The 72089-nt window shown below is 42.5% G+C and overlaps 1 protein-coding gene across 1 annotated transcript; it reads right to left on the bottom strand.

The window, feature by feature from the left end:
- Nucleotides 1-12849: 12849 nt before the first annotated feature.
- On the bottom strand, nucleotides 12850-52367 carry LOC149267168 (annexin Gh1-like). The gene is made up of 6 exons (XM_089431673.1): nucleotides 52073-52367; nucleotides 49059-49204; nucleotides 48143-48361; nucleotides 46647-46859; nucleotides 14353-14442; nucleotides 12850-13257 (listed from the first exon to the last, which is right to left on the bottom strand). Exons 1-6 carry the CDS (start codon nucleotides 52146-52148, stop codon nucleotides 13051-13053), a joined length of 951 nt encoding a protein of 316 aa, XP_089287799.1. The 5' UTR covers nucleotides 52149-52367; the 3' UTR covers nucleotides 12850-13050.
- Nucleotides 52368-72089: the final 19722 nt, after the last annotated feature.

Raw genomic sequence — 72089 nt, 5'->3', positions numbered from 1 at the left:
CTCAGCTTCTACAGGTTCAGGTGCAGGCATGAGGACAGCAGACAGACAGTCAGGAGTTCAGGCTCCTGATGATGATGAGGAGGAGGAGTTTCATTCTCCGTGGGAGAAGTGCGCTCAGGGAAGAGGAAGCCCAAGTGGCTTCAGGACACCTTGAGAGATGCCTCATCTGTTGCTGAGCCGAAGAGGCCGGTCAGAGAGAGTAGACCACCTGAGAGGTTTTGTAGCTATATGGCAATGGTTATCAGCATCCTTGACTCTGAGCCTTCTAGCTATGAGGAGGCAGCTAGCCAGCAGGTCTGGAGAGAGGCCATGCAGGAGGAGTATTCTTCTATCATGAAGAATGATGTTTGGGAGGTGGTGCCGAGGCCTGAGGGCAAATCCGTGGTTACTTCCAGATGGCTTTACAAGGTAAAGCATGCTGCAGATGGCAGCATTGAGAAATTCAAAGCAAGGTTTGTGGCTAGAGGGTTCTCCCAGGTAGAGGGAGTTGATTATGAGGAGACCTTCGCTCCCGTGGCTCGATATACTTCGATCCGCTCCATTATATCGATAGCAGCAGAGATGGGTTGGAATATCCACCAGATGGATGTGAAGACTGCATTTCTCAATGGCTTCATACAGGAGGAGGTGTACATTGAGCAGCCACAGGGCTTTGAGGTGCATGGGAAGGAGTCCCATGTGTGCAGACTGAAGAAGGCCCTTTATGGCCTGAAGCAAGCTCCCAGAGCTTGGTACTCAAGGATAGATACATATTTGCAGGGGATGGGTTTCACAAAGAGTGAGGCAGATCCGAACCTTTACTTTATTGTGATTGGTGAGGAGCCTCTCATTTTGGTGTTGTATGTGGATGACTTGGTCATTACAGATGCAGAGAGACTCATAGAGCACTGCAAGAGAGATCTTGCGACGGAGTTTGAGATGAAGGACATCGGCTTGATGCATTACTTTTTGGGCTTGGAGGTGTGGCAGGAGGAGGCGCATTTCTTCCTGGGGCAGGTGAAGTATATTGTGGACATCCTTAGCAGATTCCACATGGAGGATTGTAGACCCATGTCGACACCGATGATCACCAACTGGAAGAAGCTTCATGCTTCGGATTCCAAGTTGGTGGATCCCACATTGTACAGGCAGCTGATTGGTTCCTTGATGTATTTGGTCAACACTAGACCAGATATTTGTTTTGTAGTCAACACGATGAGTCAGTTTATGTGTGAGCCTAGGAAGGTTCACTGGGTGGCTGCAAAACACATTTTGCGGTACTTGCAGGGGACAGTGGATTATGGTCTGGACTACAGGCAGGGAGATGGAGTGAGATTGGCAGGATACACTGATTCTGATTGGGCAGGTTGTGCTTCTGATAGGAAGAGCACTTCAGGGTGCTGTTTTGGGTTGGGTTCAGCAGTAGTGTCATGGTTCAGCCGGAAGCAGCAGTCAGTAGCACTGAGTTCAGCGGAAGCAGAGTATATGGCAGCCAGTCTAGCTAGTTGTGAGGTTATCTAGCTTCACAAGATGTTGTTTGGCTTATTTGGTCAGCCGTTGATACCTTCAGTGATTTACTGTGATAATCAAAGTTGCATTAAACTCACGGAGAATCCAATATTTCATGATAGGTCAAAGCATATCGGGATCAGATATCATTTCATCAGAGACTATGTTCAGAAGGGAGCTGTGAAGCTTGAGTATATTTCCACTGATGAGCAGGTTGCAGATATTCTTACCAAAGCCTTACCACGGGGCAAGCATGTCTACTTCAGAGAGTGGTGAGGAACACCTTCCTCGGTAAGAGGGAGTGTTGAAATTTGGTACCGGAGGACAGGTGGTTCCCTTAGGCTTTGATCTTTGGCCTAGGGAAAAGTGTCCAAAAGAATTTAATTTTTCTCCTAAAGTGACTTTATAATTTTATAAATTTAAATCTAATTTAAAAGTGACTTTAAGTGATAAAGTTACTAAGTCTAATTTTAAAGTGACTTTTATAAAGTCAATGAAAAATTAGAAAGGAAAAGTGACTTTGAAAATAAATGACTAAGTGGGTGTTTATTAAAGTGGGGTGAATTAAAAAATAAAAAGTGAGATTTAAATGAGCATTTAATCTCAGCCTTAGATCTCAATCTATTTCAGCCATTGGAATTAGTGATCACCCAAAAGTCACTTGGATCACCCAAAAGTCACTTGGGGTTAGATTAAAGGAGGAAAAGGAGGAAAAGGTCATTCATTTTTTCATGAGCAGATTGAGAGAAGGAGAGAAAAAGAGCAAGGGAGATTTCTGGACAGTGAGCTGCGGAGTTTCAGCAGAGCGGAGTTTCAGCAGCAAAGTTTCAGCAGCGGAGTTTCAGCAAGTCTATACAGCGGAGTTTTAGCAGGGCGGAGTTTCAGCAGCGGAGTTTCAGCAAGGCTGAGATAAGTTGTAAAAGTTTGCTTGTTGATTTTTGCTGAATATTTCTCTTACTGTAAAAAGGCATTTTCCAAAAATAAAGAAGAGCTCTCAAACTGATTTTCCCCAAGAGTTGTAGGGGGTTTTTCGAGGGTCACATTAACCAAAAATCTCAGTGTTTAAATGTGTTTTAATGGCTGTTTATTACTGCTGATTTTTATTTCTACAATTTCCAGCGTTCTGTAAAATTTCCAGAATTTGTGTTTTCAGCAAATTTATTTTTTCCATCTTGTTAAATGTATGGTTATGGGAAAGGGAATTTAACTATATGGGAGAAATAAGGAGAAACTGAAAACCGGGGTGGGAAATGAGAAATTTCTACAACGTGGTCCCGGGAGGAAGAGAAAAGGTCGTAGCCTTCTGTAGGTCGGCGCCTACGTACTAGTAAACATATCGGCTAGTACAAGAGCTAGGGGGTTGTATCTCCCTTCCAGTAGAAGCTGGAGAACGAGAGAAGGTTGTAGCGTTCTACAGGTGGGTGCCTGTGTACTATTATGAGTCTACACCAGTACAAGATTGTAAACAGATTTTCTTTATATTAAAAAGAAGACATAGATGACAGCAGTGGGTGGTTTTTCTCCTGCATTGGGTTTCCACCTTAAATCTTGGTGTTCATGTGTGTTGCTTGAGTGATGGTTTATTATGTTATTACTGCACATAGTTACTGTATAATAAAGTACCGATACACGGATTAAAGATCAACACATGATGAATTAACTAAATCATAAGTTCTCTGGGTACACGTTGGTTTCTTTAATCACAGTTGTGTCCAGACACAAGTTCACTTCACTGAAGTAGCATATATAAATTTGATTGGGAAATGAAAATTATTGAATCGTAAATACTGATTCACACCCCCCCCCCACCTCAGTGTTATTTCCAACACCATGGTCAAAGGTGCCAGCTAATGGGGAGTCAACATTGTGAGTGTATAGATGTGAGGATGGAGCATTCGTGAATGGTTGACTTACCAACTCAGCGTTTGTTTTCCACCCTTCTTGTGTGCATTTTACTTCTTGATTTTTCCTTGTATGACTACTTATAACTCAAGGGTTAAAGCTTGCTTTGAATGATGTAACAATTGTATTACCCCTTTAGGTAAGCCAATTTATCACTCACCGAGGTTGGGACATGCAGGATTCCTTAGACCTTTGATGCAATGGAGAAATGAATGCTTAGGAATCGATCGATGGCCATATGAGTGAAGTAGAGCTCATGCTAGGTTTTTGACCACGTGTTAATCTTTATGTCCTTGGCCATCTTTTGCATTTTGATTTTTATTTCTTTTTGTTTTGTTGTGGCCAAGATATGCTCTTTCCTTTTCTTTTAGTTGCATCAACCTCCTAGGGCACAGTTTCAATCCCTACCAAAATATGCAGACATATGAGTGCCAAATCCCAAAGAGCTCATGACAAGTTGAACCCGAAGAATGGAGGAGAGATAAGGGTTTATAATGTAAAATGGAAAGTGTTACTTATGACATAAGAGAAGATGGAACTACATTATCTCAATCAAGATTTCCCAAGTAGTGCTCCTCCTATACCCATTGGACCATTAAGGGAGGTCCCACTAGACTAGAATCAAAGATTAACCCCCCATTTAAGGTGAGATAACAAGATCACGGTCAAATCCCCATCATTCTTCTAGATCACCCCATAATCCATACTAAATGCTAGAAAACAAACAAGTATAAGCACCTGATTGCAAATGACCAAAGTACCTTTTGAGCGGAAGCCCGCCTTCATCCATGCACGAGGTATATCTAAAAGGGCATGTTATGCGGCGTTTTAAATGCATGACAAAGAAAAGAGTTATCATTCCCCTTTTTATTTTGTGATGATGCCACCTTTCTAATTAAGGATGATGAGATGCATATTTACCATGTCTTAGTTTACTCTCCCACTTTCCCTTACCACTTGTCATATCATAGTTTTGCATCTTTACTATAGCTATTTTTATGTTATTTATATTGTTAACTATTGGACACCTAATCCGCTAAGGGTTATGGTGAGGACGTTGAACAGTCAAAAGGAGTCCAAGAGACATTGGAAGATGAATCCAACAGTCACAAGAAAGTATTACAAACGTACATCAATGTTAATAGTAAATGAAATTCATTATTTTATCACTCATGTTTGCTCACATTCCATGTGTGTCTAACATGGTAGCAGAGCGCAGGCCAAGCCTGGGCACTTTCAGATCCTGTCAGATCTACAATTATAGCCAGACTCTGCTTGTCTAATTGATTATTTTAAGAGGGCTTGTTTATATTCCCCACTGGCTATAATGCTAGCTATTTATGATCAGCGGTCCCTCTGACCATTACTTATGTCGAAGCTTTGTCATGGACTGTTCACCTCTTCTCCTGTGTATGCTCTGAATCTCAGGAATCGTTATAAGCTAGAGTAGCATTAAGAGCTTAACAGAGACTCTGATGGGGGTAATTCTATTCTACTCGGATCTGAGGGATGTGATATTTGAAACCAGGGCATTGGCAGTCTACGCTCAAACTCGTTCATCGCTCTCCTGAACGAGCTCGTTCCAACTTAATTTCCTCGAAAGAATCCAAGACCGGTTCTGTGCGTTGGAATGGAGCATTGAATAGATTGTGTTTAAGCCTTCTGTGAAGTGATTGAATGCCATGAAAGAATGTGTGTTGAGTCCTTATGGTGGTATATTATCGTTTGTATTCTTCACTGAGTGTAACACCGACTATAACGCTCTTCCATTGAAATTGAAATGGTTGTTTGACCATAACCACACACACATAGAAGCCTCGTTGCTTTCTTTGTTGCTCAAACCACTCAGTGGCATCACAAGGGAAAGTCATAAAATTTCGCAAGCCACAGTTTTCTCCCATTTAAATATATCCAACATTAATAATGGTCGGTATATGCTAAAAGTTGAAGCCTTACCTTTGGGAACTAAAATGCCTTGTCGACTCAAATGCACAATTGGTGATCCAGTATTTTGATGGCAACCCGATCTTCTTCTTCAAAAATTTGGTTTGGAGGTCCTCCTTCTGTACAAATTTTTGGTTTGCGGTGATTTCCTAGAAATCTCAGCATTGTGTGACTTGACCTTAATGTGTAATGTTTCTGGAGAAGAATGTTGATTTCTAGGAGATTGTAACGAACCCATTGTATCTCGAGAAATTCCTACCCAATGAGATGGAGATTTCAACCTCTCTGGTCTTGTCTCAACCCTGATGTTAGGAGACTTGTTGCGTCTTCTAGATCCTAATCCCCTGTTTATCCCACTTGGAGAGGATCACATTCATGGAGAGCATGTTCTCGATCTTGAAGAAGACTTCGAAGGTGAGAAAGATTTGTAAGATTCCTGTAGCTTGAGATATTGTCCAGAGATTGTCTTCTAAAGATTTTGTGATCTCGATTGGTTCCCTGCAAAAAGGGGACAAATTTATCTATCACTGTGGATTGTAATTTTGGCATTATTTAGGAGTTCAGTGGCAATTGTTTGAAGGCCGAGTTCCCTTCTTCATTGAAGCCAAGACTATCCTTTGTGGATCGAATTGGTGTATTTTCTTGGAGGTTGTTCATATCAGAGATTGTTATTGAACTAGATTGAAGTTGTTGTTGCCAGGACAAGTTCTCTTGGATTCAAGATTGGTACCGGAACATATCTTTCTCAGGCATGAATTGACTTGTTGCCTTGTTGGAAGTTAAATTCTCAGGTGAATTGGAGCAAATTCATTTTTGTAAGAGTCTATTTCCTTGAGAAGGTTGAGTTGTTCCAGACATTAGCATTCCTTTAGGAGGCCAAGTTCAGGTTAAGCTTGCAAAATAATTCTCACTATGGATAGCAAGGGATCCTTTTGATTGTGGGTTGAATTGTCACTCCAAGAGGCCGAGTTGGTTTCTCCCAAAGAGGGTGAATTTACTCCACAAAGCAGGTTGAATTCTGAAGCTAAAATTGTCCCTTAGCAAGGCCGAATTTGTCCAATGGAGGTAATGCTTTTGCCTCACATTATTCTCTTGTAGTTATCCTTTTGAAGACACTGCTTTCTTTGGCCCTTAGTTATTCGATATTGGGAAAAGAAAAAAAATTCAATAGAAGACAACATCTCATTCGACAAGTCTATATTATTGTGATTATGGCTAAGATTTATGAAGTATTAGAGTTTTTGAACACTCTGATACAATATACTATTATTGACACAGTGAACGTCAACAAATCCTCTCTTGATGACATTAGAATCTGCTTACAAAATGCATAAGAAAACATTGAATTTTTGCAGTTGGAGTCTCAACTAAAGCAGGATGAGTTAGAATAGAAAAGACAGAATTCTAAACTTGTTATTGTTCAGAATAAGACCCTTTTTTAGTCTAAAGTTGGCTTCCATCCACTATCAGCAAGTGATAAAGTTAATGACATTGAGGTTGAATCCCATCATGTGCCCATTTCAGAAGCAGATTTGCATGCAGATGCAAAAATTCAGACTTCACTTCCCAAGCTTATCATCAGACCTTGGGAAGATCTTGTCAACAACAAGCACAAAACAAGGATTGGATATGATAAGAAGACATCCTTTCATATTCCAGATTACTCAAAGCCCATCCAGTTCCATAGTGTTGGGTTTCTTCATGACAATTCACCTTCAGCTGTTCCAGATTATGCTCCTCTTCCACAACAGCCGCAACAAATTGTTAAATGTCAACATTGTTACAGAGTTAGCCATGTGAAAGATCATTGTTTTTATCTTCACCCATGCAAGCATTGTGGTCAGCACACTCATTAGTCAAACAAATGCTTCAAAAACAAACTGCCTACAAGAACAAAGATTCACCTTGGATGGATCACTTCTTAGCAATGGACTTCAACAACCAAGAAGATATTTCGCTCATACAACAGGATTTGTTCTCAAATATTGAAAAGTCTTGCAATTGAGATCTCTTCATCTTCTCACCTTGTATCTGAGAAGGGGGGAAGTGATGGTCATATACAAGCTTCAAAGCCACATCAAGTGAGCTTGAGCCACGACCTGCCATCCCAGATTCAGAGTTATAGCCAGAGACAGAGATGCCCCTGAGCATGCCTTTGGTTGGTGGTCAGCCTTAAACCATCTATGCGGGATTGAGACCTCCCTTTTTAGGTTGAGCTTCTCCCTCTTCAAATAATTGGAGACACTTCCTCTGGCAGAAGACTTCAATTTCCTGCCAGCTTTGGAAGAGTTCCAGGAATTGCATTCAGCATTCCAGAGTTGGTGGTCATCCTTAAACCATCGTAGGTTGTAAGGCTCCTTTTTCCAGGTTGAAGGTCTCCCTCTCCAAATCATTAGAGACACTTCCTCTAGCAAAAAATTTTAGCTTCTTACAGATTTGGAAGAGTTCTGAGAACTGCATTAAGTATTCTAGTGTTGGTGGTCATCCTTAAACCATCCCCTTATACTTTCATTTTAGAGAGCACATTCAACTTATTGTTGTCATGCATTATTGTAGGTTGTATTATAGCTCTCTTCTTGGACTCATACATACCCCTTCAAATTAAGGAGGGGAATGTTGGACACCTAATCCGCTAAGGGTTATGGTGAGGAAGTTGAACAGTCAAAAGGAGTCCAAGAGAAGTTGGAAGATGAATCCAACAATCACAAGAATGTATTATAAATGTACATCAATGTTAATAGTAAATGCAATTCATTGTTTTATCTCTCATGTCTGCTCACATTCCATGTGTGTCTAACATTAACTTTACTTAATGAGATTACATTGTGCTTGCGCCACAAATTTGTGTTTGACTTAGGGAATAGCTAACCATGTTTAATAGTGCGGCCTTAGCCTTAAGCTTCCACTAAGAACCATACAAAGTCACACAACTTGTTGTATATGTTCAAATATACACACAATGTATTGCTTAAGAAATTGCATTTTCCCTAAATAGCCAAAATGAAATGAACTTTGCATAATGTTAAAATAGGGTGTATATGGATGGACAAGGTGGGAGGTGTAATAAATGCATGAGCAAGAAAGGAGTCGAGCATTCCCCACTCTTTTTGTGAGCTTGTCACCTTTCTAATTATGGTGTTGAGTTATATTACAACATGTCCTAGTTGAAGGCTCACCCTTTCACTTACCACTTGGCATATCATAGTCGCCCATCTTTGTTATAGTCATTCTTATGTTCTTTATATTAATTAATGTTTATTTGTGATAGTGTATCATGTTTATTTCAAAAAATTCTTATGTTATTTATATTATTAATGTTTATTTGTGAGTGTATCATGTTTATTTCAAAAACACTTAAAAAACCTAAATAGCTAATCATGTTCACTAGTGCGCCTTAGCCTTATGTTCCCACTAAAAACCATACAATTTCACACAACTTACTCTATATATTCAAATATGCATCATAATGTGTCTTTTAACAAGTGTGTCTACATGAGCTAACACCTAAGCAAACATATCTATATGCATCATATTTACACTAGGTTATACATAAAATAGGGCTATCAAAACATGGTTTTATAGGGAAGTTCTAAAGAGTTGGAGAGACAGTGTCCCCTTGGTCACTATTAAGTACATGGTCAAATAAGCCTTCACACATAGCATAATTGGCAAACATAATTGTTGTTTTATTTCTTGACCTTTTGTTATGACTAAAGGGAAAGATCTAAAAGGTTTTAATAAGGTTTTTTATTTTCTCAAACTCGACTTTTGGTATATATATCAAAGAAGTGTTTTTCCCAAGGATCTTTGTTTTATGAGGTTGACAAGGATTTGGTAATCTCCATCAACATCAAATGAAATAACAAAAGACTTTATGATGGCCAAGTGGATTTGTCAAATCTTCAAGTTCTACCTAGTTATCAGTGTTTACCTTTTAATGTTATGGTGATTAAAAAAAAAAATATTGCTCGTTTTTTATTTTATCATATTAAAATCATGTAGATACCATACCAACCAAATTGTGGCAAATCTCATATTAAAATTACATAGACATTGTTCCACACAACTTGTGCCAAATCTCACTTGGCTCAGTTCAAAAATGAAAATGGTGTTTCTCTTTCAAATGTTGTCTCTCAAGGTAGTCATTTTCAAATAGAGATTTACTACTACTTACTATATTTAAAAAGAAGAAATAATGTCAATATGAAATAAAGATATGTTTTATGATAAAGATATAAGAAACATAGGATGAGGAAGTAAAGAATTTGTAAGAATAATAAGACCTATAACTTTAAAAGTGTTTCTTAAAAATTCCATATTTAATAACATTTATATGTAAAATAATAATGTACAGCAATCTATTTTTCAATCTACACCTATTTGAAAGTGTGTATTAAAAATTCCAATTTTACACTTTGTACATAAAATAAAAGTACCTATTTGCTTGCATCCTCTATAATATTTTAGTATTCATGTTATTAGTAATATTACTCTATAATATTTTACCATTCATGTTATTAGTAATAACATAGTAATATTGAAAATTATAGGGGTGGCTTTTCTTCAATCCCGAAGGAAATCTAAAAGTAAGTATTCATGCGAACTTGACAAAAGGATAAACAATCTCGCTAAAATGTATGGGGTTCTACTCGGACTTCGCTCAGACTTTGCTGGGTTAAAGAAAGGAATATCTCCCAGATAGTAACCTAGAAGATTTCCTCCTCACCACTACAAAGAAGCTCTCTTCATGATAATTCCTTCTATCACGGTTTGAGAGATCAAAATAGGGAAGCAAGGAAGCAGAGCAGAAAAATCATGCTCGTCTTCTACAAGTAGGACAGACTGTCATCAATGGTATGGCGGGATGGCAATCTATTCCATGAATTATTCTTTCCCTATTCCTTCATCGTCTGGGCATGTTTCAAAGAGAATGGCAATCTATAAGGGATTCCAACTTATCGCCCTTACATTCCCCTCTTCCACTTACGTTGGCAACCATAAGATTTACAAAGCAATTTGGGCGCCTATCTTTATTGATGCGGTGGCGGGTGTAGGCAAAGCTTGCCATGCGTATATTTGGCTCTCTCAGTACTCGCATGTCACAAGCTCTTTCTCCACATATTTCTTCAATTTGATTTTCGCTCTCGTACCTGTATCACTGATGGCTTCAGGGTGGTGGGAGTTAATGGCTTTCAATGTTGAAGGGGTCTTTGTAGTGTGTGAGCTCTTGGGTCCTACGTTTAAATCGATGGACTGTGTTTAGGAGATTCGACTCCAGGTTGCAGGTAGCTTGTGCTTTTATGGGAGTTGTGCTCAATCTTCTTGGTGTTGGGGGACAATTCTTGTTTGGGAAATTTCCATTGCCTGGTATGGAAATTGATTTGTGGTCATAATAGTGACCAATCAAAGACGCCAGTCCTGTGTAATGTCTAAGGTCTTGAACCGCAAGGATAGTATTGAGGTTCTATGGATGCCCCTAATCAATTTCGTAACCAACTTTTTCTCTCGCCCGACTAGAAGACATGATTTCTTCCCCTTTGGCTTGTCTTTGGTTTCTCTGGAGGTTCAAGGAGGCATTCCTGGGCTTCTTCTCAACGTAATAGAAGGCTTCTCTGAAGATTGTTAGACTCCTCTGTAGGCACGTGTGATTTTGGTGCTCCACACTCTGAACTTTGGAGGTTGGCTTCACGGGCTCCTTCAGGCTAATTGTGTCTTGTTGGTCTACCGAAGGTACCTCTCCATACATTTTCTTGTCAATTCAAAAGGTGAACTTTGCGTGGACCTGTGCTGCCCTTTGCTTCTCTCACAGACTTTCTGGTCGCTCGCTTCCTCCTTCCTGTTCGCTGAATTGTCTGTAATTTAAGCTCCCCAATCCTCGTCCCTCTGCGCCCTTCGATTCTCTGGGTGCCCCTTCGTTGGATTTTCTCTTACCTCCTCCTTGCTCGTCAGTGTCTAGATTCGATCTCTCCTGGCTATTGGCCCTATTCAGTCTTCGCCTTCTCCCCACGGTCAATCCTCTTATGGAGCATAGCCAGCACATTGTAGCTACTTCTGGTGGCATCCATGCCTGTAACTAACGCCCTCACCTCCCTGCCAATGAACACGTTGAGTCCCTGACCCTTCATTGGCAAATTCAGCAGCATTCCAACTCTATTCTCTTCTTGGCTGAGGAACTTCAATCGCTCAAAGCCCAATTGCACCGGCAGGAAGACGAAATCGAAATCGACGCAGTGCGCTGCCAATTGGAAGAGCTTCAGTTGCAAAGATCAACCAATGAACATCACAGCACAGAAAGCAGCTTGTCTCGGTGCCAGAATGAAAATCTGTCAATTGATCTTAACAAGCCCCTGGATGACAATCTCCCTCCTGATCTATGATATCATATTGTAAAGTTGGTCATTTTTTTTTGGTCAATTTTGCAGAACAGTAGTTTTTTGGTTCAGAATTTTGGAACTGCCATCCTGTTCCTTTTTGTAGATCCTGATCATTGGAAATCACTATAAACATTTCCCGGATATTTTGCTGTGTACGCAGAATTAATATCAAATCTACTCATTGGTGTCAAAAAAAAAATATTCAAGATTATCAAATATTTTACGATTCATACTAACTAGTAATATTGAAATTATCAATCAACACCGATTTGCTTGCATTCTTCAAATTTTAGTAGTGCCAAGCACCCATAACCTTACCATGAGGTGAGATACCACACAGTGCTTTATGACAGACACCACACCCAACCCACTTACACGACCATAATGGCCCTGCTCTTTCACAAGGCTGGACATATCAGATCTCTGGGGGAACTGAATCCTAATGTGGGAATATAACCACCCCTGCTTAAGCAACCAAGCCCTTACAACATAATTAATGATAAGCTTATTAATATAATGATCAAATTTTAAAACCCAGGAGGATTTTATGATGGCAATTACTTGTCATGCCTACATATTGATATATTCTATAAAGGATTAATCTACTGACAAAGTTAAATTTGGTTGCGTTGCTAAATTTAGGAAAAAAAAAAAAGAAACCAGGTTGAATTATCAGCAAATTGAAACCACCCAAGCCTGCCAGTCAAGACGTAAAATCAATATCTCCTATCTGGTCGAGATAGTTTCAAACCTAGGAGCCAGCCGTAATAATCAATCTATCCAGACAGAAATGGTCAGGATAGTCCTCAATGAAAAGAAATAATATAGACCTTTAGACGCTAGAGTTTACAGCTCTAAAATATCTGAAATAAAATTGACAAAATAACATCCTAGCATTGGAATTTGATGAAACTCTCCCATAAAATAAGCCATGGTTCCCAACAGTCAATAACATCTCTATCACAACTTCTATGACTTGATTTATAATGCATGTCTGCAAAAAAAAATCATGGCATGTGTAAATTTTTCCAAAAAATAGGTTGTATCATGTATGGGTTGAGTGTTATATAGCAGGTCTAGGGATTTATGACGTAGATCCAATGGAGAACAATGAAAAAGAAATAGTGTAATCAAAATCAAGTCAACAATAACAAATGATTTTGCATATATACTTATAATCACCAGGGTCTAAACTTACAGATTTATGATCCAGTGAGTCGAGACAACTTTGAAACTACTCAAAGAAAAGTGTCTACAGGTTGTGTGCTTGAAATTATTAAGATTCTAAAGCTCTTCATTTCAGGCATAAATGTTTCAAAAGGCGCCATTCGGATGAATGAGCTTAAGCATGATCTTTGCCTATCAATGTAAGCAAAAAATCCTGATAGTCTCCAGAGGTTTCAGACGCTATTGCATGTTCCAAAGTCTTGCTGGTCCTCTTAGCATATGCCTCTTTGATATGCTTCATGTCAACTTCCGCACGTGTTACAACCACCCGTGTTATTGCATCTTCATCTGTCCCGAGTTTTTCTATCGCTAAGCGCAAAACCTATCATCAGAACCATAGGCTATAATTTAAAACCTATCATTACAGGCATAAGCTATATTTAGACCATGTTGCAATGTACAGAAACTGATCAATAAACATTGCATTTACACCTACATTGCATTTACACCTCATTGAAATATTTCTCAGGTAGAATAGTTAAGCCTCACAATTATTGAAAATAATGAACATAAAAAATCTCTAATATTTCTTTTCTTTTTCTCTTTTCATTTACTAGGGTGTACCTAGGCCAAAGCAAGCCCACATGTTAGGTGGAAGAATGATCTGTCTAACAGTGAAATGCTATCACCAAAAGGGTTAAGTGACACTGGATCAAGCCTTCATGCCTTATGGGAAAGTGTAACCCTTACAATTGGCTCTCACCCTCAACCCCCCTAACGAAATTTGAACATGAAACCTTATGGGACTAAACCCCACACAAACCAATTGGTCTACTCCTCATGGGTGAGTCTCTAATGATCAATATGATATCACCAAAAGGATTATGTGACACTGAATCAAGCCTGCACACCCCATGAGAAAGTGTAAACCTCACAATTGGCGCTCACCCTCAACCCCCCGAATGAAATTTGAACCTGAAACCCTATGGGACTAAACCCCACACAAACCAATTGGTCTGCACCCCATGGGTAAGTCTCTAATAAAGAACATGTGACTCTGTAAAAAAAAAAAATGCAAACAATTATTAAAAATTATGAACATATAAATCACTAACTCCAATACAAATGAAAATTAAATCTGTGAAAAGATGATAAAATAATCACTCCCTCGAAAATCAAATGTCATGTATATGTAAAAGCTGGGATACACAACTCATGGCTCCCCAGAGTCCCACATATCAAACAAAAACGTTTAAAGACAAAATCTCATAATGTCCTTCCCGATATTGTTAAATGTAAAAGCTAGTATTCATAGCTCCCCATGGGTCCCGAAAGATCTAATAAAAGCATTTAAAGATTAAATTAATATTAAAAATGTTATTGTCTTTGCACTTTTTCCACTTGAAAGCTGACAATGTAGACAATAGAAAGATGCTTTAACTACTCAAATTAAAAGTAACGAAATGATATTTCTCACCTTTGTGAAGTGTTTTTCAGGACAGCAAATACACTTGATCACAACTCGCACTGCATCTTGGAAATCTTCAGGTGCTTGACTCTTCAAGTCCTAAACACAACTTAAACGCGGAAACTTCAACTAATTTTCATGAGATGGTTAAAAATCAGAAATAAATTGCTCGTAATGGAAAGGAAGAGAGGCAAGGCAACTAATGCATTGGAATATGAGTACTTGTTAGACTACAGCAATGAAAAGTACACAAAAAGGCCTTTCTACGTGTTTCTGGATGAAGTGGGATTCAAAGAGGAAACTATATCATATAAAAACTTGCTTATAGCATTAAGTACATACTTGACAATATTGAAGTATCCCCAAAAAATCATATTTTGAAAAATGTTATTTACATGAGATAATCTGTGTGGTTATACATAACATAATTAGCATGGCCTTTATCTCCGCAGCCTTTCTCATATTAACCGGTTTTGTCTAATGCCCAACATAAAGATTTCCTTGAAATATATATATATATATATATATATGAAATTTCTGCCCATACCTGCCCATACCTCTAAGGAAAACTTATAGAGGAAGCACTCTAAAAAGAAAACTTCCCGTAAACTTAATAAGAAAAGTCATATCCATGGCAACTTACAAGGAAAGCATTTCCCCATTGTTAGTCAGTTCCAATGTCATATTGAACTGATTACAACACCAGATCATTATAGATGCCTCTGCAATTCAGGAATAGCCAATTCAACAAGGGGATGGGATGTTGCAATGTGTAGCTTGGGAGGTACTCCGAACACTAGGACAGTGGGTTGTGCACACAAGTATGGCTTGAGGGCTTAGAACCCAAGCCTGTGGGCTTTGCACCCAAGATTATGGGTGTGAATCCGTGATTAGTTTTGATAGTTTGAGTGATGGAGATGTTAGAGGACTTCGAGAGCAACCGGAGGCAACAAAATCACTCAAATCTGATGTCTAGAAAACAAGATATGAATTTTTGAAGTTAATGTGTGGGCTTGTGCATGAAGAGGTCAGCTTGGAATTTAGAGGCTTGTGACAGGTTGTCAAGCCCACCAAGGCAAATTGTTGGAGCCACATGAGTTAGTATAAATATAACTCATGTGTGGAGGGATTTGGAAAGATCTTGGAGCAACAAAGGCGCTCACATTAACAGAAGAAGATACTTGTTTGAGCCGCAGGCCTCGGCAGACTCCAAGCGAAGGGAAAGGACTCAGGAGGCTAGGTTTGGCATCCTTCATGACTGTTTTGGAGGCCGAGTGCATCTAAGGGCAGGCCGAGCTGGTGGGTGCTATTTCTGGGCAGTTTTGGTATGGTTTTGTGGCATGTCTTGCCCAGGTTTGAGGGCCACAAGGAACCTGATCAATTGGAGAAGGTCTGAAGCTTGAGTCAGTGATTTCAAGAGGGCCATAAGCCCAGTTTTGGGAGCAGTTGGGTCAGAACTATTGTGGACAGAAGGCCGCAGTCCAGAGGTAAGTTTAAGGGTGATTATTGTGCATGTTTAGGGTAGTTTCCTTTCTGTTTTGGCAGGCTGCAAGCTTTGTGAAGGAACAGACCTGTTATGGGCTAGTGGGAGGGACCATAAGGCCTAATTCCCATGAGCAGACCTATGCTACAGGCAGTGAGTTTGGGCAGCAGCTCTCTGAAGCGGACGGCTGAGATTGGGAGGGAGGCCGCAGCTGTAAGAGAGCTTTTGGGGACATTTGGAGAGGGATGACAAGGACTGTTAGAAGCCCTGACAAGGTCATGAAAGCTACAGCAGTACACAGCCCTAAAAGGTATGTTTGATGTTGAATTAAGTTGATTTGTCTGCTAGATGGATGAGGGTCCAGGTGGGCTGTTTATGGGAGATTGTTAACAGCCAAGAGGAAGGGTAACCAAAGGTGTTGGATGCCCTAAACAGTGAGCAGTTGCTACAGCATGTATTGGACAGTCATGGTCTGTTGGAGAACAGCACGAGAGTAGACCAAGGGTGGGCCTACATGAGGCAGAGTTGGAGCAGCCTAAAGAACAACTTGGGAGGATTGTAGAGGCTTGCTTCAAGCCCGAAGAAACAAGTCTCTTAATGGACTAAGAAATTGTTAGAAGTGGCAGAAGAAGAGCTCAAAGGTCTGATCATCCAGGAGCAGTTTAAGTAGCCCTAGACTTGTCATGTGGAGGACATTTATAGCAGAAGTTGGGCAGTCCTCCTAGCCCATGTCCACTGTTGGAGAAGTACTTCTAGCAGTGATAGGTGGCAGCCCTCCGTGCCCCATGTTAGTCTTCATTGGAGCAGCGCAAGAAGACTATAGTGGGCTGAAGTCCCTAAGTAGCTGAGGAGCAGCAGTGGACAGACGAGAGTTGTTCACGAACAAAGTTGTGAACAACTTGACAGGAGTCTTGATGTATTGATGCATTAAGGACGAACAGTCAGCGAGAGAGCAGATTTGAACCGAGATTCAGTTGCCAAATGGACTGGTGCATTGATAGAGACAGCTGCAGATCGGGAGCCGACGGACCGGAAAAATGTGTACAAGGTATGACCAAGGCAGCTGTGAGGAGCTCTACATCAGTTAGACGGTCAAAGTACTTTGTTCAGGGTAGATTGGTGGTCATCACGACAGACACCAAGCCCTAGTTGTTGTTGTACTCTTGTACTAGTGGATATTTGAGGGCCATTATCCCTAGTACAGGAGCCCTAGACTATTGTATTATTCAGTTGGATTAATATAACAAAGTTGGGTTGTTGTACATATTTGTGTAAAAAGTTGTGTATATTTTGTGCACTAGTAGATTTATTGTTGTTTATATTCCGTTGTGCAATGTAGACTTGTTGTGATACTTGATTTGGTAGCATCAATGACTTAATATTCTATCCTAGACACCAATATCGTGGAAAAACAACATGGTAGAATAGGTCAATTCATGGAAGGTAAAGTTATATCCACGGCCTTTCCAGACATCTATCATTTGCTACCATTCATCATTTTTTATGATCTTTACTAACGTTTCCTTACTCGGCTCCAGATCAAATGTGCATTGATTTCACTTGCACTGGTGCCCTATTGCATATCCATATCTCTCAAATTTACAATCTGGAATATCCATTTTCCCTAGTCTGCAATGAACCCCTCTAAGAAAATCCTAGTCAATGATGGAATCCTTCCAGCACTCAAAGAGTGAAATGACCCATACAGAATTGATGTCGTCATGCAATTAGTTGAAGACGGTTAGGCTGCAAAGTTACATCATCATATCACTGTATAATTAGAAGTTGGCCATGCAAAACACGTTACAGGACATGGACAGTAGTCTCCACCAAGAAAAGAAAGGGTCTACACTAAGCACACAACATTCTACTATTCTAGACTATCCCATAAAAATATAAAAATGGAAAATTTTACTTTGTTCAAAAACCAACCAACATTGAATAGTTCAAAATCACGTGTGAAGTGTGTTGGCATATTGGTGGTGTACAACCACTACTAAGTTGCCTTCACTTTCTTAGCTAGTATTTTCAATGTGTTAGTATCATGTCAATAGAGCTTGGTTGGTTGATAAAGTGGGGTTGGTGTTATTTCCCCCCAAGGTTCAAAGATCTCTAGAAACCTGTTCACACCTTGTGTGCCAGTGCCTCTGCATAAGCAAGCCATTTACTGTTATTGGGAGCAAATGCTTAGGTGACTGGCAGAATAGATACTTCCAATTGTGGATGCTTAGCCAAAGAATAGTGTGAATTGTGAGAAGTATCTACTTCATTAATATCCTACATAGAATGGTGCCGCTTACATGTATTGATGTGAGGTGTTGATTAAGTGCTAAAATACAAATCAACGAGTTCCATGGTGTTGATAATATCGGTATCGGGAAAATATCGGCGAGGGTCCAGAAAATATCTTATCGGCAATATCGGCGAAAATATCGGCAAAATATCGGCAAATATCGGCAAGCATAAAAAATGCATAATATATTCATTTTTTTTCAGATTTTAAACATATAAAGCAATAACAACATGAAATAAACACATTGGCACATAAATATGAAGAAAACACTAATATATATGATGTCAAATAGAAATGATACATCAAAGGCGATACCAAATCCTACTGATCCCTAATAATTGTCCATTCAAGGACTCAAATGTGGAGAACCAATACAAAATAACATCACATATATAAAAATATCTCATCATCATGAGTTATATGTAGCATAACAAATAAAAATAGCAACTATCTATCTGAAATCACTACCCTCTCCCCCTTTTACGGGAAAACATGATGGGTTGTTTGCCAGGCTTGCCCCTAGTAATAGGAAGCCCTGACCCTGCCTCTGCACCTAATGTCAAATAATGAGTGCTAGGTATGGGGCTATGTTCTCCTATATCTATAGCAGATGGTGTTGATGCCGATGCTCCCGTAGTGTCCTCCTCCTCCTCCTGCTCCTCTGAGTGCTGCTGCTCCTCTGACTCCGAGTCCTCCTCTTGCTGCCCCTGCTCTAATGGATCAACTGCCACTGGCTCTAACCATGAAGGTGACTCCTCCAAGAGGGGCTCCTCAGACTCCACCCTCCACGGAGACAATACATCAATATTTTCTAAGCTAAGTCACATGACACGAGGACACGAGACACGGAGGACACGTAAATACGAGTATTCAATACGAAACACAACGACCTGGAAACAAGACACGGGGGACACATTTTATATATATATATATATATATATATATACCGAAATATAGTTTTTTATCCATATTAAATTGCAGGTTGCAGCCTATCTAATCAAATTAAAATATAATTACTTCTCAAAGTTCATAGTTCACTTTAAAAAATAAATAGAATCAAAATTTACTATTTAGAAATTAGAATGTGATATGCTTGGTCTTGATTCTTGAATATTCAATGTTCATTGTTCATGTACAACTTACAAGCACATAAGAAAATAACTAAAGTCTAATCTTATTGATTTCCTCTACCCCTCTTGCGAGAAAATGCCACAGCTTTCCCTTTCCCTCTAGATGTAGATGTTGGTGTTGGTGGAGTTGGCAGTGGAGTTTGATATGCTCTAGAAGCTGAAGAACTAGAAGTAGGAGCTATAGGAGGTAGACCACGTCCTCTACTGGTGGCAGGGGTAGCCTGGGCAAGTGGTGTCACCTGGAAACATTACAAACTCGCAATCCTGAAATCCTAAAAAATTGACAAGTCTGCTGCATTTTGAATGAAATCTAAAATTCTACTTTCTCCATATGAAATCCAATGAGGCCGGAACCACTCTCAAACATCCTGAGTCATTTCATGGTAATGTTAAAAATTTAAGTAAAAGGATGAAAATGAAGATTAAGGAGAATGTCACTTTTACTTTAAGAATTTAACATTACCATGAATACCATATCAATACTAGGGCCTAGAACGCTCAAACCCTCCTTGGTAGAAACCACGTAGCTCTCCCCTTCCTTCTCCAGCAACAAAAAATGAAAATGATATGGAAAAAAACCAAAATCGGATTTTTATAGGCCATGCGGAAAAATTTTACAGTCACTGGGCGATATTTTCGATTATCGCGCGATATTTTCGGAAATATCGGCGATATTTCGGAAATATCGCGATATGAAATATCGCCGAAAATATCGCGATATTTTGTCGGCGATATTTCGGCTCGCCGAAAATATCGCGATATTTCCGAATATCGCCGATATTTCGGCGATATTATCAACACTGGTCAACTTACAATGCTTAATGTAGTTGAATTCATATTTCTGTTGGGATAATTGTTTGACCTTGACAAATGAGATTTCTTTGTGATTTTGATTGTCTTAAAGGCAATTTAAGTATTTTGGGAAAAAAAAAGACTAGAATATTATTTATTTAAATAGTTTGTTGTGGGCCATTACACACGCCACAAGGTTAGTGCAAGGCCCTAGCCTTGAATGGCTTCAGGCACCTCTGTTGCATGAGCACATTGGTGGTCACTAACTGGCATAGATAGACTTGATGTAAGGTTGATGGCTAGGAGAGTCAGTCTTGGACTGCCTTGGCCAACTAGTAAGGCCATAGACATGTCAAGCACCCTTCCTCATAGACAATGGACACCGCAAACCTTGGTAACTGACATTGGTTGGTTTGACCAAGAGAAGCTTGGAAGGCACCTTGCCAAGGAAAGGCAAAGAGGGTTGTCGTGGGAAACCTCATTTGCAAACATGCACTATGCATGATGGGCAAAGTGGCATAGAGAACTGGACTAGTTTTTATAGACATGGGTGATTGGCCTACATGCAGACATAAGTAGTTAGGCATTCTACACTTGAGGGTTGCAACAGATGATAGAAGTACCTTTAGGCATAAGAATTTGTAAAGAGCGACCATGGGACACACTCATTGAGAGGACATCCACCATGCACACATTCGTCAAGCACGCATCCACTAGACATACTTGGCTGCACTGTCGGACACACTTGTTGGGTGCATTTTGGCCGCGCCATTGGACATTGTACAATGGTTAACAAGTCATGAAGTCGGCAAAGGACCCATCAAGCACAATCAAAGTTGGCAATCTAGGCACTTGAGTCCACTTAGGCTTGGAAGGGCTTGGAAGTGCAAGACAACTCTTGTATAAATATTGGATGCTTTTGTTGGAAAATGTAACTAGGTTTGGTCTTCATAATTATCATTGCACTTGTATCATTGTATTTTTCATGTAAAAGCAAAAAGAAGAAAAAGAATTTATTATTATTTCATTTAGTCAAGCATGTTGTTCATGCTTCTAGGGTTTATTGAGTCAAAAATTTATTTGTCATGAGTCAATTTATTGTACTGGAGTCAAGTCCCATTTGAACTTTTGAAAGAAAGTGGAAAGAGGATTTTATTTTAAGTCAAAATAGTCAACTTGGTCTCCACAAAACCAAGTCGGCTCTGCCTAGACAAGTCAGCCATGGAAGAGACGCATTCAACCTCCTAGATGTGTATATAGAGAGCAATTCGACCTCATTTCATCATCACTTGGAAACTTCGATTTCTATGTAAGAAAGAGCAAGAATCAAAGCAGAGAGAGAAAAGCTCTAGAAAGAAGAGAAATCGAGGCTTTTGATGTGCGAAGTGTTGGGGCAACTCCGTGAGCTACAGGACCAAAATTTTGTTTTTGCAAAGGTGTTGGGGTAACTTTGCTGAAGTTGTAGGGCCAAATTTGTGATTGTAAAAAGTTATGACCTTTGTTGACTTGATTGAGGAAGGCTTGAAAGAGGACTAACATGGGTCTTGTGGAAGGTCTTGGTCTTGGTTTTTGGTCCTGGATTTCTCACTTTGATCTAATTCTATAAGAAGAGAAGATATGACTGGGTTTTCCCCCTTGTGGGGTTTTGCCTAGCTTGGAGCCTATATCTTGTGTTCATTGTCTTCTTGTGATCTTCATGTTTATGTCTTGGTAATTGTTTGATGAAGAGAAGATAATAAAAGTAAGAAGTTAACATATATTCACAAGTAATTATCAAGTAAGAAAAATCAACCCTAATTGGTTGCCCTAGTGATTTCTCAACATGGTACCAGAGCTAAGGTGAGGAGAAGGCAGGTTGAAGATCACTCTTGTTGGCAGAAGTGGAAGACGCTACTTTGGAGGACATCATTTGTAAAGGACATAAGGAAGGGCTTAAGGAAGAAGCCTCAAAGACCATCATTCATCCTGAAGGAAGACTACTACATCAGTTATCCATCTCTCTCTCTATCATTGAAGGCTCTTGGTTACTCATTGCCACTTTGAAGAAAATCATCTAACTAATCTCTCTCTTGGAAGTTCTTTGATTATCAGTCATTTTGGAAGGCATAGAAATGATCATTTAAGGAACATCAACATTCTTGGAAACATCATCTACACTCTTAGAAACATCATCATTCATCTTTGTAGCAACTTGAAGTTACTATTGCACCAGCCATCCTAGAAGTCATCATTCTACGACATCTTTGAAGATTCATGGAATCTTGGGAGCATCAAGATATTTGAAGACACCATCATCAAGCAGGACACTATTTTGACAAGTACTTTATTGCTTTGTGCCTCAATCTTCTAATCAAATGACTTCATTTTGTAAGGAAGGCAACAAACTCGATCGATCATCAAACTTTCAAGCATGGAAGAAGAGAATTGATTTGGTTCTCATAGAAAATGAAGTCATGGACCACGTTCTAGGCAACGTTACAAAACAAGAAGGATAAGACTTAAGAATTTTCCAAGTACAATAAAGGAGAAGTTACGGCTCAAAGGATTCTCACTAAATCAATCAAAGATCATCTTCTCCCCTTTGTTGCAGATTTGGGCACATCTAAAGCAATCTATGACAAGATGGTAATACTTTATGTAATCAATGTCATAGGTCTAAAAATATCTTTGGGGAATCGGTTTTACAAAACAAGGTTATCGAAAGATGAAGACTTAGCCTCATATATTATATAAATTTCACAATTGAAGGATCAACTACAAGGGCTTGGAGAAGTCATCTCCAATTCTAAATTAACTACTTGTGTACTCAATGCTTTACCTTCATAATGGAGTAGTTTTGTGACTAACATCTATTCAAGAAAGGACACTCCAAACTGCGTTGAGTTGTGGGCATTGTGTATTCTAGAAGAAACAAGATTGAAGGCCAAGGATGACACCGAACCCAACAACGAAATGTCTCAAGCTTTGGCTGCTAGATTAAAGAAGAAAAATGGAAAGTTTGGAAGATTTGAACCTCGTCAAAAGTACAACAATAACAAAAATCAGCTACGTGGAAGGCAACACATGTCCAAAGTACAATGCTTTGGGTGCAATGAATATGGACACTTTAAAAGAGATTGTCCCAAGGATCCTCAAAACAGGAAGAACAATAAGAGGAAGGAAAGAAGTGGAGCTCACATTGCTAAAGAAAATGAAGAACCTGAAAAGAAGCCGAAGAATGAAGATCATAAGGATCTCTATTATTGAAGAACTCCACCACTACCAGGTCTACTAGCAGTTTGTTTTCTCTTTTATTAGAAGATGGTAGTTAGAGTAGCATATGTAGTTACATTTGTAGAAGAGTCTTGGATTTTGCAAATTATGACATCATGGCAAGAAGCACATAACATTGGAAGTTTCATTTTATTGGAAGCAATCATCTAGCAAAGTAAGGATAAAAGGATTTAGACCATCTAGCATTCCACAGTTCATAAACAGTCAATTAGCAGGAAAGGATCACAAGGATCCCTGACAGTAACAAAACCCTCATCATAGAAGTTTCTTCAGTATATGGAAAAATCATTGTGACATGGTAGGAGTATATTCCACTAGAAGATTATGGAGGCAGTATCAAAAGTAGTCTAGAAGTTTGAAAGTATGAAGATAGTCGAGAAGCAACATGAAGGCATAATTGAATCATTTCTCATCTTAGAGAAGGAATCTCATCTTAGACATCATCTTCAAAGAAAGAAGCAGTTTGTTCAAAAGGAGTTATCTAGATGGTTGTATGAATATCTTTAGAAAAGAGCTCTCCATTATAAAGTAGATTCATGTCTTCAAAAAAATTTGTAGGAAGAATTGGATGCAGAAATATACTGGAAAGTGTGAGCTTGGTCTGTCTTGGTTAGATTGGAAAATTCAGGACTTTTCCATATGGTTATTTGATATATACAAGCATGATAGATGAGCAGAACACATGGTGACATTGATCAACATCCAATATGATCTCTTGAAGAACGTAAGCAAGATAGTAATACCAATGACAACTTCAAAGGGAATTGTAAAGACCCTAATGGATAGGATATGGCAGCTTGTTGATTGGTTTAGGAACACATTGATTGATGACTAAAAACTGAAGAGTATGAAGAACTCTAGTACAATATGAAGATAGTCCATGCAAAAGGATGTTGATCTCAGAAGAAGCAAATCCTTGACTAGAGTTTATAATGTTGGAAAATGTAACTATGTTAATGTACTTGTGTCATCATGTAATGTACTAGTCAAAAGAATAAACAAAAGAAAATTTATTATTATTATTGTGACTTATTAAAGCATGGGTTTCATGCTTGGATCACCATATTTTAGGTCAAAGTCCACATTGAGGACTTCTAGGATTTATTCTGGGTCTATAGAGTCATTGTACATTTAAAGAGACCCTAAACCTTCTTTGGCTTTAGAATCATGTAAAAAGGTTAAGTATTGAGTCAAATATGAATTATGTAACCTCCACACCATGTCGGCCTAGAAGAAGATCAAGTCAGCCTAAGGACCCTATTCGACCCCACATGCATCCTATAAAAGGAAGGTCATCGAATTCATTTGAAGCATCATTCTCTCAGACAAGTTCGATCTCTCTTGTAGCTGAGAAGAAGTGTGAAGTTCTCTTGTAGCTGGGAAAGAGTGCGAAGTATGTTGCTGGGAAGCCGAAGTGAATGCGAGTTTGGGGAAGTCTAAGGAGAAAGGAAAAATCGAAATTTTGGTGCCTCTCTCTCTCTGTTTCATGGTCTGGATTGGGAGATCGAAGTCTCCTAAGTTTCATTGTTGCCAAAAGCTGCCTATTGCCGGAAGTTGTTGCCTAGTCAAAGTTCTTGGAAGGGGTCGAAGATCTAGGACGTTGACTTGGTGTGGAAGGAAAGTTTGGTCTTGGTCTAGGGTGAAGAGTCTCAAAGAATACTACTAAAAGGAAGAATTATCTTGACTAGGTTTTCCCCTCGAGGGGGGTTTTGCCCTGGCATGTGCCTATATCTTGTGTCTCTTGTTTTGTGATCTTCATACACACATAATATGGTAATTGCTTGATGAAAGATAAGATAATAAAGAAGTAAAAGAATCCAACACACTCACAAGTAATTATCAAGAAAGGAGAATCAAACCCTAATATAATATCTTTGATTTTCCAACATATTATAATTTGGCAATTCTGATATTGAGAAAAGATGCTTGGATATGACTTCCTGAAAGAATATATGGCAGAAATGTGTACACCATAAAGGAAAGAAAGGCAACAATTTGATGTAAAAAGTCGTGAGATGGTTTGTTGATCATGATGGACTCGATGTTGATCTAGAAGAAGTTCATTTTCCAGGTTGGATAGAAAGAACTATAATTGGTTCGACATTAATTGATTTGACAGGGTATTTTTTATCATAAACACTACAAATAATGGTTGATGGAAAGCGATCTGAAAGGATGATGGCAAGAACCTTGTCACGAAGTTGGATTGTGAAAAGATTTTGGCTCTATGACATCTAGGAAGGTTGAAGCTCGGGGATGATATGATGAAGCGAGATAGGAGCCCTTGCAACTACTATTATATCTCCACGGAAGAACTAGTAGTTGATGTATTGATGAAGTATGAGACAAGCTAAGACTTGTGGTTATGTATCCCTGGTTGAGAGGGAGTAAGGATCTCCTCCCTGATTGAGAGGAAGTGATGAGGGTAATCATATTCTCCATGTGTCATGCACTAGACCAAGAATACCAACCGTAAGTCTAGTTAAGGCACTAGTAGGGAGAATGGAGGATTGGATAAGCATCTAGGACTGATACTCCTTGAGGATTTGGAATCCAAGATAGGTAGTAGTCCCATGGATTGATACTCTTTGAGGATAAAAGAGGGTATCCAAGATAAGATTAGTCAAAGAGGATTAATATTCTTTGAGGATTGGGAATCCAAGATAAGAATAGTCCTATAAGGACATACCTAGTGAACATCTAGATAGGATATGTGCCTTGAGAGGTGGTTGTGGTGGTGTCCAAATGTATGCCTCCTAGCATTGTGCTCTAATATAGGGGAGAGTTAGAGTTTGTTAGTCAAGGTCTTGCTATATTGCAATTTGACAATGTTGGTTATGATGTTGATGTTTGATAATGGCTTATCAATCTGAACTCTTCTTATGAGAATATTTCAATTTGAGTATCCTCGTATCCGGTTTTGTAATTACGAATACCTCCCTAGTTAACTAGGTTCGGTCTTAATAACTATCATTGTACTTGTATCATTGTATTTTTCATTTAAAAGCAAAAGAAGAAAAGAATTCATTATTATTTCATTTAGTCAAGCATGGTCTTCATGCTTCTAGGGTTTATTGAGTTAAAAAAAATATTTGTCATGATTCAATTTATTGTACTCGAGTCAAGTCCCATTTGGACTTTTGAAAGAAAGTGGAAAGAGAATTTTATTTAAGTCAAAATAGTCAATTTTATCTCCACAAGACCAAGTCAGCCCTGGCTAGACAAGTCGACCCTATAAGAGACCCATTCGACCCTCTGGATGTGTATATATAGAGAGAAGTTCGACCTCGTTTCATCATCACTTGGCAACTTTGATTTTTGTGTAAGAAAGAGCTAGAAGGCAAGCGAAATTCAAAGAAGAAAGAGCTAGAAGGCAAGCGAAATTCAAAGAAGAAAGAGCAAGAATCAAAGGAGAGAGAGAGAAGGTCTGGAAAGAAGAGAAATCAAGATTTTTGTCCATCTTTGTTCACATGTGCGAAGTGTTGGGGAAACTTTGCAAGCTATAGGGCCGAAATTTTGTTTTTGCGAAGGTGTTGGGGCAACTCTACAAAGTTGCAGGGCTGAAATCTTGATTGGAAGAAGCTATGACCTTCGTTGACTTTATTGGACTTGACTTGATTGAGGAAGGCTTCAAGGAGGGCTGACTTGGGTCTTGTGGAAGGTCTTGGTCTTGGTTTTTGGTCCTAGATTTCTCACTTTGATCTGATTCTATAAGAAGAGAAGAGTTGATTGGGTTTTCCCATTGTGGGGTTTTTCCCTGACTTGGAGCCTATATCTTGTGTTCATTGTCTTCTTGTGATCTTTATATTTATGTTTTGGTAATTGTTTGATGAAGAGAACATATTAAAAGTAATAAGAAGCTAACATATATTCAAGGGTTGGATTGTGCAACTCTATTGGAAAGTAGGTAGAAGGAAATATTGCCTTAGACTCAAAAGGTCTAACCTATCTAGAAAAGTTGGCAAGAAAGCTAGTAAGGATATTGCTTGATGGGTGTATGCAAGGAACCATTAAGCTAGTAAATGTCCATTGATAAAAGGGAAGAAGGCACAACACAACACAACCAAACATCAATGGGCACCTTGCAAGTTTTGTGTACCTTAATAGCAATTTTAGGCACACCCATGATAGAAGGTCAAAAATTTGTTAGGTTGAATCCTATAATGGACGTTGGACAAAGCCTTAGACACAATTGTTGCCAAATGGAGGTGGCCTTAACAACCACTTTCCACCACAAATAGCTCACTGCCTAGAAGCAGGTAATGGAACCTAGGGTATCAGCTGAGATGCCAAAATTAGTAAAAGGTTGATAGAGGAGTCATTTTGTAAGAAAAATGATATGTGGAGACCATCTTCTTCTCCACATTATTTCCAATTTAGGAAATTTGTTGTCCAAGAAATAAGACAGTGGGAAGGAGGTGCTAGTGCATAAGTGCAAGGCAACTAGACAGGCTTCAGGAAAAGCTAAATACCTTTCCTTGTGCAACCACAATGACAATGCCAAAGCAAAGGAGTCAACCAAGTAATATGTGCATTCAACCAAGCTTGTTCAAATAGGAAAATAGACCAAGTTGAAAATAAAGATATTTTCCCTCCTTCATATATGGGGACCTGGATGAGGCAAAGCGATCCTTGGGAAATTTGAGGATGATTGCCAAGATGAGTCGAAGATCATGAGATTGTCGGTTGAAGGCAACGAAAGCACTAGTGCAGATGTGCCTCTCTTCAGCAAAAGGTATGGAATTATTTTTTGGCTGGCTCATCACACTTATTAGACTTTGGACAAACTATTGGACCATTTGAGGGCAATGGCCGCAATGGCCATCTACCACCCTCTTCTCATTAGTAGTTGTCTTATGGAAGCTTAGCTTACCACTTAGAAGTTAGCGGAATAGCCTAAATGCACCAAGAAAAGGTGTCAAGACCAGTGAAGGAGTTAGAAATATTGGGTTGTAGTAGGTGACTTGACAATTTGGAGGTAAAGGTGGTTGATCTTGCCTTCGTCCAACAAAGTTGTACAGACAGAATGAAGTGCAAAGAGAAGTTGTTGGTTTGAGCATGATTAAGTACCTTCTTAGGGAGTTGGCTTCGGGACACCTCTATTCCAACAGTCTTGGATTAGTTTAATGTATGAAAGCATCGCGGAGTGGCCAAAAGTACAAAAGCATTAGTAAGCCTGGAAAGTGTGACACCTGGACAATTGCACAACTTTCTTAGTAGAGATTTGAGTTGCTATAGCAGCAAAAGGCAGTTGTAGTAGCAGTGGACACTTGGTATGCAACAGCAACATAGGCATCCAAGAGCATTGCGACAGAGTAGGAAAAAAAAATGCTTTGTTTAAAGGAAGCAATGGATAGTGAGCAATTGCACAAGTAATTATGTCAACGGCAATGTCGAGTTGATAGAGAAGCCAACGGTAGACGAATGCATGAGTCTAGACAATAGACTCAAGGGATAGTAAGTTACTGAGGATGTTTATAGGGGCAACAACGACTTTTAGTGGGGGGGAGATGTAAGGCCCTATCCTTGAATGGTTTTGAACACCTCTAATACATGATCACCTCAACTGTCACTAACTAGCACAAATAGACTTGACATAAGGTTGATGGCTAGAAGAGTCAATTTTGAAGTGCCTTCGCCTATTGGCAAGGCATGCCACCAATATGCTGGACACCCTTACTTATAGATTAGGTCCATCACAACCATTGGCAACTCACATTAGCTTAACAAACCAAGAGAAGTTTGAAAGGGAACTTGGCAAGAGAAGGCAAATTGGGGGTTATGGAAAATGACCCCATCCAACCTACAAATATGATGCATGATGAACAAGATTGGCATAAAGAACTTGAATGGGGCTGAGCTACATGTTGACCCCAAAAGTTGGGCATTCCACACTTGGGGTTTTAACAAAGTTGCCTTCAAGCACAAGTCTTTATGCAGAACAATCACGGGATGCACTAGTTGGGTACACATCCACTAGACGCACTTTGACATGCTACTAGGAGCACTTGAACACATTTGTAAGCACACTTGTAGGACTTACTAGGCATAGTTGAATGCAGATGTTGCGTACATTGTTTTAAAAAACGAAACCAAGTTTCGAACTGGCCACCTATCTATCCATGATTTGAACCGGAACCGGATCAAACCAAATTGAAGTAGATTCAATAAACAAGAATTGGAAAAAATACATAAAATAATTAATTTTTAATGAAAAAATAATATTTTTAAGATTACAAACCATGATTCCAAACCATTAGAGACAAAATATGAAAAGCTTGCTGATCTATATACCATGTGAGGGTGCATATATCAAAATGGTATTGAGTGCGCAGCATATTATCAACAAAATACATAAGCAATTAAGCTCTAAATGGCCTATAGAACCCAAAAGCAATGCCACAACTCAAGCTACTAGGCCACTATCGTACTACAAATCACCGATCAACATGATCACTCATCAAACTCAAGCTTCCACATTAACTTGATTGCTTGATAATAACTCATCGAGTTTCCCTATAATAACATTTTTGCTAAGGCCATGACAAAGGAATTCAACAATCAACACCACCAACACCAACGTACATGTAGGGCTTGGTGCTCTTGATTAAATGCCAATCACATATCCTCAAACGTGATATAATCTAATGAAATGCCACAATCCCATTGATCCTGAAATCCTAAAAATTGTTAAGTCTGTTGAATTTTGAATGGGAAATGAAATTTTATTTTCTCCATATGAAACCTGATGAGGTTGGAACCACTCTCAAACATCTCGAGTCATTTCATGGTAATGTTAAAAATTTAAGTAAAAGTGACATTTTCCTTTATCTTTCATTTTCATCCTTTTACTTTAAGAATTTAACATTACCATTAGGGAGCATCAAGGAGCATCTTGGGAGTGGAAAATTTAGACTCGATATCCCTCTCACCAACAGCACGTCTTTTGCTTTAGAATTACAAAACCAATGCATGCTTATTCCAAGGTGGCCGGTTTTTTATAGACTCGATCAGTTAGGACGGATTAGGTACCAAACCAGCCAGTTAGTGGTACCAAAACCAGTCAGTTTGGTACCTAACCGGTCCTAACTAGCCATGAATCGGGTTTATTGCTCTGGTTAGCAAACTTGAGTGTCTGACAGGCCAGTTTCGTTGATTTCCACTTGAGCCTGACCGGTTTTTAAAACTATGGTTGGGTGTGTTACCCACCAAAATGGGTGACCCTATAGGAGGAAATTTTTCTCCCATTCTCCGCATTTGGTTGCTCAGCCATGCAGCCCCTGCCAGCCACCACTAGCTAATGACGTATCATTATCTGCCACCTACATCAGTAATATGCTTCTCACTCATCCGGCAAGAGCACATGGATGAAGGTGGGTTCCTGATCAAAAGGTACTTTATTCATTTTGCAATCAGGTGCTTACGATTGTTTGCATTTGGGCTTTTGATATGGATTACGGGGTGACTTAGAAGAAAGAGGGGTTTTGACCGTGATCTTGTTCCCTCACCTTAAATGGGGGCTTAATCTTCGATCCTAGTCCAATGGGACCTCCCCTAATGGCTCAATCAGAATAGAAAGGACGCTACTTGGGAAGCCTTGATTGAGATAGTGCTCCATCTATCCTTATTCCATACTTAACACTTTCCATCTTACATTATGAGCCCTTATTCCACCTCCACTCTTCGAGTTCAACTAACCATTGGTTCTCTGGGATTTGGCACCCATACATCCTCATACCTGGGTAGGGCCCGGAACTTTGCCTAGGAGGTTGATGCAACCAAAAGAAAAGGAAAAAGCATATTATGGCCACAAAATAAAATAAAAGAATATTAAAATGCAAAAGATAGTTAGGACATACACATTAACACGTGGGCAAAAGCCTAGCATGAGCTCTACCTCACTCATTATGGCCATCACCCGGTTCCTGAGCGCATGTTGCTCCATTACATCATAAAAAGGAACCCTTGCATGTTCCAACCCCGATGAGCAATGAAATGACTCATCCTTAAGAGTAATACAATTGTTATACATCATTCAAAGCAAAGCTCTAACCCTTTGAGCTACAAGCAATAATACAAAGAAAAATCAAGCAAAAGTAAAAGGTGCACAAGAGAGGTGGAAAAACAAAGGTCAAGTTGGTAACCCATGCATCCATGATTGCTCCCTCCTCACATCTATATGGTCAGGAAGTGGATCCCCATAATGTTGGTCCCTTTGACCATGCCACATGGCCATGAAGTCTTCTCCCCTCCATACCATCATTATTCACTAACACCAATCAACTGAAGGGGGGACTAAGGAAATGTTACTTCCCCTTGGGGGCTGGAAACACCTAATAGAGTTGTCCTTTAGCCACTCCTACCTAGAGAGGAAACACCATTGCGAGTTCAAGGCCCCAATTTTGGAAGGGAAGCCAATAGCCCTTTACATTCAAGCTCGATTCACTTAGATGCAAAATATCCCTGATGATTTGTTGATTTCACTAGAATTTATGTTGTACTTGTCAAATGGTTAAGCAAATAATGACTTGCGCACCTTACCCATAGGTACCCAGGCCCCAAAGAAGTATATTGGCAGCCACAAGTGAGGCATTGAGAGCCTTGGGTCTCCGATCAGTAGCAACACATCATACCTACCCCTGGGCACCTCTTGTACCCAAGATGTTCTGCCACTTTGCACTACATTTGACGATTCTTTAGGATTATACACCTTGACCAACATCCTCTTAGGTCGGACTTAGCACCTTTTGAAGGGTGGCAGTTGATTCAGGGCCCAGATGAGGATGGTCTCACCTTTAGAGACTTGGGAGGGCTATTAGCACCTAGAAAGCCCTCAACAATGGACTAGTTATGGAAATTTTGAGCAATTCGAGACCCAAGAGACCACATGTTGGTCCCCAAGTGGATCTCAGGGACCACATAGGGATATTGATGGAAATTTTAGGGACAACCCTCAAATTATGATTTTTAGAGGCTTATACACCACACATGGCACTCAAAAGCCTCAATGCTTGCCACTTGGAGCTTATTTCATGGATGACATTGGCCTTATGAGTCCTCACAACTCACACGTGTGGGCTTTCATTTGATTTTATGTCTAAGCTAGTTGGGTTGGCATGTAACCGAAGGTTCTATTGTGATTTTACTTGTCTTTTAGGGGCTTCTAGGCTACTTAGAGACTTCTCCTCATATAAATAGAGAGGACCATTTCTTTTCTCATTATCATCACTTGTGAATTTGGCCTCTCTACTTGAGAATTTCGGCCTCTTGTACCCATTGGAGAGATGTGATCTATGGAGCATATTTTGTCTTGGAGCTATATTCTTATCTTTGGAGAAGTTGCCTTGGAACAATGATTAGATTATACATGCTTATTGTCTTGTAAGTGTCTTTTTTTTAATTATTTCATATCTAATGTATGGAATAAATTGGTGATATAGGTTGAATATTATGCCCTAATTTTGTTGAATATAAATTTTATGGAAGCTAGGTCATATTATTGCATGCATTACTCATTGTATGATATGTGAATGACAATCCCCTTGGTGATCTTACATTAGCTCTCCCAAGTGAATTTTGATCCCTCACAAAGGTAATAGTTAGGGTTTTGATAATAGGGCATCAAATATGCTTACTCCTTTCAAAGTTTTAGCCAACCTAAAGAATCCATAGACTCCATCAAGCCTAGGAATAGGCACTAGCCACCCAGTGTTGATGATCAAGTCATATTTTATCCATGATTTTGAATTTTTTTTTCTCTCTAATTCAGCCCTCCTAAGGCCAAGTAGCCAACTAGGGCTTAGTGAGATTGATTGGAAAGGGAGATTTTTGGTCTTGGAAAGTCTAAACATCAAGGGTTGTAGTGGTTGCCTCAAAATTATTCCCCTCGGTGGGCATTCATTCCAATTTCATCCATAATTTCTCTTGCCCTAGTTGTTTTCCCTAGGGTAAAACCCTAGTTTGGTTATAGCTTCAACTTGAGGGCTTCTTGAGGGTTTCATGTGCCATAACCTTGTTAAAACACATTGTGGGAAACCCTTTCTTAACTCTTTGACCTTTGTCCATTCCAACTAACCTATCAATCAAACCCTAGGTCTTGTGTTGCCCAAATTTAGCCTCTCTAAGGAAAGCAAATTGCCTCCTCTTCATAGTTGGAGCTTAGTACCTAAATTGTGTCTTTCTCTTAGAAGATTTTAAGTCACCTTATACATTTAAAGCCTAGAATATATATTGTAGGTGACCTTATAGCAAGACTCTTCCCATTGGTGAAAATCCATAAAGAGCGGGGGGTAGTAGTTGTGGTGACAGTCGGCTACTAGCTTATTGTTGTCACTTGGTCTAGTGATAACCTTGTGGCATACCCCTCTCCAAGACCTGCTAGATTTGCGGCAACAGAGTGCACCATTAGATGTTGGATGGTCATGAAGAGGGTAGAGGCATCATAAGGCACAGTGGAAGTTGGCAATGTGGGCGCTTAGGTCCATTTAGTCTTGGAGGGGCTTGCAAATGCAAGACAAGTCTTGCATAAATAGCAAATGCCTCAAAGGTGTCAAGGAATCGATCAATCATTCATCATCATCCACCCAAGTGTAAAGAAGCTTTGTGATTGTGTTAATTTAGGATTGGCAAAATAGAGTGAATTGCATTGGTTGAATGAGAAGTAGATAAGACTTGAAGTAAGTAGACCTACAAATTCTTCAAGGGTTGGATCGTGCAAGTGTGTTGGGAAATAGACAAAAGGTAATATTGCCTTAACATATTGTACATATGTAATAGAATTGCAAGCAAGAGGTTGCAACTCCCTTATTGTATATCTTTAACATTCTTCATTTTAAGGCCCCTGCCTTGGGTGCCACCCATACATGTGCATTGTGGATTCTTTACAATCGTTGGATGTTATTATTGCTTTCTTTGCTTTGCATGGACCAACTATTGATATATTGGCTACACATTAAAGTATTGTTGGGATGTTTAAAGGCCACAATTAGATGTGTGTATATTGTTGAATGAACTCGGTTGAGTAGGACTTGTTGCATTTTATAGATTGTAGCTTAAGGCAAAGTTATAGGCAAACCTTAAGTTAAGAGGTGTAATCTAGTTGTAGTAGGCACAAGTTGGCCAAGCCCTTGCAACTGAGATAAGGCCATACCGCACAACCTCAAAGGCCAAAACAGACAATGGAGAAACTCGAGTTTGCAAAGAAAAATACAAGTATACTATAGGTCTATGACAAGTGGTATCAAAGCATACTTTTCACCACTTTTCGAAAGAAAGGTGGTATCAAAGATGATTTTGAGACAATTTTGGTTCTCTTCACCACTATCACTACCATGACAACTACAAGAGATATTAGAGTAGTTCAAGTGCTCTTCATCATGTTTAAGTGAAATGGAGGCAAAGTGTTAGGCTTTTGGAAAAGTTGCTATATAGACGCAACAGTGACTTGGAGATTAGATGGAGCTAATTCCTTAACTTAGTGCAATAGGCAATGATGCAAATTATCAGCATAGAACTAGAAGGTTCTCTGTTGTTTTCAAGTAGTGGGATTGAATACTGAAGCAGAAATTACTTTGAAAATTGACTATGTTTAGAAGGCGGCCAATAGCATATTCAAAGGGTGAATTAGTCCCCTTTGGCCTACCTCATGGAGACATGAGGAGACTCATACAAGAAGGCTCATAGAGATGGAGAAAAGACTTCTCACTTTGGAGAAATTGATGGAAGAAGCCAATAGATAGAAGAAACAACTAGGACCAACATCTGGCCATATTGACTTGAACAAATTCATCGAACATAGGGCAAATGACATCCACTAACCCACACATTGAAGAAGACCATACAAGAAACCTTGGTCATACAAAGGAAGAGAGGACATGTCAAAAGGAAGAGTCGTCATATAGAAATCACACTCTAGGGAAAAGAAGATACACAATTCACTCAAAGGATTTGGACAAGATAGGAAGACATAACTTTCTCCCAACAAGCATATTTTTGACCCTCCACGAGAAAAAAAACAAAGGCATCCCAACCTACAAACACCCAAGGAAGAGGGGGAATACACCCATACAACAAAATTTACCCATTAAGAGCCACGAAATAGGGAATTTGAAAATGAAGAAGAGGATACCATATGCAAAACATTGCAAAGAAAATGATAAAGCTCTATTTTTTGAGACAAGAGATGCTAAAAGCAAAAGAGGAATTTTAGAGGCAAAGAAAAATCACATTCCAATTTCAAAGGTAGACTACATTTCATGCCTTGAACAAAGAGTTCATACCCTAACCCATGAAAAGCAATTACAAAGGTATTTTTTTATCTTTAAAAGATGATTTTTTTATGGCAAAAACATAATAGAGTATTTTGAATTATTGTTCTATCTAGCAAAAAACATTTATCTGAAAAATGAAAAAACATGTGATGTTAGAGGAATTCAATGGAAAAAAAAAAACAAACAAACAAAATTAACACGTGCAAAATGATTGCATTCAATGAGCATTAATGTATAGAACATTGTTAGTGGTACAGAAACAAACCCATATGGTATGAAAAATTGGTGGAGTCAACAATTATAGAAAACAAAGAAAATGCCAATATGGTTTAGCAATGTCTGATAATCAACTCCACCATTTGGATTTGACAAAAGGCTCAAAGTATGGGAGCAATTGATAAAATTGGTTGGGAAAAAAATCACATAATGCAAAATTTTCATTAATGGAAGACTTTTTTGCATTAGAAATGGGTAAAGATGAATCTATTTCCAGCCATATTATGCATACCATACATTAATATAACAGCAAACAAACACAAGTACCAAAGTAGTAGAAGATGAACACAATATTGTTTCATTAAACAACTTGCCTTCCAAATACAATAATATTCTGTTTATACTCAACAATATTCCATCACAATCATTAAAGACAATGTTTTCGACTCTTATGGCCAATGAAAAAAGTGAGTCTAATGATGAAAAAGATAAAGAAAGAGCCTTCTTTAACAAAGGGAATAAATTGTGAGCAGGTCAACTTTTGGCTCCTCTTGGTGGCCTATTCACATGGCTGACCATCTCTTCCCAACTCCAAACTCCAAAAACCCAATTTTGCTAACGGCGGCAACTACCCTTGTACTGGTTGATTCTTCCTTACTCGTTGTTTCAAACATTTGTGTGATGGCGACTCCAAAAGCTCCAATTTGTTCTTTGTGTGGTAGCAGCTATTGTGTGGAAGCTAAGATTGGCAATTCGTGGAAGCTAGGATGGAATTGTTGATTTTGGGTAGCAATGGATGTGCTCTAGCTCCGAAATTTTGTGGAAGGGCTAGAACACATGAGATCTCCAAGACCCAGAAATCGTTTGGAGAAATTCCACCCGAATTAGGAGTTATTAAAATAATTAATATTTTAATGGGTTCCTTAGTCTAAACTTGGGAAAATAAAAATATTAATGAGTATTTACAAGAATATGGGTGAGAAACTTCTAAGTGACCAAGATCAAGTTTGTTTTAATCTTAGTCGTTGATTAGAGATTTAATCTTGGTCGTTGATTCATCAACAAGAAAAGTATAAGAGGAGGCTTGAGGGTCAGTTGGAGATACACTTGAGAGATCAGTTAGTTCGATTTTTTTGGGGTGAGGTTTGCTGAGAAAATCGAACAAGTGATATGCTGCAGTGAGAGAGGCAATAGCAGAGACTTCGATCGAAAGGGAGTTCCGAACCAACGAGTACCAGGCAGAGAGGCAGCGTGAAGGCCTACGTAGCCCAGGAAGGGGCTCACGCAGAGCTGACACAGGCCAAGAGGGTTCTTGCAGTGGCAGTGCGAGATAATCGAGGGAAGTTCAAGATTTTGCTGGGAGTTCGATGTTCTGAGCTGGGAGGGCTGAAGTCGAAGCTTCTGAGGGCAAATCGATCCAGCAGAGAAGTGACGCAGTCTCCTAGAGGCAAGACGCTGGCCCACACAGAGCAGATTGTGTTGGGATTTTCGCAGTGCTTGCCGGAGTCAGCCATTCAGTGGATCAGTTGAGACTTGGAGAACGAGGTAAACCCTCGTATGTATTTCTTGTTGCCGTAATATCTCTGAAAGGTTAGCCAGTGTGAGAGGCAACCTGTTGTACTCAGATTTTGCTTGCTTAATAATACAAACCCTCTATATGTTGCACCGGTTTTCCCGAATTGGGTTTTTCCGGGGACGATTGTCCAAAAATAACGATGTCCCTTGTGTATTTGTCTCGTTCTATTTCAGTTCATGATCTGTATGTATGTGTAGTCTGCAATAGTGTTTTCATCGTTATTTAAATAATTAAATAACTTGTTGAATGTAAAAACAAGTAGGAGATGATAAACCAGTGATTGCAGTAGGATTTCTGATGTGTAGATTCAGAAATTTTCACATAGTATCAGAGCATTGCAGATCATAAGAGACTAAAGACATCAACCAGGAGATCCAAAGAATTTGCTGCAAAGAAGCAGTTGTCCCAAGTGACAGCATCTTTTCAGAGGCAGAGGAGCAGTTGAAGGAGTGACGCAAAGGCTCACGCAGTGCCTCTATCAACATTTCGAACCTGCAGAGGGTGACGCAGAACCTGAGAGGAGCTCACGCAGTGACTGCATCAGCTCTCTAGGACAGCGCAGAGCCCGAGAGGCTCGAAACAGTCAGTTTCCAGGGCTGGAGGAGCAGAGCAGATTCGATCAATGGAGCTGGTGGGATGTTGTTGTTGTTGATTCATAACAGTGTCTATGGAGACAAAGCCGAGGTAAAGGGAGTCACTGCCTTGACAAATTTCTAGCCAAAGAAATCTAGATCTGGGTTGCAACAGCAAAGGAGGATTGGAGAGGAGTGATTCGACATTTGGCAAGAGGATTTTCGTGAAGGAAATCAGGACTCAAAGGGAGTCTAGAGGATCTTGTTCCTTAGAGGGTTTCTTGCGCCAAAGAAATCCAGATCCAAGTCTTGCTGGATTAGCAGCAAGAAAGGGAGAAGAGAACCAGTCCTATTTTTTTAGCATAGATGGCGGTCAATGGACTGAGGGATCAGGACAAATTGGATGTAGCATCCAATTTTGTCTAGAAGGCCAGGATCCTGGCAATCCTAGACAACCATCACATCAAGGACTATGCCTTGAAAGTATTTGATGTTCCGATCGACGTAGATCCTCTACAAAAGTACGAGGAGGTCCAGGCGAAGGCTAAATGCATGATTCTAGACTAGGTCAAAGATCATGTGGTCCCACACATTGTTGAGAAGGACACGGCAAGGGAGATGTGGGAAACACTGACCACCTTGTGCAAGGGACTTCTGTTCAACGGAAAATGCTATTGGAAAATCAGCTGAAACGGTACCAAATGCAGAAGGGAGAAGAGATCGATCCCTTCCTCCTCAGGTTGTAAGGGATTGGTGACCAATTCACTTTCGTGGGGTCTACCACCAGATCTTGAGTTCATGGTCATAACTGCCTTGAATGCAGTCACCGAGGACTGGGAGACATTTGTCCAAAGTATCTTGGGCAGAGCAACTCTCCCCAGTTGGGAGGAGATGTGGGCAGCTCTTCGACAAGAAGAGATTAGGAAGTTGACCAAGGCAAGGAGTCGCAGCAAAGGAGCCTAGGTCAAGAAGGAGGTGGAGGAGGATGTAACTCTCGCATCAGCGGGACACCAAGGGCAGCAAAAGAGAAAGAAGAAGGATATTTCCAAGGTCAGATGCTTCAAGTGTAGGGAACTTGGACATTTTGCCACTCAGTGCCCCCGGAAGAAGGGGGCAAGGAGGAGGCTTCTGACTCAAAGGTTGCTCCAACGAAAGGTGATAGGGAAGGCGAGGATGATGATTGTGCCGTGAGTACTCTGGAGAAGAGGTGGGGTGACATGGAGTTGTAGTCGAGAGGACTACAAAGGGGCATGATCCTTGAGGTGCCCAAACTCTTGGATCACATACGACTACGGGAGCCCTTAACAACAGTAGCAAAATGGCGGGTGTCGGTTGGAGCGAGGTGTGATGGAGCGACAGTGTCAAAGCTAGAGTGCCAAAGTCTAAGGCAGCGCAGTGGATGTTGTAGCAGTGCGAGAGGCATAGAGCAATTTGCAGCAGCACAGTAGTAGCAGAGGGTCAACATAGATTACCAGCCCATCATGAGGCATCCATACTGACCAACATGTCAGATTTTGGGTGAAAGTTTCAGTTACCTACTTAGCAACTGAGTTGCAGTGCAGCAATTAGCAATGGCAGTGTTATGGGCAGCATGAGGCATCATTTTGAGAGGGAGTTGCAGTACAGATGTAGCAGTGACAGTGGCAGAGTCATAGGCAACAGTACAGGATGCAGCAGTGTAGTGGATGAAGGGCAGCAGGCCAAGCATCAGCAGCAAAGAGGACCGATGCAATGGATCAGCGTAGTACTTCTATTGAGAAGTATTGCTAGAGCACATTCCTCGCTAAGAGGGAGTGTTGATTTTGGGTAGCATCAAATGTGCTCTAGCTTCGAAATTTTGTGGAGGGGCAAGAACACATGAGATCTCCAAGACCCAAAAATCATTTGAAGAAATTCCACCCAGATGAGGAGTTATTAAAATAATTAATATTTTTAATCGGTTCCTAAGTCTAAATGTAGGAAAATAAAAATATTAATGGGTATTAATAAGAATATGGGTGAAAAACTTCTAAGTGACTAGGATCAAGTCTGTTTTAATTTTAGTCATTGATTAGGGACTTAATCTCAGTCGTTGATCCATCAACAAGAAAAGTATAAGAGGAGGCTTGAGGGTCAGTTGAAGACACACTTAAGAGATCAGTCAGTTCGATTTTTCTAGGGCGAGGTTTGTTGATAAAATCGAACAAGTGATCTATTGCAGTGAGAGGGGCAGTAGCATAGAGTTGGATTGGAAGGGAGTTCCCAGCAAACGAGTACCAGGCAGAGAGGCAAAAGTACCATCAGAGAGGTGGTGCAAAGACCTACGCAGCGCAAGAAGGGGCTCACGCAGAGTTGATGCAGGCCAAGAGGGTTCTTGTAGTGGCAGTGCGAGATAATCGAGGGAAGTTCGAGATTCCGCTGGGAGTTCGATGTTCTGAGCCGGGAGGGCTGAAGTCGAAGCTTATGAGGGCAAATCGATCCAACAAAGAAGTGACGTTATCTCCCAAAGGCAAGACATTGGCCCACATAGAGCAGATTGTGCTGGGATTTTCTGCAGTGTTTGCCGAAGTCAGCCATTCAGTGGATCAGTTGAGACTTGGAGAATGAGGTAAACCCTCGTATGTATTTCTTACTGCCATAATATCTCTAGAAGTTAGTCGGTGTGAGAGACAACCTGTTGTACTTAGATTCTGCTTGCTTAATAATACAAACCCTCTATATGTTGCATTGGTTTTCCCAAATTGGGTTTTCCCAGGAAGATTGTCCAAAAATAACGGTGTCCCTTGTGTATTTGTCTCGTTCTATTTCAGTTCATGATCTATATGTATGTGTAGTCTACAATAGTGTTTTCATTGCTATTTAAATAATTAAATAGCTTGTTGAATGTAAAAACAAGTGGGAGATGATAAACCAGTGATTGCAGTAGAATTTCTGATGTGTAGATTCAAAGAAATTCACAGGAACATGAGTGCATATCTAACTCTCTCCACTCTAATGATAGTCTAGGAAGGCTTCATTCTATGATATTGTGAAAAAGGTTTCCTGCTCTTCTCCCTTATGACTGTTGGTTTAGGAGGCTTTAGTTATAACTACTGCCACAGTGAATGGATGTTGTAGTTGAAGTAGCCTTCTATAGTATAAATGGTGTGCCTCTTCAATAGTGTTCAGTCTTGTTTAGTTAATCTACACAAATGGATGTCAAACTCTTAGAAACTTGAGAATAAAGAGGAAGCTTTTATTTACCCCTGTGCAAATGGGTTCTTCATTCTTGAGTTCAATCTTGCAGAAGACAAGGATCTGATCTTAAACTCAAGCCCTTGGCTTTGGGGCAATTCTAGATTATGAGTGAACCTGTGAACCCCATCTTTCGATCCAATGATAGATACTCTGGAGCTTTCTTGGTTATGTTTGAGTAAGCTGGTACATCTTTAACAAGTGTGCATTAGTGGAGGTCCTTACTATTTGAAAGCACAATTTAGCCTAGAAATCATGATAAGATTATCCAAGACGAGGTCAAAAACTTGATTCCAAATTCACACTTCTTTCGACTTGTTATGCAACCAGCTCACAAAATAGAAGAAGAGATAGATAAATGGCTTCAAAATAAGCCTCTTCGAGGGGGAAACCTCCTTGACATTACACAGATGACCAATTCTTGGATGATACAAATGACAAGGGCACCTTTCTATATATAGGAGTCTAAGGGGTCACAATACAATCAAAGCCGACATAAAAATAATAATGTAAAGGCACAATAATAACAATATGGGGACTACATGGGCACAAAAATACAATGAGAGGGTTGCACTAATAACAATAAGGGGCTACCCTGAATGCTGGTGATTAAATGTTCGAAGGACATTCAGGCAGCGTTTCATGTGGGCATCTGTCAGCTCGCATACGCCACGAGTAAGTTCACTTGGGAAGGGGAACGGGCCTGCATAACCACATTAATGTGGCCATTATGGTGTTCATCTGTCGTCATTATCGACGCGTCTCGCTGCTCCTTAAACGCTCATCGCATTCCAGCTCCAATGCATTCCGCCGTCGAGGTTTCACCTGCAGTTCTGGGCGTTTCTCTGCATCCCGTTGCAGGGGTTCACAGCACTGTTAGTGTGCAGAGATTGAATGGTTATTGGGAGGTTCTGCAATTACCCAGCGCACAGCAAGCCAACATGCGGCGCGAAAGAGTCAAGCTACTGAGCAGAAGGGGGAGCTCTAGTGGTCGAGTTGTCTCGCAGCGCTCCTCCGACACTCTGGAACCTGAACGGCGAAGTCCTCCGTCAACGAGGAGTGGCAGAGGAAGGGGTCGCGGTAGATCAGGAGAGGTGGTAAGTGAGCTTGCCGCTCACCAGACAGCGCGGTATCGCTTCCCTTGCTCGTTCGACAACGCCATTTTTATTATTTCTGTCTCTATTGAAAAGCTTGAAGACAACAACAATTTGGGAGCGGCCCAAGCTGTTGAACCTGTGGAGCAGAGAATTGCAAACCCGGAGGAGCGCCTGCGCTCAGTCTCGGAGGATGCTTCGTCGCCAATTCTGGCAAACCCCGCTGGCCCAGGTGTGTCCGTGCGTGGCGATCCCACCGGCTCGGTTGCTCCTCATTCGGACTCGGAGGACCTTCTTCGGTACGGGTGTCTGGTTGTTGAGGAGCCCTATACCACAAATGATTCTGGTTTTGTTGCTATGTTTTGGCTCCGGTTCTTGCAAGTTAATGTGTCGTTTCTACATATATCAGTTGTTTCTGTCTGTCTCTGGGCAGGGTCTGTCCATGTTTCTGTCAGTCTCAGGGTGTTGTTTGTCAAAATGTATTGGTCTAGTCACTATGGAAAACTGTAATGTGTCGGAGAACTGCACTGATCTTATGTGTTTTTGTAAAATGCCATCGTCAGGCTGAACTCTCAAGGCCACTGCCTCGCTGTAACTTTTTGTATCCATAATAGAATTAGTCTTATTGAGAAAAAAAAAATAACAATAAGGGGCTACACTAGCAATATAGGGACCTAACATGCCTCTCTCCTTGAAAAAGTGTTGTCCTCAACGCTTGAGTAGTTTTGGATGCTTCCATATAAAATTCTCATCCTCCCATGCGGAATCTTCAGCAGTTAAGTTCTTCCACTTGATGAGATACTCTGAAATTGATCGATTTCATAGTTGTCGGGTTCTTGTTGCCGTGACTATTTTAGGTTCCGCTATTATTTTTCCTTCCTCGTCAAATTCCAGCAATATTGTTTGAACTGGGAGCTTGTTACCTGGCCAATTTTCATGGAGGAAATGATAGCTCATTATGAGGATACAATGAGCAACACCTTCTTTAGCCAATTGATAAATCTCAAACAAAAGGGTTCAATGGCAGAGCACATTGAGGACTTCCAAAAATTGAATATAAGGGTAAATGATATTCCAAAGAAGCAAAGGAGTGATGTCTCCATAAGGACTTTAAAGGATAACATTCAACATGAGATTCGTCTTTGGGAACCTGATTCATTGGAGAAGGCATTCAACCTAGCAAGAAAAATTGAAAGCAAAATTATGGCAACAAGAAGTGCTACCACTCACAACTATAAATATGGAAGTGTTGCTCCTAGCATTCCACAACCTACAAGGTTGACACCACAACAATTGGAAGAAAAAATAGAAAAAGGGTTTTGTTACATTTGTGATAGCAAATACACTAAAGGTCATAAGCGTATTGACTATTCAAGTGCCTAGATCTAAGGCCTTCACCAAATATAATATTGTTAATATATAAAAGGGGTTATGCCCAAGGCTTATCCTCGATGGATGGTTGAACAAGATTTGGAGATTAGAGTCAAATCAAAAGATGTGATTTTCCAAGTTTTGTTGCCTATGCAAGCCTCTACTAGAAAGTAAAATAGATTTCTTTGCCTAGTCGCTAATACTGGGCGGCTTGCAAGTTACCTAGGGATCTCACATCCTATAGGTTCTGTACATTATCACACTAAGATTACTCAAGCAATTCTTCTGGTTATGTCTGCTTATTAAATTTCCCTGGGGTGGGTCAAGTGTTCTTATGGTCAATTCCTGCCCATTTCCATATCATGGCAAGCAGCATTGTCTAGGGGTAAACTGCCATGGATTGTGGAATTTCAAGCCTCATGGCTGTTAATAGAATATCCCTAGGGAATTTTTGCCATTAGGGTTAAAGAAAATATGACAAATTGCACCAATATTACTGTATTTATTACAATCTTAGACAGCAATGATATTAAACACACAATAGTGTAGGAAAACGATAGATTTCATCATCACACCAATAGCTCACAACAATCACAAATTCACATTCTTATTCTTAGTGTTTGTGTACCAACAGTCCTAGTAATACAACTCTTATCAAATCATAAAGAGTGACAGTTTCTTTATTGCACACTACAGCACTTTACACCAGAATTATAACCACAGTCAAAACACGCCAACAACCAGCTTATAAGTTCATAAATTTCCTGGCTGCCTCAGGAAATGCTTTATAGATTCTTTGCTGCTCAACATCCTCCTCCTCTGATCAATCTGCTGCCCCAGAACAGGTTTTTGACTGCCAATGTGAAGGTTTCGCTGTCCAGAGATTGCCCTAGCAGACTCCTGTGTCAAATATTGCCCTGAAATAGCCTTTACGCTGCAACAAGGGCTACTTGTGGTCCAAATTAAGGCTGCCGCTTCCTCAACAGTGCTATTGAGTTGCTCCTGGAATTAATTCTCCACAGAAACCCTTCCTTGCCACTACAGTAGTAATTTGGAGGGTTTGTGATGTCAAAAGGAGGGCTCTGCTGCCCTAGAACTGCCCTAACCAATCCTCAATACCACACAACAGCCTCTCTGTAACTCAGTTAAGGGTTCCGCTGGCCTAGAGATGACACAGAGTAACCTATGCTGTCCTTGTTGCCTTCAGCCAGGTTCTGTAAACCACCATGGAGTCTCAATCTGCCTTGCTGTCTTGGACAGAGGCCTCAGGTTGCTTCGCTGCCTTGGACAGAAGTCCAAATATGTCTTGCTGCCCTAATCCCACAGAAATCTCCTTCCTTGCCAAAAAAACCAGATAAGAGTCCCTCAGAAAATTATGCCAAACAGTGGAGATAAAGAGAGGGGATTGGCTAGGGTGGGATCATCACCACCAAAACCAATTAAAGGAAATGGAGTCTTAAAACCCTCAGAGCCTCAGCTCACAAAACATAAATATCCAATCAACCATGATGAGAATAATGATTCTCCTCTCTCTTATTTATAGACTCCCTTTGGGGTCTCTTCTCCTTATTTTAATTTGAGGGGTTACAAGTTTCCCTCCACTTAGCCCCAATTCTGGCTTCCTTCACAAGTTTTGCCCCAATTACCCCAATTTACCCAATGTTGCCCCAAAAGCATTGGATAATGGGTTTCCCCCTTTATCATTGACTATAGCCTATGGGGTTGGATAGGCTACTTCGTCCTCCCTTGGGCAATTAATTAGTAGGGAACATTACAAGTAATAACTGTTGAAATAATATTTATCAATTGGAAGAAAGGAACGATGCCTTATTTAATCACACACAACATAGAGAATATTTTTCTTGGTATGACAGCTCCCTAATTCATGCAGTCTTGTACATGCAGATTCTTGTACAAGTGAACAAGGTTGTGATGGATCTGACCTACCTATGAGAAGTTCTCAATGTATAGGGAACCATCACATGCAATACTATCTGAGAGCCTTAGATACACATTCAATTCAGTCAAGGCAATAGAGGGTGACCACAACATCAAGTAGGTTGAGAAGTCCGAGAGAGGCGGGAGCATCGTCACAGCTAGCCACCCCATCTCGCTTAGCAGAATGATAACTTCCAGACAATCTCACTTCTGATTTCTAAGGGCAAGAGGCCATCTAAAACTGACAATGATAGTTGTAGCTAATTATAGCAATACAGCACCCACCATTTCTAGCTGGGGCCTACACCCCAAAGACCATTATGACCTGCCACTCAATGTTGGGCTCCATCCTGTTGTTGCCTAATCTTGATGGACTTCTGATGATTTCAGGACGATGGACTGGTTTTTGCTGTTGTTAGTTCGCTACTTCATATAATTTGTATGCCTTACAATATTAGCATGGCGAGTATCTTGGCATGAGACCAGCTCAATTTTGAGGTTATCTAGAACATTTGGAAGTCCAACTTTTTTTTTAAATGCCTATGTACAACTGTTGTTTATATTAATAATCAAAGGAAGCTTTGTATCAAAAATAAGGAGTGAAATTCACACAATCAAATAGATGAAAATGATGATGATAACTTGGATTTTCTTCCCTGCAACAAAAACCTTTTGATGGGTAGTAACCAGGCAACAAGATAAATAGGAGTTGCCCGATTTCAAGGATGCTAAGGCAACAGGTTAAGAGAAAGAAATCTCTCTACAATTCCACTACATACATATATTTTCAGGAATAAAATGGAACTACTCGTTCATACATGCTATCATAATATTCATAAAATGGAACTGCTCATTCATACATACTATCATAATATCCATTTCTAAATGTACATGAAAGCTTTATTTTATACCCCAAAGGTGCAAAATCTCAATACACTAATTCAGGCTGTGTGATCAGTTACAACTAAAGTAGATAAAGAAGTTCAAATCAATGCATTTCCAAAACATGCTCAAAGTAGAGAAGAAGAAAATGAAATAATGTAGAGTATGAAAATGATAGAAACTTAGTTTGGAACATCAGACCTTGTTAATATGATGACCATACACATCTTTGTAACAATTGAAAGTGGCATTCAATTGAGCTTTGCTCCTTGTACTTATTATTCGAATAAGTTCTTCGTAATTATCTTTTTTGCTCGTTATAGATTCACTTAGCTTCTTTGCTTCATAACTTGCCAAATGCATATCCACTTCCGGACCTTCATACCGATATGAACTTACAAGTGCTACCAGCAACTGCAACAGAGCAATAACTAGGTAGACATTAGCCAAACAGAAAGATCTATGTCCTTTTATCACTTTTCACATGGAATTTTAATCTAATAACTGTATACATTGACAGGAATTACAGTTGTCTTGATGTTAATCGGTTCTTCATTCGTGAGAACACCCTAGTTTAAGGACAAATGAACAGCTCTATACAAATACCTCAGCTCTAGTGCTTCAGCTTGCAATAGTTTCGAAGACTCCAGTTAAAGACCACTAGACAGACTCATAAAATTGTTATCTGAGAAAAAGATGTAAATTATCTACTTTGATGTTCTGTTCATAACTTGTTAAGAATAGCTACAAACATTGATTCCTATATAGAAATGTCTGGCATTCCATAGGATCACAAAGCCCGAAAATAGTCTGAATAATCAAGCAAAGGCACAACTCCTTAAGGACTATGCTGTTAATGTTTATCTTCAAACATTGCTCTGTTTATGCACAGAGCACATCTCCATGGCTTGACAGAGCCAGTTACATTCTTATGATTTCATCATGAAATCATATACTCGTAAAACCACAATCCTTATTACATTCAATAAGGATAGTAAAGAGTCAATACCATACAAAAGATGTTATTCACCGGTTGCGAATTCTAACAAGATGAGTTAGGCCAAAGTGAAAATGCCAGATACCAAGCCACAGCATAGAGACAAGACAAGATAGAATCAGTTAAGATTCACTAGAAATTTTAAAGCAGGGATCCATCATCGATGCAATGCATATATATTATATGCTGATGTTGCACTGTTATAACACCAAGCAGAAATATATACACACTAAATTTCAAAAAACATAAACTCAAGATGCCAGCTCCTGCCTCATAGGGGATACACATCAATACTGATGCAGTTTCAAGGTTACACAGGAAGATGACACTAGGGAGAAGAAGCTAAAGTCTGATGATAGATAGATGCAGAAATCCATCCATGGAAGAATGAAATTAGCCATTTCATAGTGACAGACAAAATATATACCAAAGAATTGAGTTTTGATCCTTCTATACTAGTTACACTCATACGCTCCAGAAATGCAACAAACCAAAACTTGTAGTGCCGAGAATGGTTACATCTTAGTGAATGCATATGAATTCATAGTATGCTAACATATGACCAATACCATCAAAATTTTACCAATGCTGAACAGGGGAAAGACATGCAATATGTTATCTGTTTCCGGATAAAACAGCATTTGCATCACAGATGCAAAACATAGATCACTGATTAAAAAACCACTAAAAAATAGTGCACCTTACGGAAGTTTCCACTTGTATGTGCAGCCACGTCTTCTTCGAGGGACTTTTTGTACCGAATATGATATGCTTGCCTCACCATCAATAGTTCAGCCGAAGATCGAGCACTGGAAATTTCTAAAAGCGATATATTCTTTGCATTCCACTTCTTTATTGCATCATGAGATATGACCGCATCACGTTCAGCTGGATCTAATACCCAAAAGAATACAACTTTCTTTTTCACAGAAATAATTTTTTCAAGGTTAGAATCATGGCAACAAAATCTGAAAACATTTTCTTAACACCAATCTAGTACAATGTAAATCATATTTGACAAGGAGATAACATCTACTCATCACAATGATGATGATATTCAAATTAAAAGTAAAGCCATATATTTTTCCCCCATCTTCCTGGAATTTCCGGGATGGATGGCAGATCAATTGCCAGAACCATAGGTGACTGGTAACCCCAAAGGACTTGACGAGAATTGATCTCAAGACCTTTGTGCACATTGCACAGGAATGTCTTACCAATCAAGCAGACCCTTAGGGGCTAGATAGATAGATAGATAGGTAGCCCAAGGGTTAGCTCAACTGGTTGCCTCAATATTGTTGGGTATTTTTTTGCTCCTTCTGTGCCAGCAGGTTCCTATTTCAAATCCTGAGTGAGGCACACTTGTCTACGCCAATGGACTTACTAGTGTAGTCACTCACTAATGTGAGGAAGCATCTTTTAGGTTTCCCCATAAGGTTCTCGCACATCCAAAATCCCTTCATCATATCACTCAAAATCCATAATTATGATGAGACATTTGAACTAACCTTTGCATCCTACATCTAACATTGGCCAGTCTATCAAAAAAATTATTGTGCAACATTCATACAAGACTTTTTATCAAAACCTAGTAATATGCAATTGTTTGTACATACCTCAAAGTCACTTGAAAGCTCAGATTCTAATCGCTTCAAGAGATCCTCTTCATACAGTTGAAAATAACTTTGACGGATTACTTTGCGTTGTGCTGCAGTTCTATGTCCTAATATTTGTATGATTGACTTCTCATTTGTGCCCCACCCTATGAAAAATTAACCACGTTGATCAGAATAATAAAACCTCTGCAATAACAAAAACCACACTAATGAAATGGAACTTATGCCCAATTAAACATTTAAATGATAGCATTGTTCTTCTAATAAAGCAAGGGCAGTCAACCTATCAGAAATCAAGTCTAAAAATGTTGGAAATCCTACATAAAAAGTGGGCCTCCAATCTAATTTCAATAAAAGATACATATGGGTTTGTTTCTTAAGAAAGAAAATTATTTTCATATCATGGCCTCAAACAGCCACAGTTTATTAACTGATATTTCTTAAATCACCGCTGTCCTGCAGGAACCAAAAAGGTCCTGTAAAGTTCCTTTAGGAGGTTTCTCTACAGTCTTATATAGATAAAACAGTAAAACGACTGTTGCCTCAAAATATATGATTTAAACTTTGCTAGCGATTTCGATGCCCTCTATAAAGAAGAATAGCTACAAGTTGCTTTTCAAGGATTGTTAGCATGTGCAAGGGCAAACTTGATGCATTACAGAGTTGGGAACATTTTGAAAGCCTTGTAAGGAAAGTTTAATTCAACTAGGCAATAAACAGCCTACTACATTCATTGTTGTGTTCCAGCATTAAACCACCAATGCTGGTTCTCTCCTTAAAACATTGTCCACGCTCTTCATTTTCCTATTTCAACCATCTCCATAGCTGATGAATGGTTGTTCCGATCTTACATGAACCAGCAGCCAGTGCGAAGAAGCACTCGTCCATTCATATTTTCACATGATCATTGAACCAATTTTTTTTCTTCTCAGTGATAATTTGCAGCCTATTCTGAATAAAAATGATGCTATTTGTCAAATAGAATGCCTATAAAGAAGGAACACTCTAGAGATAATAAATCGGCAATAAATTGCTCAAGTCCTCTGCATTTTCATGACCTAGCTGAATGCTTTTTACTTCTTCACTTTAACAGTTTCTCACCAATTTATTATTTACCCTTTTTCCTCTTGTTTCTAGGGTCCAAAAAATGTAAAGGCCTCTTCCAAGCATTCTCCAATCGTATAAAAAACAAGAAAAACAAGTTGATCTTCTTGCACAAAACAAGAAAATCCATATGACCTCATCACAGACGTTACAGACCTCATTACTAGTTGGATAGTCACTTTATGCTCAGTTAACTTTATATGAATAAGAAATTTGAACATAATGAGAAATTATCTGGTAGATGCCAATGAATAATGCATAAGAACAAAGACCTTTAGCAGTTAATTATATTATATTATGTCATGTCAGTTTGCTTTGAACATACTTCGAGACCTACCTGGTTGATAGGACCTCGATTGAAATCAGATCAAAAATCGAATCTAATCAAAGGTTTGATCAAGGATGTGGGAATTTTAAGATTTCTCATTTCTATGGTTGAACAGCACAGTTATAAAACATCCTAGTTCGATTTGGATTTTGTTAGATAAAAGATCTTGGAGAGAGTTACAATTTTCTAAAGAGTCACAACTGAAGACCTATGTTAAACAAAATGGTGTCAATCGCAAGTAATGAAACACAAAGACACTTCATGTTAAGTCCTGGACATTTAATGAAATGGGAAATGCCATGTCTATGAATTTTTCCACACACGTTGATTTAATTCTCATTCTGCATTGATATTTTAATCATATTTCTTGTAGTAGGTAATTTTTTTGCTTTGATGGGCAATGCTAACGCAACTGAAAGTTTATTAGGATTTAGAGCTAAACTGGTTAAGGGCTCAGATCTAATTTCATGTTTATTAGGCATCCACACTCTCACCACAACTTCAGAGGCCCACACTTCACTGTCCTCTATGCCATATTCAAGATGCACTTCCTTGTTAAAATTTTCATCAGCATTAGCAATACGCGACCCCAACATAGTTAAAAATTTTGTGAAGACTTCAATGTGCTAACAGGTCAAACAATTCTCGGTCCTTTTGCAGAGCCCAGTTAGCGCAGCCCCAAGTCTGACTCACTAAACTCACCAACAGTGAGCCAAACCAACCTGTAACTCTCGGTATATTCACTGCGGGGTGAGTCCTACTGGTGGGTGGGAAAAGTCGCCAGCATCGAATACAAGTGCCAAGGAAAAGTAAAAACCCATTTTGAACTATTATTTCTGGGGAGCTTTTGCAGAATCTGAGTCGAAATCTTACACCTTGGCCTCACCTAGCCAAGTTTTTGAACATGACTCTCCATAATACAGTTGCAGCGCTGGAAACTGGGATAGAAAGAAGCATAAGATGAAAGTGTCGAATGTGAAGATATGACAAAAAGGTAGAATTGTTTTCTAGATTTTGGAAGATGGAAGTCTAGTTTTGACGAAGTCTAAACTGTTTTCAAATGTGTGAATATCAGGAAGCCTTTAAAATGGGTTCAGGTCAAGGAGTCCTTTCAGGATGAGAAATGGGTATATTGAAGGAAATCTGGAGATGAAAAGCCAATGTGAACATCAAGCTCTAAGCTTCTGAATACAGAGATATTATATGTGTGTGTATATATGTTCATGTGATGCATGATCTGGTTAAATCTTGCATTTTGGTTTATCGTCGTGGGTGAAGGCGCTTTGGTTTCATGTTTTGATCCTGTTACATTTTGGTTATCGTTGTGGGTGAAGAGAGACAGTGACCCTATGGATGCGTGATCTGCTCAATTTTTAAATGATTCATCATCTTGGGTGAAGAGAGGCAGGGGTTCATGTGATGCATGATGTGCTAAATCTTGCAGTGGTTTGGTTTCAGTCACAATTAGTGTTATAAAACAGGAAACCAAAATGCAATAACGAAGCAGATCATGCATCACATGAACCCCAATATCTAGAATATCAAAAAACCAATCTAAAAATATAGTTGAAGAGGAGATAACCTTCAAAAGCCTTCCTCAGGCGTTCGGAGTCTTCAGATGGGGTCGGTATTGGAACTGGCACTGTAATTGTTGACATCTTCTCGACAAATCAGATACCTCGCACAATATCTTCAGCAATGCAGGTCGACCAATTTTACCAAAATGCAACTTAAACTGAAATCAAACGCCTCAATTTATAGCTGATGAATTCTTGATTTATTAAAATCAAGTAGCTCAACAAAACAGCCGCTGGTTGTCCTATTTGACGCTCACAGCAACTAATATTTGTTTCATATGCGACAAAAATATGCTCGTTGTAACGTCCCAACGACGGCTCCCCTTCCCCTTTTTATCCGTTGTCCATTTTGTGGGCAACCACCACGTTTAGGCCAAAAACATGCCACACCTAGTTCTGGTTTGATATTGTAAATATAAATTGAATATATATTTTATTTTATTATTTTTCACTATTTATGGTTTTGCAATTTTATATATATATATATATATTTTATTATTTTTCTTTCTCTATATTGTTTTCGCATTAAATATATATTTTATTTTATTATTAAATGTAGTTTATGGTGGTGGAGATTGGTGATTGTTACATCCATGAAATAATTGTATAAAATATATATTTTATTTTATTATTAGGTTTAGTTTATGGTGGTGGAGATTGGTGATTGCTATGTTCACGAAATAATTGTACAAAATATATATTTTATTTTATTATTAGGTGTAGTTTATAGTGGTGGAGATTGGTGATTGAAATAATTGTACAAGGCAGGCATATATATATATATATATATATATATATATATATATATATATATATATATAATTTTTCCTTTATGTATGGTCTTGGAATTAAAGATATATTTTATTTTATTTTATTATTAGGTGTAGTTTATGGTTGTGGAGATTGGTGATTGCTACATCCACGAAATAATTGTACAAGATAGATTTACTGAAAAATATCACTTTTTGTCACCTCAACCACAAGTCTATAGTCGGCTCAATTGTTTAACCCAATAGTGTCAAGGGAAAAGATCACTTTTTGTCACCTCAACCACAAGCCTATGGTCGGCTCAATCCTCTAACCCAATAGTATCAAGAGAATTGAACCTGTGACATTTCAATAGCAGAGATGTTTTAACAATGGAACTCGACTAACTAAACTCGAGACTAAATTAAATATATTTTAATAATATATAATTTATAGGTGAGAAAAAATTTAGAACATTTAAATTATTTAGTTTATATGAATATAAAATTAATATTATAATGTATAAGTATTTTACTATGCATTACAATGAATTAAATTTTTAGAAATTGTAAGAGATGTATTAAATGAAAAAGAAAAAGAATTTAAAGAGATTTATTTTTTTAAATGTATATATCATGTGTGATAAAAAAACATTACACATTTTCATACACCTTTTTTTTTGTAAATCGTCACAAAAGAGTTCATTAATCAAAAAATGCTTACAGAGAGTACATGAATATGATTGGCGTCATCTGAAAGTGCAAAAGCTCTTAATCTACGCCATATGTAACCTACTTGAGCACATTTCTACTCACAAAACTTATCTATACTCTCCTTTAACATTATCAAAATAGATATTACTCAGGAAATTCCATAAATTATGCAAGGCCAGGAGCGAACCATTGAATACAAAAAGAGACAAAAAGAAACCCACATAGAGAGAACAAAATAACTAAGGAGATATCATGGAGGAAAGTAGAAACCAGTGTGCATTCACTATGAGGATGCTTGTGAGCCACGAGACCAAAAGTGCACAACAATCCTAAAAACGGACAAAAACAATAGCTGCTAAATAATTGATACCTCTAGTCGGAGATAACTACCGAAGACAGAGGATCCCCATTTGCTTAAGGAACAATGGTAAGAGGTGTTGCAATGTTGACCGGTGGAATTGATCACCGTTGGAGTGTCATAGGTGTTCCCCCAGTCAGAATCTGAATCCGACACAACGTACTTCTCCACCCTTTGTAGACATATTAAAATATCATCTAAACAATAGTGAATGCTTCTGAGGAGGCATTTTAAATCCTCTTGACCTAGAAATATCCAGTAGTGGTCCACTTGTTTGTCCTAGATGACCAAACAAAGTAAGGAGTCCAATTGTTAGTAGCCTACAACAGAATCCAATTGTTAGTAGCCTACAACAGAATGTAGAAAATGCAATTTCCCTTGCAAAATTTGCCAGGGTCTGGAATCCATTTGAATTCTAGATTATCCACTTCAAAATCTGACAAGTAAGCTTTCTCTCCAAATTCCAGAGATTCAAGTCGGTGAATCTCCTTTTTGACTTCCGGGGATTGTGTCAAATAAAGTTTCCACGGAGTTCCACCCGAACAAACGCTTACAATGAGAGATAAACCTACTATTGGAGCCTCCCCTACGGCTTTCTATTCTCTGTCGAGGTGGCATAGTCGCTTGGAGAAGTGCAACAAGAAGGCAATGTAATCTGACCCCAATATTACCCTGAGGGATTTTAAGCAAGCATGAAATTGAATTGACAGAGAGCATATGTGAGGTATTTCTATGAGGGATTATATCAACAAAAAAACCCTCAATAGATCGAACTAGATAAAACCCACACCTTCCTAAGACTCCTTTAACCAGAAAGTCAAAGGGAGTTAAAAATGACACAGAGGGAGAACTAAACACACTCGCAACTATTGTGACCCTTCGTCGTCGACGGGTGCTTTAAACAAGAGAGGGAAGCGAGAAGTGACAGTGATACACGAGACCAGTGTTCGTGACAAGGAGGGGAAACTAGAAACAACAATTATGCATAGGTTAATTACTTTGCATCTTATATTAAACCCACGCGAAGGGAGATCTTGTGTAAACATGAACAAAAGACAACTCCCTCCCAAATGACACCCTGGAAAGCACATTGTAACTTTGAAGAAACACCATTAAAACCAATTGGAAAATTTTCCCGGATACCAGACCCCGTGCAAACTGGGCAGTTGGAAGAGATACCTGGGAAATCAAGGCCCTGAAGCATCAATGATGGAAGCACAACCAACGGTTTGAAAATCGGCTCTGAGGTTGCACTATGCAATAATAGAATAAAAAACATTGACTTGGAAACCTTTGAAACAAAGGAACTCTCTATCTTCAAGACCTTCCCCTCCACCAAGTATGGAAGAAACAATGTAAACTATGAAACGGGAACTATAAACTCAAAACGGGAACTCTGGCCAAAAAACCCCAAAAAAACATCAAAAACAGTGCTAAAAACGAAAAGTGTGTATACTAGAACGATGTTTTTATTTTTTAGGCGTTAATTTTGAACATGTTTTAAAAATGGAAGTAACTACGAACTTTACTATGAAATTTTCGTGCAAAATATAGCTTCAAAATGAAAGTGATGATACTGGAATAATGATTTATTTTTTTTAGGGTCAATTTTCAACATTTTTAAAAAATGCTAATAAAACCAAATTTTTATGTGTCAAACAAAGTTGTTTATGAGGAAAAAAAACACATTAATGTTTTTGGTAGAATATCATTTTTCTTTCCTAAGTATAAATTTAACATGTTTTCAACCATAACATGCTAGGGTGGGCGCCACAGCGTGACTCGTCCCCTACCTCTAACCCCCCTCTCGACACCCTTACTACCTTCACCCACAACCCACACCCCTGGCCCCTTTAATCCCTACCAACCCAACCCAACGCCTTTAATCTCAGAACTATCGAGAAGGCTAGAGATCGTGGAAGATGAAGATGATGATGATGAGCTGTATGTGAGACCGAGTAACCAGAAGGAAGACCGGGAAGCATACCTCCAGAGAATGGAAATTGAAGATCCTGACAGATGGATCGAGTTGATCAGCCAAGGAGAGCCTTCAAGCTCTCCCCGAACATCTTCTTGAAGAACAAAAGGAGGTGGGCTCATTGTTGGCTGTTCAAGGCAATGAGCCCTCACTTGGAGATTGAGCAGGAATGAAGACGTGCAGCAGAAAATGGGGGTTCCCATAGATCTGGGCATGGGACTATAAGATGAACACTTGAGTATGACTTGGTGGAAGTAGACTCTATGCAGGTGGGTGGACATCTTTCATGAGAGGACCTACACCATAGTAAAACAACCTTGGCGGCGGATGAGTTGTCGGGTCGACAACGTCTTCGGGTGGAGGAGAGTGTGACGCCCTAGCAACTTGGGCAGGGCGCGCACGACGGTTGACACGAAGGTGGAGTGACTCGCGGGCGAACCGGGCGGGAAACCGTGCACGGTGACCGGGCGGGCAGACAAACATAACGACGGTCGGGTGGCGAGCTGGGCGAAGGCGCGCCCACCCACCGGGCGGACGCACACGGGAGTCGGGTGGAAGGCGAGCTGGGCAGAAGCGCGCCCACCCACCGGGCGAACGCACACGGACAGAAGGGCGAGCTGGGCAGAAGCGCGCCGGGTAGACATGACGGTTGGGCGGCGAGCCGGGCGAAGGCGCGCCCGCCCGCCGGGCAGACAGGCACACGACGGTTGGGCGGCGAGCCGGGCGAAGGCGCGCCCGCCCGCCGGGCAAACAGACACACGACGGTTGGGCGGCGAGCCGGGCGAAGGCGCGCCCACCCGCCGGGCAGACAGACACGCGACGGAGGTTGGACGGCGAGCTGGGCGAAGGCGCGCCCGCCCGCCGGGCGAACTGACACAGCGGTGGACACGGGCACGAGCAGGGCGCGACGTGCGACAACGAACGAAGAGCCGGTTGAAGGATCGGCGGGTCGACCCGAGGGCGACCCGCACCAAACGGGCGGGCGACCCAAGGGCGAACCTTGCCCAAGGCGCAGGTGGCGAGCTGAACCGAACAGAGCGGACACGAGTTGGCAAGTGAACGCGGGCGAGCTGGGCGGAGGTCGACACAAGGGCGCGGGCAGCAATGTACAGTGGGCGAAAGGCTCGCAAATTAAGAATAACAGAACCGAAGTTTATAGGGCGTGGTCGCCCTTGCCTTAAAGCAAGGGCCGACCCGCCCCTCAAGAGAATTCGGGGTTTCGTAAAGACGAAGTATGGGCGTCGGCCGAAATTATAGAAGCCCCTAGAGGATTGATGGGCGACTATAAGAAGGCGAGTTCATTGTGACGAAGAGGGCAAGAAGTCTTGAGCGTTCTCTCAACACGCAAAAGGCAGAAACAGAAATGCGCACTCTCTTGTAGTGCGAATCTACTAAGGAGAACGCAGGTTGGGCTATCGGGTGAGGCCGAACAGATTGAACCGTGAGGACTGTTGAAACAGTAAGCAAGTAAACGTTCGAGCGTAGTAAACGGGAGGCGGATCTTGGTCGCAGCAACTTGGTTCAGGGTGGCACGTTGAAGTACGCGGGTCAGGTTGGAGGTGGAGCTCGGGCGAGCTACCTCGGGCAGTATCGACGCACGAAGGCGAACACAGCAAAGCACAACCAGGCGGTGAGTTGAGAGCTCGGGTGAGCCAACTCGGCCACGGGTCAAGTGCGGTAATAAACGGGCGGGCGGCCTGTTATATATTCGGCGGAGCGAGTCAGAGTTCGGGCGAGGCCTGCCGCGGGCAGTGCAATTATAAACAGTTGGGCCGTGGTATATTGGTGGAAGTGCAGAACCGCGCGACGAGTTAGAGCTCGGGTGAGCCAACTCGGCCGCGGTTGCGGTTGGACTGTTGCACATTGGTGGAGGTGCTGAACCGGCCGGCGAGTTAGTGCTCGGGTGAGCCAACTCGGCCGCGGGTCGTGCAGTGGTGAACGGGCGTTTGCCCGAGTTGTAACTTGGAACGAACGGCGGTCGTGGATTTGCCCGACGCCTCTTTGTATATTGTTGGGTGTGCGGCCGAGACTTCAGTCCGGCGCACCGGTTGTAATCATTTGTGAATTGGTTATAATACAAATTGGTTGGGCGAACTCTTGGGGAGTTGCCCCTCCCATAAAACTTGTTGTGTGGATTATTATTGCAGCATTGATTTATATTGAATGTTGATGAAAGGTTATGTTAATGTTTAATGAAGATTAATGCACGTGGTAATAATAAGTTAAGTATTTGTGTTTGAGGCGTAGTCCATAAACGTGCGGTCGGAAGATTGGGCGTTCGGTGGTGCCGCGCACCGCCCAATTAGAAAAAAAAAGATTGGGGGCGTGACCGAGGGCGCCGGGCGGGCGGGCGGGCGAGTGAGGGTGTCGGGCGGGCGGGCGGGTGGGTGAGGGCGCCGGGCGGGCGGGCGGGCGGGTGAGGGCGCCGGGCGGGTGAGGGCGTCGGGCGGACGAGGGCACGGGCGGGCGGGCGGGTGAGGGCGCCCGGGCGGCAGGGCGATTCCCGGAATCGCCCGGGCGCCCTCACCCGCCCGCCCGCCCGGCGCCCTCAACCGCCCGCCCGCCCGGCGCCCTCGCCCGCCCAGCGCCCTCACCCGCCCGCCCGCACGGCACCCTCGCCCGCCCGGCGCCCTCACCCGCCTCACCCGCCCGGGCGCCCTCGCCCGCCCGCCCGGCACCCTCACCCACCTCGCCCGCCCGCCCGCTCGGCGCCCTCACCCTCTTCACTCGCCCTCGCCCGCCCTCGCCCGCCCGCTCGGCGCCCTCACCCTCCTCACCCGCCCTCGCCTGCCCGGCCCTCGCCCGCCCTCGCCCTCACCCGCCCGCCCGCCCGTGCGCTCGTCCGCCCGGTGCCCTCACCCGCCTCACCAGCTCGGCGGGCGGGCGGGTGAGGGCGCCGGGCGTGCGAGGGCGCCGGGCGGGCGGGGGGGTGAGGGCGCCCGGGCGATTCCCGGAATCGCCCGGGCGCCCTCACCCGTCCGCCCGCCCATACCCTCGCCCGCCCGGCGCCCTCACCGGCCTCACCCGCCCGTGCCCTCGCCCGCCCGTCGGGTGAGGGCGCCGGGCGGACGGGCGGGTGAGCACGCCCGGGCGATTCCGGGAATCGCCCGGGCGCCCTCACCCCCCCGCCCGCCCGGCACCCTCGCTCGCCCGGCGCCCTCACCCGCCCGCCCTACGGGCGGGTGAGGCGGGTGAGGGCGCCGGGCGGACGAGGGCACGGGCGGGCGGGCGGGTGAGGGCGCCGGGGCGATTCCCGGCGGGTGAGGGCGTCGGGCGGACGAGGGCACGGGCGGGCGGGCGGGTGAGTGCGCCCGGGCGATTCCCGGAATCGCCCGGGCGCCCTCACCCGCCCGCCCGCCCGTGCCCTCGCCCGCCCGGCGCCCTCACCCGCCTCACCCGCCCGTGCCCTCGCCCGCCCGGCGGGTGAGGCGGGTGAGGGCGCCGGGCGGACGGGCGGGTGAGGGCGCCCGGGCGATTCCCGGAATCGCCTGGGCGCCCTCACCCGCCCGCCCGCCCGTGCCCTCGCCCCCCCGGCGCCCTCACCCGCCTCACCCGCCCGTGCCCTCGCCCGCCCGGCGGGTGAGGCGGGTGAGGGCGCCGGGCGGGCGAGGGCGCCGGGCGGGCGGGCGGGTGAGCGCGCCCGGGCGATTCCCGGAATCGCCCGTGTCACGCCCCCAATATTTTTTTTGTTAATTGGGCAGCGCGCGGCACCAACGGGCGCTCACTTTTCCCAAGTGCGCGCCTATGGACTACGCCTCACACATAAACTTAACTTATTATTATTGTCACGTGCATCTAAACTTTGTTAAACATTAACATAACATTCAACATATAACAATGCCACAATAATAAAGTCTGCACAACCAATTTATGGGAGGGGCAACTCCCCAAGAGTCTGCCCAACCAATTTTGTATTATAACCAATTCACAAAATACAATCCGTGCGCCGGTCTAAAGTCTCGGCCGCACCCTTTGACAAAATACAATGGACGTCGGGCAAACTCCCGACCGTCGTTCCTCAAAGATACAACTCGGGCAACCGCCCGTTTGCTGCTGCACTGTCGTTTGCCGCTGCACGGCCGTTTGCCGCTGCACGATCGTTCGCTGCCTGCACTACCGGTTATCGCTGCCCGACCGGTTACTGCCACACGACCAGTTCACCGCCGATCGTTCACTGTCGCCCAGCCGGTTGCTGCTGCACGACACGGCCGAGTTGGTTCACCCAACCACAACTCGCCGGTCCGTTTAGCCTTACCCGCAACCGCGCCCGAGTTGGCTCCGCTGCCCAACTCGCTGTTACTTCCACACGGACTCCGCCCGGTTCCGCTCGTTCTGCCCACGGCAGACCTTACCCGAAACACTGTTTCGCTGTACCGAAGTATAACAGGTCGCCCGCCTGTTATGTTTGGCCTGCGGCCGAGTTGGCTCGCCCGAGCTCACAACTCGCCGCCCGACTGTTATATGGTGTCCGCCTCTGCACGCCGAACTCGCCTGAGGTGACTCGCCCGAGTCCCACCTCTTACCCGATCTGCGCACGTCGACTTATCACCCGAACCAAGAAGCTGTTACCAAGTTCGGCCTCCCTGTTTACTCAGCTCGGACGTTTGCTCTGGTGGCTAAAACAGTCCTCACGTTTCAATACTGCTCGGCCTCCCTTGACAACCCAACCTGCGTTCTACTTAGATCTCGCACTACAAGAGAGTGCGCATCACCTTTCTGTCTTCTGCGTATAGAGAGAACGCTCAGACTCTTCGTTGTCCTCCATTGTCACAATGAGCTCGCCTTTATAGTTTCCCCCTTGCTCCTCTAGGGGCTTCCATAAGTTTGGCCGACGCCCATCCTTTCGTTTTACGAAACCCCGAATTTTCTTGATGGGCGGGTCGGCCCTTGCTTTAAGGCAAGGCCGACCACGCCTTATAAAACTTCGGTCCATTTACTTCTTATCTTTTGTGCCTTCGTCTTGCTGCCCGCGCCCTTGTGCCGATCTCCGCCCAGCTCGCCCATCCTTACTTCGTCGGCTCGCTGCCAACTCGTAACTGCTCGCCCGCGGTTATCTCGTCACTTGCGCCTTGGCAGGGTTCGCCCTTGGGTCGCCCGCCCGTTTGGTGCGGGGCGCCCTCGGGTCGACCCACCGATTCCCCAACCGGCTCGTCATTTCCTTCGCACGCCGTTCTCATCTCGTGCCCGTGTCAGGGCGCTCCCTTGCCCAACTCGTCGTCTCACTTCCGTTTGTGTTTGCCCGGCGGGCGGGCGCGCCTTCGCCCGGCTCGCCGCCCGACCTCCCCGCGTTTCGTTCACTTAGTGGGCGCGCCTTCGCCCGGCTCGCCGCCCGACCTCCGTGCGTTTCGTTCACCCGGTGGGCGCGCCTTCGCCCGGCTCGCCGCCCGACCTCCGTGCGTTTCGTTCACCCGGTGGGCGCGCCTTTGCCCGGCTCGTCGCCCAACCATCACGGCGCGCTTCTGCCCAGCTCGCCTCTTAACCTGTGTGCGTTCGCCCGGCGGGTGGGCGCGCTCCTGCCCAGCTCGCCCGCCACCCGACTCCCGTGTGCGTCCGCCCGAAGGGTGGGCGCGCCTCTGCCCGGCTCGCCACCCGACTGTGTTATGTTTGTCCATCCGCCCGGTCACCGTGCACGGTTACCCGCCCGGTTCACCCGCGCGTCTTTCCACCTCCGTGTCAACCGTCGTGCACGCCCTGCCCAAGACGCTAGGGCGTCACAGCCCGGGCGCCCTCACCCGCCCGCCCGCCCGGAGCCCTCGCCCGCCCGGCGCCCTCACTCGCCCGCCCGCCCTCGCCCGCCCGGCGCCCTCACCCGCCCGCCCGGAGCCCTCGCCCGCCCGCCGGGCGGGTGAGGCGGGTGAGGGAGCCGGGCGGACGAGGGCACGGGCGGGCGGGCGGGTGAGGGCGCCCGGGCGATTCCGGGAATCGCCCGGGCACCCTCACTCGCCCGCCCGCCCGGCGCCCTCTCCCACCCGGCGCCCTCACCCGCCCGCCCGCCGAGCGGGTGAGGCGGGTGAGGGCGCCGAGCGGACGAGGGCACGGGCGGGCGAGCGGGTGAGGGCGCCCGGGCGATTCACCCGGCGCCCTCATCCGCCCGCCCGCCGGGCGGGTGAGGCGGGTGAGGGCGCCGAGCGGACGAGGGCACGGGCGGGCGGGCGGGTGAGGGTGCCCGGGCGATTCCGGGAATCGCCCGGGCGCCCTCACCCGCCCGCCCGCCCGGCGCCCTCGCCCGCTCGGCGCCCTCACCCGCCCGCCTGCCCTGGCGCCCTCACCCGCCCGCCCTCCCGTTCCCTCGTCCGCCTGGCGGCCTCACCCACCCCACCCGCTAGGCGGTCGGGCGGGTGAGGGCGCCGGGCGGGCGAGGGCGCCGGGCGGGGGGGCGGGTGAGGGCACCCTGGAAATTCCCGGAATCGCCCGGGCGCCCTCATCCGCTCGCCCGCCCCTGCCCTCGCCCCCCCGGCGCCCTCACCCGCCTCACCCGCCCGTGCCCTCGCCCGCCCGGCGGGTGAGGCGGGTGAGGGCGCCGGGCGGGCGGGCGGGTGAGGGCGCCCGGGCGATTCCGGGAATCGCCCGGGCGCCCTCACCCGCCCGCCCGCCCAGCGCCCTCGCCCGCCCGCCCGCCGGGCGGGTAAGGCGGGTGAGGGCGCCGGGCGGACGAGGGCACGGGTGGGCGGGCGGGTGAGGGCGCCCGGGCGGCAGGGCGATTCCCGGAATCGCCCGGGCGCCCTCACCCTCCCGCCCGCCCGGCGCCCTCGCCCGCCCGCACGACACCCTCGCCCGCCCGGCGCCCTCACCCGCCTCACTCGCCCGGGCGCCCTCGCCCGCCCGCCCGGCACCCTCACCCACCTCACCCGCCCGGGCGCCCTCGCTCGCCCGCCCGCTCGGCGCCCTCACCCTCCTCACCCGCTCTCGCCCGCCCGGCCCTCGCCCGCCCGCTCGGCACCCTCACCCGCCTCACCCGCCCGTGTGCCCTCGCCCGCCCGCCCGCCCGGCACTCTCACTCGCCTCACCCGCCCTCCTCGCCCGCCCGCCCTCGCCTGCCCGGTGCCCTCGCCCGCCTGCCCTCACCCACCCTCGCCCGCCCGGCGCCCTCGCCCGCCCGCCCTCGCCTGCCCGCCCGCCGCCGTTACTCGCCACACCCGCCCGCCCGGCGCCCTCGCCCGCCCGCCCTCGCCTGCCCGCCCGCCGCCGTTACTCGCCACACCCGCCCGCCCGGCGCCCTCACCAGCCTCGCCCGCCCGCCCGCCCCGATGCCCTCACCCGCCCGCCCGGCGCCCTCACCTGCTTGCCCGCCAGGTGCCCTGACCCGCCCGCCCCCCCGCACGGGCGCCCTGACCCGCCGGCCCCCCTGGCCACCCTCACCCACCCTGCCTCGGCCGCACCCCCCCAGCAGGCTGTAGGGCGATTCCGGCAATCGCCCGGGTGGCCGTCACCCGCCCGCCCGCCCTGCGCCCTCACCCACCTTGCCCCCCCAGGCGTCCTCGTCCACCCGCCCGTCCGGCGCCCTTGCACGCCCGACACCCTCACCCGCCTCACCCACCCGGGCGCCCTCGCCCGCCCGCCCGCCCAACACCCTCACCCGCCTCACCTGCCCTCCCGCCCTCGCTCGCCCGCCCGCTCGGCGCCCTCGCCCGCCCGCCCCGCGCCCTCACCCGCCCAGGCGCCCTCGCCCGCCCGCCCGACGCCCTCACCCACCTCACCTGCCCGGGCGCCCCCGCCCGCCCGCCCCGGCGCCCTCACCCGACTGCCTGCTCGCCCGGCGGCCTCACCCACCTCACCCGCTCGGCGCCCTGACCCGCCCGCCCCCCTGCCCGGGCGCCCTGACCCACCCTCCCCCCCCCGGGGCGCCCTCACCCACCCTGCCTCGTCCGCGCCACCTGGGCGGCCCCCGCCCCGGCCCGGCAAGTGGCAGGGCGATTCTGGTAATCGCCCTGCCGCCTGTCGGGCGGGGGCGCGGGCCGCCCGGGTGGCGCCTGCCTCGGCCGCGCCACCCGGGTAGCCCGCGCCCCCGCCTGGTGAATCACGTGTGCCAAAAAAGGCAAAGGAACCCCAACCACCATTACATGGAATGTTTGGGAAGACATACATTGGGAGTTTCACAGACATCAAAGACCCATTAGAAGAGGAAAATGAGCAAACTGAAACAGAAAATATTGTGGAAGAGGACAATGATGAAACTCTAGAGGACGAAGAGTTTGGATTACGTGACATTGTTGATTAAATTTAAGTTATGCTTGTAAATCAAGCTTTGCAATGTTTTGACTTTGACATTTTATGAGAAGAATAAACACTCAATTATGGTTGTTATACGTTCAATATTGGTAATATGTGATTTTTGCATTGATTTTTAAGTTAATCATTATTTTTTGAAAAAAAAAGTGATTTTTATTATTTTTTTGACATGAAATTCATAGAAAAAACTATTATTTAACCATTTTTAGTTAAAATTATCGTATAAAAATTGTGATTTTGACATGTCAATTCTAACAAAAAATTATCAAAACGTGTAGTTTTTTAGTTATATTTATGTTAAAAATGGTTATTTTTATGTCCATTGTTAAAAAATATTGTTTTTTAGAAACAATTATTTCATGTCGATTGAAAAATTAATTAAGGATGTATAAATATGTAGAATATCGAAAAGTCTAAATATCGACTTTCTAATTTAAAAATGCAAAACAGTAAAAACCTCACGATTTTTTTTTTTTTAATTATAATAAAAAACAAGGAAATGTGAAGAAAACGACCACTTCAAAAATTATCAAATTTACTAAATAATTATTTACATTTTATACATTAAAAAATTTAAAGCCAAAAAACAGGGCTTTTAAGAAAGGAGTGTGATGCAGAATGCTCACTTTTTAAAATCAGCATGAAAATCACTACCATTCTAAAACATGATGTACATAAAAAAAACTAAAGTGCCAAAAACTATGCTCTAGAAAAAACATGTGCGTTCTGCATCACCCATTTTCAAAATCAGGTCACTTTTTAGCTATCTCTACGAAACGGGTAACAGTATCAGTTCCCGTTTCATAGTTTACATTGTTAAGAATGGTTGTCGATGCACCGAGGAGTTTGTGCCAAGCTTGACAGAACACACTGAAACCAAAGACCTTACAATGTTACAAACCTTACTGCAAAATATCAATTACAATCACCACCCCTTGCATAACCCATGTCATTTATACACACAAAGAAGAGAAATCACATGTCGTTGGAGGACCATTACACTACCAGGTAATGACCAAGGTAGGACAAGTGTATAATGTGGCACATGCCTTAAGAAAAAACATTTTCTTTGTGTTTCAAGGAGCCATTAATGAGGTGCATGCATACTTCCTGCTCTCCCATGGTTGATGTTGTCAATGAAGTTAAGGAAAACCTACCAAGGACTAAGCACGCTAGGGTCAATGAGTAGAAATTAATGTGTAGATCCAATACTACTCATGAAATTTACTAAATCACAAGACTTGAAGATACTCTACTAATCTACGGAAGTTAATTCGCCATTTAGAACAAGAATCATAGACATGCAAAAGGAAACATCACACATGCACAAAGATTTATCTAGAAGAAAGCAACTGCTCAAAACCCCTTACTATCTATATTACATTAATCAAATAATAGAGATGAAATACATATACTTTCTCAAGCCTGAGCACACCCTGCAAGTGTATAGTCTATCCCTCTTCCTGACTAACTAACTCTAGCCAATACTTAGCCAATTTTCAAGCCCTCCAAGCTCCTATTTCCTTGCATTGTTCCCTTGAGAAATTTCCCCTATTTTTTAGGAATTCCCCACCATGGAATTGTGCAATTGCCTTAGGTCCTTCCTCTGATTGCATGCACCACCTCTACAAATTGGAATATGCTACAACTGATAGTACATTGCATTGGAATCTCCATCTCAATTGGGTAACTCGAGTTCTCTACATGCAACAATTATTTTGGGTTGATTGATAAGTTAACTAGTTGATCACTGAGTGTGGTTGAATTTTCACTTCCACAACTTGACCTCTATTATTTCTTTTGACAGTTAGAACTAGTTAAACTGACAATAACTCAAAATAACTGAAATAGATTGTTACAAATTAGCAATCAAACATATTGAATTGAACTGAAGCTTCCCCAACTCGAATTAACTGAGTTAACTTAATGACAAGTGCCATGTCACCTCAGTTAACTACCTCCAAGATTTCTGTTGAAATATAAATTAGAATTTTCTCTAGTTTGACCAAGGTAAAGTCAAACTAAGATTTTCTTGCTGCATTTTCAACACTCCCTCTCAACAAGAAAGGGATTATCAACCACCCTTATCCGACACCCGTGGAACTCGAACTTCCCTCTTAACAAGGCCTTTGTCAAAATATCAGCATCTTGTTCCTCTGTCGGAATGTACTACAACATAATTTGCCTCTGCACACAATCCCGTAGATGGTGATACCATATGTCAATATGCTTGGATTAATCATGAAAAATAGGATTCTTAGAGAGTTTGATACAACTATGATTGTCATAGTAAATCAGAGTGGGATCCATCATCTGACCGAACAAGCCAACAAGTATCTTTCTCATCTAGATCACCTCACATTTTGCTTGACTTGTAGCGATGTATTCTTCTTCTACTGAGCTAAGTGCCATTGATCTCTACTTTCTACTGTACCAAGAAATTGTTGTGGACCCAACACTGAAAATTCCACCTGATGTACTCTTATGGTCTGATGGACTACCCACCAAATCTGCATGGATGAAGCTACACAAATTCACTCCCTTTGTCCATTTATACCAAAGTCCAAACTGGGTAGTGCCTTTGAGGTACCGTAGAACATGCTTAGCTTCCCTTCAAAACAGTTTGGTTGCTCTAACCATAGCTTGGCTCAACTGGTTGATTGCATAACGCATGTTTGGTTGTGTGTTCACAAGATACATGAGTGAACCTACCAACTGTCGGTAAACAGTTTCATCCACTTCCTCACCTGAAGTGGCATCCTTTCCTCCAGTTGGTCGCTAGAGGAGTCTCCATGGGTTTTACACTTGTCCATGCGAAACCTCTGAAGTATCTCGTTGGCATACTTGCTTTGAGAGACAAACAGTTCCTCATCGCATTTCCATACTTCCAATCCAAGGAAGTAGTGCATGAGACTCATGTCCTTCATCTCAAACTCTCTTGCAAGGTCCTCCTTGCAAGATCTGATCAACTGCTCATCACTAGTCAAGATCAAGTCATTAACATATAAAACAATAATCAACAATTTACCTTCTACCAAAATGTGACAGAGGTTTACATCCGCTTCAGTTTTGGTTAAGCCCAAACTGGTGAGATAGTTATCGATCCCGGTGTACCAAGCACGAGGTGCTTGCTTGAGACCATACAATGCTCACTTGAGTTTACACACATGATACTCTCGATCAAAAGTCTCGAAGCCTTCTCATTACTCGATATACACCTCCTCCTTAATAAATCTATTGAGGAATGCAATTTTCACATCCATCTAGTGGATCCTCCACCCCATTTGTGCAGACAAAGCTAGGATTGATATGATGGATGAGTACCTTGCTACATGAGAAAAGGTCTCATCATAATCTATCCCCTCCACTTGAGAGTACCCCTTGGCCACAAATACGACCTTGTACTTTTCTATGCTTTTGTTTGTTGCTTGCTTCTCCTTCAAGATCCATCTCGAACCCACAACTGATTTGTTTGTTGGTCTTGGGAACACTTCCCATGTTGATTTATGGTAGCATCAGATGTGATCTAAGCCTCAAATTTGCACAGAGGCTAGGACACGTGCATTCCAGAATACCCAGAAATCGTTTTGGGAAATTCCACCCAGAAACAGTTATATTAAAATAATTAATTATTTTTAATGCATGCCTAAGTCTAAACTTAGGAAAAAAAATAATTAAAGGGTATTAATAAAATTGGGTGTGAACCTTCTAGAAAAAGACGGAGATCGAGTCAATATGATCTGAGCCATTGATTAGAATTTAATTTGGGTCATTGATTATTCAACGATAATATTATAAGATGGACTTTGATGGGCATTTAGAAGATACACGAGAGGTAGATACTGAGTTGCTCAATTAAATCTATTTTCTCACTAGCTGAAGTTCGTCCAGAGGAAATTGAATCAGAGGGTGATTTGGAGGTGAGAGAGAGAGAGAGGGTATCAGCAATAGTCGAGAGTGAAGGAAATGGCAGGAAGAGGAAGCACATAAAAGGGACACAGATCACCAATGCAGAGGCAATGACGCAGGGACAACGCAGTCACTGTGCAGAGGGTGATGTAGTGTGGCTAGCGTGAGGGCAACAGGTCCTCTCAGGTGCCAGAAATTTATTGTGGAGTGGAGAAATTTGTTTGTAAAATTTTTCTTAGTGATTCTTCTTCTATTTTTCTATACGTAGATTATACATGAGATTTTGCTGAAGAACAACAAAAGAAACCCTCATCTGCTGCACTGGTTTTCCAACATTGGGTTTTTCCAAGGAAAATTATTCAAACATAACTCTGTTAATGTGTTATTGTTGTGCTAGTATTTTCCTTACATTTATTTTCCACGGTAATCAATTTGTGAAGATTGTAGTGTATGTATTTTGGTATTTGTCATAGACAACTACAAATAATTTGTTTCAGTAAATTAACAAATAGAAGAAATATTATCAATTGCTGCAATAGGATTTGGAATTTCCGGATTTTCACATGGTATCAGAGCATAGACAAGAGGAAGGAGAGATCTAGTGCAAAAGAAAAGGGAGCAGTGTAGCACTGCGTAAGCAGCTGCTCGAAGTCCCTAGAAGGTTGCACAGTCCTTGGGCCAGGCAGGTAAGATTTCGAGGGAGATTTAATTCTCTAAGTGAGTCGACAGAGAATCAATCTCTAGATCGAAGGGTTGTCAAAGGCAGAGGGAGCAGTTGTGGTTCTTTTGTAGAGCAGATCTCCAGCTAAAACACAATGTCTTGCAGTAGTAAGTACAACGTTGAGAAGGAGAATAGCACAGAACAACATGGATAGTCAAGATGTATTATCTTCTAGATTGGAAGAATAATTCACATGTTTGTCAAGTTCAACATCAGCAAGTGTTTGGTATATTGATAGCGGGGCTTCAGCTCACATGATTGGAGTACGAGAGTACTTCTCTAGCTATTAAGAAGAGCAGATGGACTTCTAGATTACTATGGGAAATAGAACAAAGTGTACTCCAGTTGGGAGAGGCACCATAACATTTCAAATGGAAGCATGAACCAACATAAGAGACACTAATGTGTTGCATGTGCCGAGTTTAGGAATGAATCTGATTTCATTGTCCCATTTACAGGACAAGGGGTATGGTATATACTTCATTGGAAGGAAGGTGTATGTCAAACATCCCAACTGGAAGAAGATGAGACAAATTGGAGCTCGAAGCAACAAATTGTATAGGTTAAAACTCGAATCTCCAATGGCACTGATAGGTAGTAATAATAATGGTGAAAAGGAACTGAATGAACTATGGCACAGGCGAATGGGACACTTACACCATGGAGCACTGAGGATGCGTACTAGGGAAATACGCTAAGGCAACTTTTCCCAGAAGTGACAACATAGCAAGATGTGTGTTGGGACTAATACTCTCAAATATTTGTGGCCCGAAGTCCACGGAATCTCTTAGCAGTGACGAGTACTTTGTCACCTTTATTGATGATTACTCTAGAAAAACCTAGATCTATTTCTCAAAGACTAAGGATGAGGTCTTTGATCGTTTTAGAGAGTTTAAGGCTCTCGTAGAAAACATGACAGGGAAAAAGATAAAGGTATTGCGTTTAGATAATGGTGGAGAATATACAGATAAAAACTTCATAGATTTATGCACAAAGGAGGGCATCAAAAGAGTGTGGACAACTCCATACAATCCACAACAAAATGGATTAAAGGAGCAGAAAAATAGAACAACCGTCGGGGCACCAAAGGCTATGTTATATGACCAGGACTTGCAAAGATTCTTATGGGCAGAGGCATGCAACACAACGATGTATATCTAGAATAGAACTCCTCATAGAGCATTGGAGAATAAAACGCCTGAAGGAGTCTTCACAAGGAAAAAGTCGAAGGCGAGTCATCTCAGGATATTCAGAAGTGTGGCATATTGTCACATTCCAAACGAGAAGCATAGTAAGATGGATCAAACTGTAGAAAATGGGTACCTAATAGGGTATAAGGAGACCTCAAAAACATACATAATATACATTCCAAGCAACAGGAAAATTGTAGTAAAACGAGATGCAAAGTTCATGGAAGATAGAGCCTTCAAGAAATCTCGAGAGATGCCAGCAGAAGATCAATCAGCAGGTGTTCCATTAGTCCAATAGCAGTAGGGGCAATAGGAAGGACAAGCAAGAGGACAGATATCAATATCGAGTACCGTATCCAGCACCAGTATTTCCTCAGGAGTAGGAGATCCAAGTATTTCTTAGCAGATGGAACAACAAGAGGAGGATTTGATTAAGCCTCCCACCACCATTGATAGAACTAGCAGGGAAGTATGACAAATATCACCTTTTTCCTTAGTTTTGCTTTCTGATTCTTCTGATTTATCCAGACTTGAGTCTTTATAAATTAATGACCTTTTAGATTTGTATGGTTGATTTTTCGAATTTTTATTTTTTCTTAAGTTTTTTACCCCTACGTCGCTTCTGTTTGCTAACAGATCGCAGTTCTGTGCCCGTTTTGCCTTAGCAATAGAGCGCATGCACTCTGTGTTCCACTATAAAGCCACACAATCCTTGAGAATTTTTTAAAATATAGCTTTTGCTTCAACCGAGACCTAAGTTTGTTTTTATGGAAGTGTCATTATCTTTGTTTAGACTGTGTTGTGTCCCTTTTGAACTCAATTGGTTGCTTTGGTAATGATTTTTGAGAATTAGGTCTTCTTGAAAGAATTACTTAAGGTTTTGCCTCGTGATTTGTTGATTGATCAAAACAAGATAGATTATCCTTTTGCTTATGATATTCTTATTTTGTTCTGTCAAATACACCAATTAAGCCTTATTTCTTGCTTATTTGTAGTCAAATTCATATTGAATTGCAAATTAGGGTTTCTTGAGACCTAGTTCTTTGGTGAAGGAATTTTGGTCATTTTTGCTTGATAAAGGAACTTGTTGCTTTCATCTTGGAATTTTTTTCGCAATTACACTATTATTATCATTAAATCAAAGCATTCATAGGGGAAAATGTGTTTTCTCCAACTCTCTTGATTGATGTATGTGTGCTTCAAAGTTTTGAGTGATTAGAAGTATTTTGGCTTATTTGATGTTTAGGGAAGTCTGGATTTTGGTTTGTTGACTGCATTTTCATTACATTATAGTGAAATGGTTGCTTTAGGAAATTATAAAAGTTATGAGTTTATGCATTTCATTTCTCGAAAAAATCAAAGAAACTCTTTCTTTTCTCTAAATAGGATTTCATCGAATATGAAAGTTGCTATTTCATTTTAGAGTGCATTAAGATTTCGAGTCGTGTCATAACATCATAAGTTTCATATTCATCATCCATTGAGTAAAGAACATCTTAATAATACAACGTTAATTAAAATTCATCTAGAATTTTACATTTTTTTTAGGGCTCTTGTCACCTACAATAGCTTAAGTGTAGGGCTTTGGAATAGGGAAGGAAGTAAACTTTCCAAAGCTACAAACAAACAATAGAACCTTGAGTTAGGGAGAGAAAATCCAATTATTTTCGTTTTTCTCTAGGAAGCTCTTCTTGTACATGAGTTAAGCACGAGATGATGTCGAATCTGGTGAAGTGATCATACCCATTTCATCGGCCTAGATATAATGATTTGCATGTATTACAACGGTATTGAAAGGTACTTGGGGTCACTTGAAAGTAAACCTCCAATTGATCATGTGGAGGAGACTTCAAGGGGATTGAGCTTGTTACTGTGCCCTTGCATGTACGTCTGATTTGCAACTATCCCCCCAGGTAAAATTGTTGTATTTGGTAAACTTAGTGACTATAATCCTAGGGCTCTACCTAAGGTGATGATAGAGGTAAGGTCCTGTTGTACCTAGAATAGACATTTACTAGACTCACTTGGACGTTTCGGAGGGTAATATTTGCTTGAGATGGTTTATAGTTGAGTTACTTGCACCAGATTGTTTCATTAAGCAGGTTGTCAGGGTAACTGGTTCCAAATGCTCATTTATATAAATCTTTTCACCTTGATCACTGCGATGTTGGATTTCA

Source organism: Pinus tabuliformis, chromosome 6 (assembly GCF_031772625.1).
Source record: "Pinus tabuliformis cultivar Carrire ecotype Pingquan chromosome 6, CPIR1, whole genome shotgun sequence".
Taxonomy (NCBI): Eukaryota; Viridiplantae; Streptophyta; class Pinopsida; order Pinales; family Pinaceae; genus Pinus; species Pinus tabuliformis.
The sequence above is the reverse complement of the archived record's forward strand: the minus strand, read 5'-3'. Positions and strand labels throughout refer to the sequence as shown.

Bases quoted from the DNA above. Each gene is read 5' to 3' on its own strand.
- LOC149267168 (XM_089431673.1), bottom strand. From the start codon at position 52,148: ATGTCAACAATTACAGTGCCAGTTCCAATACCGACCCCATCTGAAGAC. The intron at 49,205-52,072 runs GTTATCTCCTCT...AATTTTTCATAG, and splicing joins CCTGAGGAAGGCTTTTGAAG to GGTGGGGCACAAATGAGAAG. The intron at 14,443-46,646 runs GTCTGATGTTCC...AGTTGTGTTTAG, and splicing joins ATGGTCATCATATTAACAAG to GACTTGAAGAGTCAAGCACC.